Consider the following 72,089-nt stretch of genomic DNA (forward strand, 5'->3'; position numbering starts at 1 on the left):
TGCAGGAGTTTAAGAGCATTGATAAGGTGGAAAAGTTTTGAATGACTCTTGAGCTCTACCAATTTTGTTACGTTTAACTACATTAGTGCTGTTCCCTGATCTTAGAACAGTGATGTCTCAAATGAAAGGTCAACATTAGGTCAAAGGGAAATGTACTGAAAGGCAGGATTATGAAAACATGGGACATAATTGTCTTGTGCCACTGCTTGATCAAGTAACCGAGGATGCTGAAATCTTTGTATCAAACAGCAGCAAACTCACATCCACAAGCAGAAGGCATGATATAACACTAAAGGTCACACTTTATGTTGACAGACTGACAATGCCGGTAGTATGTGGCATGCAGCATTCCAGCATACATACAGAAAGGGTGACGAGTAACTTTCAGGTATGCTATACTGCAAGCTACAACTTTAATTAGTGATGTTCATAGTGAGATATTGTGGGTAAGTATCCTGTACTCTATGATGCATTGTAATAAAGAAAGAGTAGTGGCAGGTGAACTATATTCATTGAAGATGAAATGGGTCGAGGTATAGTGGTGTGATTACTGTGCTGTGGACATATCTGTGAGTGGTACTGTGCTACTGGTCACTAGGTAACAGAGTAACATCTGCAAGGCAAGCTTCTGAACTGACAGGACAGGCAACTATGGGGGCAGAATAGATTAAAAATGTGAAGTTACTGAAAAAAGATGAAAAGCCAAGAAAGGAAAGCCACAATTTGGTAGAGAAAAAGCAAGAAACACTAAGTTAACTAAATATGCTAAACATCTCATTCAAGTCTAGTGAAGATTTACTATAAGTCTTCTTGTTAGTATTGCATGGTAATTATTTCTAACAAAACATGTATAGCTAAATATAGTGCTACAATATCTTCACATAGCATCCTTTAAGGTTAAGCTAAAATAAGTGAAAATCATGTGCCATAGTATAAACTTTAATTGCATGGTGTTAAGGTAACATTGCAGAGGGTCATTGGTTTAAGGTAAAACATGTACTGGTTTCCACGGTCACCAAAAGTTATGGAAACACTTATGGCAAAGTTGCAGAACACGATGAAGAAATGCTGGAACAAGAGTACACAGAGCATAATGGCCAAATATAAAAGCATCAGGATTATCATACCACCCTAACTAAAATACTCTGACATGCAGACTACTTGGTGGGCAGTGATTTTAGCCCAACTCCCATCTACTTTCAGGTAGAAACATGTCAGAGAAGGCCTAATGTGTGTTTCATGCACAAGGGGCAGAATACGAGAACATAGCTTTGCTAAGGAATGTGTCCCACTCCAGTTGAGCACAATTAGTGTATGGAAACATTTACCCATGGTCAGGTCTGGCAGAGCTGGCAATAAGTGGCCAACATATAGAGGAGAGGATATAAGGAATATGTAAAGTGTAGATCAGAGTGCAAGTTATAAGTATGCTGTATCTTTATGAAGCATATCAAGGCTATACATGCACATATAAATTCCAGACACGTGCAACCCCTATTGCCATTTTAAAAGAGCAGCCAGGGAGAGAGCATGTATGATTGCAGTTGTTAGTTTGTATATAAGTTACTAAAGTTAAAGTCAGTAAACTTCTATAGTGATGTGTTTGTATAAAATAAAGCTGCTTGAGTAGAACTCACAAAGAATCTTCTATTGTGTCCTAGATAGGAGAGCAGCATGGTGTCAGAACTGAGATAGAAGAGAATAATATTCAGAGCCATGAGGTGCACAGATGACAGTGAATGTAAAATTGGGAGAAAACAGCCCAAAGAGAGCCAGAAAAGAATCAAAGGTAATGAGTAATAGCACAAACTACTTATCAGATACAAAAGACAAAAAAGGGCATTACAAGGGCACAAACCGCATTACTGAGCAAGTGAAAAGCACAAAACTTTGTTAACTGAAGGAAATGTTTAAAATAAAGGTATTTGATGAAATGAATAACAGTGAAGCAAAAATGAGCATGTTTAGAGCAAAATGAGTGGGTTTAAGGCAAAGCTGGGCATGTTTAGAGTAAAACGAACACAAGAAAAGTATGTTGGGCATGAAAAGGGCTTAAACCAGCAAAATTAATATAAAAAGAGCAAAAAAGGGTACATTAAGCAAAAATAAAGCAAGGCGACTGCATGTGTTTTGGCAAAGTGCTGTGTTTTTTCCATAACTATGACTTTGTATTGTATCAAGAGCATGACTAAAGTTATTCAAAGTATGTCAAAGTGTGTAAAAATGCTTACAAAGTGTGCTTATCACTGTGCATGTATTTCAAATAGTTTATAGTGTGTAAAGTGGAACTATTTTGTGACAAACGGTCAAAGTATAGGCATTTTGAAAAGTTTTGTGTTCTTCTCAGTGTCACCATTACAGAGCATTGCTTGTACTGTAAAGAGTTGCCTAGGTGCCGCCATTTTGGGGACATTTTAGTGTGCTGTATGCAGTCATTTGCAAAGTGCAATTACTTCGATGTGTTATTGAGTTTTCTGCAAGAGATGTTCAATTCATTTGCATTGTGCAGTTACTTGATATGTTTCTTATACTGCTAAGAGGTGATTTCTTGCAAAAGCGGACATTACAAGAGTATTACAGTACCTGAGAATTATTCAGTTGCATCGTAAAGTTGTTGAAATCTTTCCTAAAATGATAAATGACTTTAACAAAGTGATGATAAATGAAATTAGCATTTTAGCCTTTCAAACTATATTACAATAAAGTGCCCGAGAAGTTTATTTCACAAAGTCCAGTTATTCAAAGGCACATTAGCATAATTTTGAAAAGCCCAAAAGGTATAAATTCAGAAGCACAAAGGCACTGGACAAAGTTACAAATACTGGCTAAGTTTCTGCCATATCTGCATGTGTGTATGTTTGTGCTTATTTGCAAAATCCTCCACTGGTATGTGTTAATATGGCAGATGGATTTCGAAAGCCCCGATCACTTGTATTTGATCAGAATATTGCAGAAAATTGGAGTATATTTGAGCAAGAGTACAATATATTTTTATATAAGCAGCTTATGCAGATAGAGATGCATGTGCCAGGGCATACATTTTGCTAAGCCTAGCTAGGTCAGAGGCCATAGAAAGAGAGCATTCATTTGTGCATGCACTTGCAGTATATGAAGCAGAAGGTGAAAACCATCATATTGTTGTATGTGCTGAGTCAAGGGAAGACCTTGAGTGTTTGAAGCACAAGTTCAGAGAAATGTGTAACCCCCCCAGACAAATATTGCATTAGAGAGGCATTTGTTTTACACAAGAGACCAGAAACCAGGGGAAACATTTGCAGCTTATATAACTGGCTAAAATGTGTCAGTTTGGTGACTTAAAAGATGAGCTGATAAAGGACAGGTTTGTGTGTGGTATTAATACTGCTGCTGTGAGAAAGATTTTACTTCGTGACAGTGATTTAACATTGAGCAAAGCCACAGAGATTTGTCAAATCCATGAGCTGACAGAAAATCACACAAGTATGTTTGCGAGTGACAAGAGCATTGTTTCATTTGGCTCCAGAGCACATGTAGATAGTATGCAACACAGGGCAACAAAAGGAGGCCCAAGCATGTGGCTGTTACAGGGTTTCCAGGGAAGGCATGTAACTTTCCAGAAAGTTCTAAGAATGAAGCATGTTTAAGCTCAGTGCAATACAAGCATGAATCAGCAAAACCCAAGTCTAGCTTTATTGCTAACTGTTGCAACTCTGGTGCCAACCATGAGCCAAAAAGAGAGAAGTGCTTAGCATGCATGGACGGTGCAGTGGTGCAGTGGTAGCATTGTCGTCTCACAATAACAAGTTCTTGGTTCAATTCTTGGCTGGGGTGCCTTCTGTGTGGAGTCTGCTTGTCCTCCCTGTGTTCGTGGGGGTTTCTTCTGGGTGCTCTGGCTTCCTCCCCCGTTGGAAAGACATACATCTGGAGTGTTTTTCCCTGGGCCTCTGCTGAAATTTGGCTTTGTTCCAAGTCAGACTTTCCCATTTAATAAATAAATAAATAAATACATTTGGTCAACAATGTCACAAGTGTAAAAAATATAACCATTTCCAAAAGTTGTGCAAATCTAGTAAGCCTCACACAGTTGTAAAGAAAGGTCACACAAAAAAGCAAGTTGATCAAGTGGAGTCAAAGCAGTCAGCTTTCTATGTAGATGGTATATCAGTGCTTGGCGAAAGAGTTGTTGCAGTGAATTTATTGACAAGAAGCGAAGTGTTTTGTACTGTCCGTATTAATGGAAAATCCATAGAGCTCAAAGCAGACACTAGTTCAAAGTGTAATGTTATATCAGCAGGCACATTTGCTAAAGTGAGAACTAACAAACTCAATGTGACCAATACTGTGGGACTTGATGGTTATGGAAGTGAAGAAATTCAAACCCAAGGTTCAGTGATGCTTTCATGTTATTTGGCCAAGAACTGTCACAACTTGTTATTCTATGTAGTCCAAAGACCAGTGAGATCTTTACTGGGTCTCAAAATAAGAATGAATCTGTTTTCTTTTGCTAAAGAAGTCCATCATGTAAGTGAATTTCTGAGTTCTAATTTTTCTGAAGCCATTTTTTCATAGTATGCTGATGTTTTTGATGACAAGTTAGGCAAACTTTCAGTTGTGCATTTTATGAAGTTAGACCCAGAAGTCACTCCAGTAGTCAGACCAGCAAGAAGAGTTCTAATAGCTGTGCAAGATAAAGTAAAGGCTCAGTTGGATAAAATGGTGCAGCAAGGTGTGATCTGTCCAGTCACAGAACCAATTGAATGGGTGTGGTCCACAGCAGCTGTTCAGAAAAAAAGGCTTGGATGAAATCAGAATATGTATTGACCCAAGAGATCTGAACAAAGCATTAAAGAGACTGTATCATCCAATGCACACAGTCAAAGAAGTTGTAGCTCTAATCCTGAATGCAACTCTATTTTCTGTCCTGGATGCAAAGAGTTCATTTTGGCAAGTGATGCTTCATCACAAATCCTCATTTCTAACTACTTTTGATACTCCATTTGGCCCATACAGATTCCTAATGATGCCATTTAGAATAAATTCTGCAAGTGAAGTCTTTCAGCATGCAATGGAACAATTTTTTTCAGGATATCCTTGTGCCATAATAGTAGATGATTTATTGGTTGGAGGCAATGATGAAGCAGAGCATGACAGAAAACTAAAGAAAGTTCTAGATAGAGCACGTGAAGTAAACTTGAAGCTTAATCTACTGAAGTGCAAATTCAGACTTCCAGAAGTTACATATGTAGGTCATTTGTTTACGTGTACAGGCTTGAGACCAGACTCAACCAAACAAGCAGCTAGTCTATGATTCAACAGCTCACAGACGTGAATTTTGCTTTTTGTGAACTATTTATTCAAGTTTATACCAGACTTCAGTAAGTTGATAGCACCTTTAAAAGAACTAACACACAAAAATGTTGCATGGCCATGGCTGGAACAGCACAAGGAGGCATTTGAAGACCTCAACTAGACAATTGCCACCCCACCTACATTAAGATACTATGGTGTGAACAAAACAGTTACTCTTTTCTGTGATGCTTCAAAATTCGGTTTTAGTGCAGTTATACTTCAAGAGGGCATACTGGTAGCCTATGTATCTAGAGCACTAACCCAAACTGAAATGCAGTATGCTCAAATATATGAGGAGCTTTTGGCAATAGTATTTGCATGTTCCAAGTTTCATGATTATATTTATGGTTGAGCTATTCAGATTGAAACTGACCACCAACCTCTAGTTACTATTCTAAAGAAGCCTTTGCATTCCTCTCCAGCAAAATTACAAAGCATGGTGCTCAAATTACAAAAGTACAATTTCAAAATGGTTTACACAAAAGGCAAATTGCTCTATCTGGCTGATATATGACAGAACAGCTTGATGCAGAGAATTTTGACTTTGATATGATGTCAGTACGTAATGTTTCTAGCACTAGACTTGATGAGTTTAGAGATCACACTCAGACTGATCCAATTTTGCAAAAGCTCAGTCACTACATTAATGTTGGATGGCTGTCAAAGAATCTAGTGTACCACCTGAAGTGCAAACATATTTTCCTTACAGAGATTAATTGTTGATAGAAGATGGCATTATTTTCAAAGGTCCTAAAATTGTTGCTCCTGCTTCCTTATAACAAGAATATATCCAGATTTTGCATCATAGTCACCCAGGATCTGCATTCACTAAGAGAAGAGCGAGAGAATTAGTATTTTGTCCTTCATTACCAAAAGACATTGATAGTGTACTTTTATCTTGATTAGTATGCAAAATTACTGGCTGCATTTGCAAAGAGAACCACTTCAGCTAAGTCCAGTTCTTGAACTACCTTGGTCTACTGTAGCAGCTGGTATCTTTGAGTGGAACAATCCACACTAGTTGGTTTTGATAGACTCTTATTTGAATTGGTTTAAGATTGATCTACTATCTAACCTAACATCCACTACTGTTATTATTAAGTTGAAATGTCATTTCTCAGTTCACGGTAGTCCACACAAACTTCTTTCTGACAATGGTACTCAATTCACTAGCTAGTTGTTTCAGAAATTTGCAAAAGAATGGGGTGTTCTACATGTCACTAGTAGTCCTGAATATCCTCAGTCCAATGGTCTAGCTGAATGTGCAGTTAAGAGTGCAAAGCAATTACTTGAAAGGTCACAGCATGACAATACCGGCATGTTCTTGAATTTGCTTAATCTCAGAAACATACCCAGTAAGGATATTCTTGGCTCACCTACTCAAAGACTACTTTCCAGGCAAACTAGAACTGTGCTACCCATTACTTCCAGTTTATTAAAGCCTAAACCTAAAAAATAATAAAACCATCAAGGCTCAATTGTTGAAGAAGTGTAATATCCAAAAATCTAATTTCGACAAATCGAGCAGATTACTTCATCCATTGAGGGAAGGAGAGAAGGTACAGATCCAGACAATGAAAGGTTTTGATCAAATAGGACAGATTGCAGGCATCTGTGCTTAGCTGAAATCCTACCTGGAAGACTCCGAGGGTGCGGAGTATAGGAGGAACTGTAGATATTTTCTTCCTATACCAGAATCATCATCACCATCACAACATTGTTTCTGTGATGCAGATTCCAAATCTAAGAGTGAATCAGACACTGTTCCCGTACCAGAATGTGTTCAAAATTCTGATTCCATTCCAGAAAATGATCCTAACATTCCACAGGTCAACCATTTTACAGAGACTGTTCCAGTTGCTAAATCTCATTCCCAGTTTTATGTCACAAGATATGGACGAGTATCTAAGCCTAGTGTGAATACGCAGCAACGTATATATCTGTGTATTTAGCCTTGTATAATGCTTGACCAAGAATTACCTGTGATTTCTGCATGCCAAATAGTCTCATAACGTTGTATGATCTATTTCTCAAAGAGGAAGAATGTAGATCAGAGTGCAAGTGATGTGTATGATGTATCTTTAAGAAGCATGTAAGGCTATATGTGCACGTATAAATTCCAGACACATGCAACCCCTAGTGCCATTTTGAAAGAGCAGCCAGGGAGAGAGCATGCATGATCACAGTTGTTAGTTTGTATATAAGTTGCTTAAGTTAAAGTAAGTAAACTTCTGTAGTGATGCGTTTGTATAAAATAAAGCTGCTTAAAGACTCTTCTATAGTGTCCTAGATAGGAGAGGGACATAAAGCTTCCAAATCCACACCTTATCCATACCACCTAGTTTCCTTGATCCTTTCTAATATGTTAACTAAATCAAGATGGATACTCTGGTTTACTTCTTCATGCTGCCTTCCTGCATCATTTACTCTACATTTATGTAACTATAAATATTTCTGCCTTGAACCAGAATGCTTACTGTTTCATAATACATTTCCTGTAATCTTATGCTTCGGAAGCATTCTGTAATTTTCATATATATTATTTTGACTGACTAAAATGCTTTCACCTGCAGTGTCCTATTTGAAAGTTTAGTGGCCCTGGGCCAAAGTTTAGTGGCCCTGGGCCATTGTTTGGCTCATAATTCTTATTAGCTGCTTGATTTTCCTGTCTATCCAGCATGCATTGTTAGTCTTTTTTAACATAGATGGGTATGATCTCACTGTTTCCATTTGGAACCAAACACTTTTAGGTCAGTAAACCTATCCAGTATTCTAAATAAACTCATGGAGACAGCTATAAAGGAATTTGCAAAAAATGAACCAGGTGAAGCTAGCTACCTGTTGTAGAGGGTTAAAGCCCTGGTTAAGAATCAGCTGACCAACATTTGAATAGTTCCATGGGAACTGGAGGAGCCAGCTAGGGAAATTGGGAAGTGAGTACCAGCTCCGGATGATCCATTTTTCAATGAGGAAGGCAGCCTGGTCTACTTCAGTACTAACCCCAGAGGAGGCTGAGTGCTGCAGCAAGGCAACATGAAGGAATGGAGGTAAGCAACTAGTAAACAGTGCATTTGCATGCTGTTGCTGGGTGGGCACCTCTGGGGAAATGCACATGGGTAGGTTGTCAGTATTATGGAAGTCCAATCTATACAGGTCTGCCTCACAGAATATGAGGACTTCAGCAGAGCCTCCTTGTGCAGAGTAACCATCTAGGAAGAATCAGGCTTCATCACAGTCTCAGTTATCTGTGCATCTGAGAGCAGCGTCTGGTGTAGGGGGGTTAGTTAGATCATCAAATGGAAAGGGTGAAGATGTCATTGCCAAAACACACATAATGAATCAGTGATTCATAGGTTCCTAGGTTCATAGGTGTTTACTAGGCTAATGACCACAAGGGCCTTTTTAAGCCTAGCCATGCACCCCAAATCTCTGACAAGATAGGGCTGAGTCTCAAACATCTACAAATCTCGGGGTACAACATGACACGTCATTGCCAGTCCACACAAAATCTTCTAAATTGGATCCTTAATAACTCCCTTGATCAGAAATGACAGCAGAAATACTAACTGTGGACTTCTACAGTTTTCAGCGAAATGGGTTTTCAGTCGAATGCACTTTCAGTAATTTTTTTCGACCATTTGTGTTTCACTCAAATCTACTTTTGATGAAAGGGTACAAAGCTATAAAACATATCTGTAATGACCTCACCTTTAAAGTTAGTTAATGTAATGTCATGAGTCTTGGTAAAAAGGGCATAAATTATGATTACAAAATAAATGGTCAAATAACAATAAGTGATCCTATCATTAATGGTCTAGGCAATGGCAGACCACCATTTTATATTTGATCAGTGAGTATCTGCCTAAGTCAGTAAAGCATATTCTGTATCCCATTTAATCCTAATGGGCACATCTTGTAATTCCAGAGAAATCATGGTACAATTTCCTTTCTCACTGATGTAACCCATTATTGAATAACATGCTGCCAAAGTTATATATTCTGTAGTTAGTCTGTTTCTAAAGGGCATGTCTAGTCACACAAGAGAGATGGATATGTACTTTCATACTTTATTGATCCAATCCATTCTTGAAAATAACACTGCATTCTGAAATTTTAAAATAAGCCAGCTGAAACATGATGAAAACGTAAAAGGATCTTAGTAGAAAAAACACAGGAGTGGAAAACCATGTTTTTCGCAAGGCTTTTGGAAATACATTCACTTTCTTGCCAGTTATCTAGAGGTGAGCTCTTCCTGGTCTACGGCACAATGAGTGATGTAGTTAAACTTGAAAGTCTGTGCCTGGAATATTGCATTAATGGTTGCTAACACCAGATTAGGAAACCTAATACTAAAAAATAACTATAAAAGACCATGTTATATAAATTATTCAGTGCCTTCAAATATCATGGAACAAGCTTTCACTTGCAATCAGAATAAGTCAGTCATTAATTTAGTTCAGAAATATTTTTAATACATACATACATATACACATACATATACAGGAAGTTATCGGCATGTGGTTATAACAACCAAGCGTTTTTATCCTTTTACTTAAAACACAAATGGTCATAAGCTTAAGAGTGGGATCAATGAACCAGTCACATTTTGTACTGCATGCTGTAATAAGGTGTAACACATGTAATATTTAATTAACTCAGTAATAAAACAAGTCATATCAGAATTTTGCCGGCCATTGTACTGCATCACTGTATGCACTGCTTCTGATACTTAAAAATGGTAACATATAGCAATGGAAGCAAATATACCCTTTAAAACTGTAGCATATAAGAATCCCTTGTGACCCTAGCTGCCACTCTGCCCCTTCCTTACTAAAATAAGACAAATTGTACAGTGCCTTCTGCAATAGTAAGCATAGGTGTGACCCATATATAGCTATTGCTTGCCTATCCAAATCAAAGGAGTGAAAGTGTCACACAGACAACCCATTTAGTAAAAACTCCAAAGAAGACCCAGCCAAGCCAGAGTCTTCACTATGTTAGCATAAAGCTTCTGTAGTGGTGGGCTGTGGGATATATGCAAATGACCCCTTAAGGATATACTAGTGGACATATCAGAAAGTAATTAGAAGGCTTGCCTAATGATTTTATAGTATGAGACAGGATGTGCAGAACTGCCAACTCCTTTAAAAATCATAACAATTAAAACATACCAGTTTTCATTCTACACTGTATTAAGATTTGAATCATATTTTTCTCCAATTTTATACAAATTAAATGTGTTGAAAGATGTATCTATTCCTTGTTAACTGGGTACATGGTGTTCAGAGCTGTTGGCAATTCAGTATCTGTTTTTGATAAAGGCTTTTAGAAAGTTAAAACGGTTACTTAAGAAACTGCTGTTTTCATTCTGCAAAGTTCAAAGTCCTATACCAGTCTTTTGTGTACACCATTTTCTGTTCCAGTTTTCTTTTGAAAATTAAAATTTTCAGAAATAAAGTTTTATTTAGTTTGAGACACCTAGGAAGGTGAATTGATTTTACCTGATCTTTATCAGCCACAGGTCAGGCCATTAATCTCAAGCAACAATACTGAGTGAGAAGCATTAATATGAAGAGAAGTTAATAAAACTAAACAGTAATAAATTTCCAACTTAAAAGTAACTTTACATACAGAACACAGTAAATACTGCACCACGCAATTGGCAAGATATGTCACATTATATGCATTCATTCTTTGATACCTAAATTACATATTCCAGGTTGCATGGGATATTGACCATATACAGTTATAGGATATATGCTTACACACACACACACACACACACACACACACACACACACACACACACACACACACACACACACACACACACACACACATATGCACCACATCATTTACATTGGCAATTTGCTTATGCCATGTCTTTGAAATGTTGCACAAACAAAAAAAAACTATTTATCAGCACCATGGTGTAGAGGGATAAAGAGGTACTTATGGCCCAGGTGACATATTTGATTAACAGCTCTGACATCTGAGACATTGTCAGGAAGGTGGGCCCATCTTGGGGGTAGGGATCATTCTCCCAGGCATTCCCTTTGGGGATCTATAGTCCATAAGGATGAGTAGCCCTCGGACATAATAGGTGAATATTGGGGAGGGAGTGGGGTGAAAATGAGGATAGGCCATTACAACTGCCCTACAGCAGCCAGGATCTTGTGTGGTCCCAGGATGCCCTAATGATCCTTGTCAGCCACAACTGTGGAGGAGCAAGTCTGAGGGAGATTGGAAGGGGTAGGTAGACAAAACATAAGCAACATAGGAAAGGGTCACCAGGATTAGCTAATGGTTGTCTGTATGGGAGAGAAAACCCACATAAACACAAGCAAGACATGCAGGTGTAACACAGATGGCACTGGGACCATTAACTAAAGTGGAGAAGCAAGTGCTGTATGGCAGCAATGCTAGCTGTTGTACAACTGTGCCACCTGTGGCATATATGTCATAAGGAAACCTAGTTCAACCAGTGGGGCATTTATTTTTCTAAGATTTTGGTAAGGCCCAACTGAATCTATTTTATTCAGTGATGGAAGAAAGGGAGGAGGCCTCAAATGTGATGTTGATATTTTTCTCAGAAATGGATGAAAAATCTTCAGAAAGTCCAGCTTTATTGTAATGTTATGATCTCAGAATAATGGAAAACCACATACAAAAGAGTAATGGTGTGAAGATTTCAGCACATAAATGTGTTAATAATGGAGTCACTATGATCTAACAGGAGTATGGTTATAGTGTATGAGCCATAAAGTTGTCAGCTGACACCAGGCATTAGTGCTATATTTTGAGATACTTAGAACTACTAATGTCATAAACTGAAATAGGTTTGGCAGTTTAACATGGAAGAGCAAGCTATGCTCAGCTACTAACAAGCTTCATTCTGTTTTTCTTTGGTTATGTTCCTGTATTCTCTGTTTGCTTCTTTTGTGACTTTCATTAAACCACATAAGCAGTCAGTGCTTTTTCTTTGCATCTGGAAAGAGGTCATTTGGCCTGAGTTGACAATAATGGCCAAACTGGGCTAGGCAGCATCTTTTCAGAAGAGTCCCATGGACAAAATGTCCATGTTACAATAAGTTTCTAATTTATAATTACATTACATGCTGTATCAATAGTCATATGATCATAGGAGGTTACTAGGCTACTGGCCCTGAGGCCATTATAAGCCTAGCCAAGAGTTTAGTCCATGTTTAGACAAATCAGCACATGTTGCTCCTGTCCAGCAGGGACATGGGTGGAATCCCAGGGGTGTGTTTTCTGTTTCCTATCCAGTTATCCAGGTTGCGCATAAAAAGGGGTAAAGAGGTACTCTGCTTGATGTGGAGAGGGAGTCTATTCCATAGATGGGGGAGTCCCTGGGACACAAATATGTCCCGCCAACAATTCCTATTGATGCCACAGACAAGGTTGAGGTCACTTGTGTGAGTCAAGAGAAATCTCCGAGTTTACTTAAATGTTGTTAATTATAATTACATATGCAAGGCAGCATGAAGTTACACGGATGTGGGTAATTAGAAATAGCAGGAACTGAAAGGATTATAGCAAGGGAGATGGATGCTAATAGCTGCCCATGTTTGATAGTGCGATGTAGGAAGTGTATACTGTAAACAGAAAAAGCAACATATTGTATACCTAATAGGTTTGGTAAGTTACAGCATAAATATGTTAAATTGTAGATTGAAGATAATGAGCTAAATGAACATTATGAAGCATTTATATGATAGAGAAGGAGAGATAGAATAGAGGTAAGGGTGAGTGAAAATAAAATAATTAATCAGAATCAGGATTTGTGAATACTTACTAGGTAAAGCAGAATGGTATAAGTAGGGTTGCCACCTTTTCAAATGTCCAAAGCAGGATAATTGTGGTGCAACCATCAGATTTTGCAGGCCAAAACATACCCATGGCCAGTACAAAGGACAGACCTTCACTTTTTTGACTAAATAAAAGCTTATTCTTGTAGTATTTTGTTGCTTATTCTGTTTCTTATAACATTTAAGTGTTTCAGATACAGAATAACTGTTTTATGCAACTATTACATAAAATATAGGAAATAAGTTTGCCCTAAAATCTCAGGACATTTGTCATTTTTACAATTTTTCTGCAGGTCACAACTGCCCAAAGAGGGACTGTCCCTCGCAAAGTGGGACAGGTGGTAACCTTAGGTATACGGTGCTCAGGAGCTGCAGTAGCATGTCCAGAAGGAAGTAAGGTGTGACTTTAACTTATTTTAAAATTAAGATAAGTTAGTTTCTAATATTATTATGATAAAGGCAGTGACAATGAATCAGAAAACTACTATTACTTTTATCCTTTGTAAAATGTTAAGTAGTCAGTCAGACTCTATAGTATAACAGCCTAAAATGAAAGGGTTATGAAGAGAGATTGTGAAAAGATGATGGGTAGAGCACAGCTGATAAGCAACACTTTAGAAATGCAATAAATCCACATGGATGATATGGAATAGAGGCTGCTATTGTTTAACATTGTTACAACTTTATGACCCCAGTAAAGTACAATATGTGAGGGGCTCATGCAATATTTAAGCATACTTCCCTGCAATGCAACTATGCAGTGTTTCTAATGACAGCCTAATTAAACGCAAATGGAATTATACGCAAATGGACCATTAATACCTTATATACCATGTGTTAGTTAGGAAAGGCAGCTGTTAAATACAGCACAAGGGAACAGATGTGCAGTTTCGCTATAAATTTGATCCAGTCTTTGTTCTTGGAAATTTGTTTTTCAGCTCTATTACACATGAAAACTCAGCACTGCTTCATATCAAGCAACTAGTGTTTAAAAGAAAATAATTATGCAACCAAATTTATATCTGTCTGTTCCCAACGATGCTCAATATTACATTTAACTTTGTGGCACTTTCAATTGGCTTAACATGTATTGGACCTTCTCTGCTAGCAAACTGTTACTTTATAACTATTATTTCTATTGTATGATATCAAAAAGCTGGATATAACACCTAAGCCCATTTACTCTTCAAACAGGCAGCTGAAGAAAAGGGTTTTATTAGGAAACATCAACTTTCTGAAAGTCGACATTCCAAAGGATGAAAAATTCCACACATCCTCTGAACTTATATATACCAACTCTATGGCTATACTTACTTAAAAAAGGGAGATATCACCCTAAAGAAGTGAATCATTACCAGTGCATGATTAGAAATTGTACCGGCAATAGTTTCCTATGGAGTAAAAACATTCAGCGTTAAACTGTTCATCTTTTTTTCTGTGGCGTATTGATGCTCAAGCAATTTTACCTCGATCTTGTGTACGGGAGATGAAGAAAAGACACAAGTAATATTTACTAAACATGAAGCTACATGAGGCAAAGAATAAATAAATGATACAGAGCACAGCACCAAACTGATACAACAAAGAAATTAAACAAATAAATAAAATCAAAAAAGAAAGAAGAGCTAAGTTGATTTAAAGTTATGCTATCAAAAAATAATAGACAAACTAAATGTCAACCAGATATCAAATAATATTATATCAGATAATAGTTTATAAAAATAAATACTGATGCTCAGTAATGATAGACTTAGAAAAAAATGGCAATGAATAAATTTACTTCCCACACTTTGAGGAAAAAATCTATCTCAGAACTGTATTAGTCTTAAACCCACACTGACGTTTCCCCCAGAGCGAGATGATTAAAATATACATATGCACTTTAGAAAGGTAATCACATCCTCTAGTCATTCAGTCATTCAAAGATAAAAAAAATGAAACCATCTCTAGCAGTAGATTTCAAAAATAACAGCAGATGCCATCTCCAGCATTTTGCATAACATTGCTGACATAAGGTCGATGTAAAAATGTCAGTACAAACTGTCATAAATAACATTAGCAATAATGCCAATAGCTAAAAACAGCATCTGCTCATACCGACTGGCAGGCACTCTATTCTGGAATAACAAGCAACAGTTTTGACTGAATCTACAGCCAGGAATTTTTTTTCCCCTTTAAAATGCAATGAGTTCATTCCTTTAAATACATTGTCAACTATTTTATTTGAAAATATTACATGATTTAACAGGTATAGGTCTATACAAAAACAAAACATTTAAAATGTGAATTCTTTATTCTGTAGACAAAACTTGCATTTTATATAAAAAAAAGTCTCTCAGAAAATAGAACATAATCTACGATGTAGAACATCATATTATTTTATTATTGTAACTTTTTCTAGACAATAACACATTATATCAGTTTGCACACCACCCATGGAGAGAGAGAGAGTTATTCACTAGCTTCTAGCTAAACTTTTATTTCTCATAAAATGAATACCACAAATGAGTAACATTGAATATACCTTAACATAAAATCTGCAATATGCCCATCCCAGGCAAATGTGAAGATGTGACAGCATTTAATGCAGCTTATTCAACAGTAAGTATCTTGGTGGGTCTGTTATTGAACCACAAATGTCTTACTTATACAAGCTTGAGGAGAAATTGCACAAGTGTCAGTAGTGTGCAGAAAAAAAAGATGAAGGGCATAACACTGAGTGCTTTTTCCCATAAGAAATCATTACTGGTGCAAAGTGAGTGCTGGCAATGATTCACTTTTTAGGAAGATTTCTCCATTTTTCAAGTTAGTGTGACTGTGGAGGTGGTATATATACATTTGGTGGTGTGGGGTGGGGTGCAGGGCAGCTTGCACCCCTGAAAAAAAAGAAAACAGTTCTTCACCCTTTTGGTTTTCAGGCATTTGTTTTCCCATACTTTTGAAACATCAACTTTCATGAAGTTAGAGTTTCATAGTAGACTCGCACAAACACTGTAGCACACAGTAGGAGGTGCGCCTATTCACTGGTGATTAAGCACTTTTGTTTGGAATTACATTGTGATGTTTTACACTAGTGTTACATTTGGTCTGCATCATCAAGACTTGAATCACCCCAAAAATAGAAACTCTGCCTCAAATGTACAAAATATCTATCAAAAGAAGTGGAATTTAAATGAATGAGTATTTTGTATGGGTGGCAGTTCCTCAACATGTGAGGGGTTGTGTCCTTCCCTCCCCCTAATACATTTCATAATCACCCTGTAGATTACTACAGAGTGATTTGACATCCTTCTCCCCTTCCATCATTCATCATCTCTACCACTTTCCATATTGTATGCCTATCCAGAAGAATTCTATCCAGTCTGCTGGCCTGCTTCCATGAAAGATATATCCTGGCTTCTCCTTTTCTTTTCCACTCACACATCTAATAAATGCAAGTATGTGCTCTAAGCTCCACCACTCACCTACTTTCTCATGTTGCCTGACAGCGTCTTGATATCCACTTCTCCTTTAGTAGGTTCATAGGTATGTACTAGGCTACTGGTCTGTGAAGATCTTAATAAGCCTAGTCTTACACTCCCATGCTAATCATAAGCTCTTATTCTTTGTAATAAACATATCCAAAGATGGGCTGAACAAGAATATGTTAAGGTATTTAGATGCTTCACCTATCCCTAATGGCCAACACTGCTAAACTGCAGTTACCCATTCATTCATCCAAATTAAGTAAGAAAAGTACACTGTTTTATGTTGCATAGAAGATGATTTTATAACAGCGATAATCTCTGTGATACATACCCATCCCTTTAGTATGTTCTGTTAATTTTGCAAAAGAGACTGAGGTCCTTTGAGTTGGTGTTTATGATGCCATAGAACTTATGAATGTGCAATAGGTCTGACACAACAGGGTCTGTTGAGGTTCTGTATATGTGGCAGAGGTCACGTTTCAATAACCAGCTTGATACTGAGAAGAAAAACAAGACTTTCAGAAAGTCTACATACTTGTATGACATAGGCCCTTGATGTATTTTTTTTTGTGAAAATGCATTCTGATTGGTCCAGTTGTGACATGTGATTGGACAGGTGCATACTAAAATGAGCTTTAACCTCAGTGATTGATCTAATGAGTCCAAAGTACAGTGGAAAAACTGCATCCTGAAGTCTAGATATAAGCTATACAATGAAAAATGACTTCCTTACAATAGTGGGCATAAATGACATTTTATTGTCGACATCGGTTGGTTGTCAATGTGGTAGTTACAAGGAGAGTCGTATTTGCCAAAATATTATACATTTCTTGGCATTTAGTTTTAGTGTATAGTTTTGACACTGTTTGTTTCAGGACAGGCCCTCTTTTAGACTCCCAGTGCCCTCTGGAGAGTTTATGATGGCACCAGGTTTGTAGTCTTTGCAAACTTAGTCAGCCACAGACCCTTAACATTAGCTTTGACCTCTGAAAAGTAAATAATGAAGAAAAGTGGCTCAATGCCTGAACTCTGAGATACTACTCTAATGACAGGCCTTTTAGAGGAAGTAGAATCGTCCACCCTTACTTCCTGCCATAGGGTAAAAGGGTCACACAGATAAACCATTCAGTAAAAACTGCAAAAAAAACCCAGGCAAGCTAGAGTTTTCACCATGTAATACTTTAAACTCCTGTAAATGGGATATATGTAAGTGACCGTTTTATACTGCACTTGTTTTTTTTATTCATCTGCCTTAAATAGCACAGGCTAGATTCAGATTTGCTGAATCTGGACTGCTTGATATCACTAGAGCACTAAAACCAGCTATCTCACATTAAGATGGCCCCCTGCACCCTTGTGGTAGAAGCGTGTAGCTCAGGACACATCTGAGCTGGAGATTGCTGAAATAAAGGCTCAGTGAGGGGCTTTTCTATTGGTAGGCTGTGCTAGAGCTGTTTAAATTTGTTTGTAATTAAGCACCATGTTTGTGCATAGCTGCACTCCACGCTACAGGGTTTAGCACTGGCGTGTAGAGATGCAAACGCTTAGAAGGACACATTTTCCGTAGATAACTGCTAGGGAACCCTCCTAAGCTTCCCTGCTTCTCATTGTACAATGCAGTTGTTCACTGGTGCCTGTAGAGCAACCCAGCTGTGCATTTTCAGGCAATGACTCAGGTTTCTACTCCTAAACCTCCTCTCTGATTAGCTGTTTTAACTAGTCCTACAGCAGAACCTAGTCCATCTAGCTCACTCCCCATTACTTATTACAGAATACACCTGTCATAATAGGCAGACAGTTTCCCAATGTTTCTACTGCCAGCCTGATTGACATGGACATCCTGAGGCAATGCAACAACTGCCACATGTATACTGACAACCTATTGCTCCTAAAACATACAAACATAATATGTGAGAGATGCATCTATATTATGAATCTGGAATCAATGCTCTCTCTCTCTCTTTCTCTCACATAACAACAAACCAGATATCAAACAGGTTGTCAGTATACACACTTCACCTCCTCCACAAACCAAGCACTTAACTCATAAACCCACACGTGCAGAGGTGCTCACTAATAGTTTACTAAAAGAGCAGAGACCTCACAAGTGCAAACCTTCTGTACACAATACAATCCCAACAGAATCCACTACACATAAAAACACATGAATAAGTCCCTAAGGCAAAACACCTCAAAATCAAATGTCTGGATCATAGGCAACTCCATAGTGAGACACACAGATGTCTCCCTCACCAGTGTGGACAAGGAGAAAACCATGGTCAGCTGCCCATCAGGTGCCAGGATCCACCAAGCCATGCACGCACTCAAGTCTCTCAACAACAAGCACTGTTATTACTAGACATAACTAAGCTTTCAGATTATGTGTCTCAGGTAGGTATGTCCTTAGCCATAAACAGCACTCTGCCTTCACCCAGGATGTTGACTCAATACAAACAAAAGTGATTGACTTCAACAATTGGCTTAGCTTCTGGTGTCAGTCCAAGGGGATGCAGTATCTGTCAGCCTGGGATGATATGGTCAACAGACTACGCTGCTTTGCCAGAGATGGTCTTCACCTGTCACCTCTTGGCTTTTGGCTACTGGCAAATGTACTTGCCTCCCATGTAGTGCCTTTTTTAGCAATGTCATAAGAATAAAATTCCTGATGTAAAAATACCTTCTAGAGACAAACTTAAGGTTATGATGCTTAATGCCAGGAGTCTAAATCAGAAACTGCACTGACTGGAAGTACTCCTTACTCTGGGAGATACTGATGTCTGTGCAGCCACGGAGACATGATTCAAGGCCACAGAGAGTACTCTGACCATACAAGGCCACAATGCCTTCCACACATTCAGACCACAAAATGTACATAAAAGAACCAAAGGAGGAGGTGTATCCATCTTCATTAAAGACAAATACACCTCAAGAATGGTTAAACAGTACGACTCCCTAGAGTTACTCCAGGTCCAACTAACTATAGGAAAGACCCCCTCCACATCATTGTTAGCTATAGACCCCCCCACCATGAACCACAAAAACACTGCCTACTTGGACCTACTTGAGTAATTCACAATACAGCCAAGCACACTGATCATGGGTGACTTTAACTATCCTTCCATCGACTGGGAAACATATATGAGCATAAACAAACATGCTTGCCCTAAGATTTATGCACTTTGTTGACACAGATGCTCTGGAACAGACAGTCTGCACCCCCACAATGGGCTCTAATGTCCTTGACTTAGTACACAACAACATAGGGATCGCTACACCACCCCGTGTGTGGGACCCTCCTTGGCAAGTCCGATCATAAATCGTTCAAAATACAATTGTACCTACCCCCACCTCCAGAGCAAAACGGATGAAAAAATTTCTCCAAAGTAAATCATAGCCTCCTGAGTGATGGCATAGTTTCAAACTCCCTGCCACCCATACAGAGGTGTACACAAATACCCTGTATAAACACCTCTACAAATGTATAGACTCAGTCATACCTGAATGGATCAAAACAAGGTCCTAATGAAAAAACAAGCCAACCTGGTTGACATCTAGCATAAATAGGTTATACAACAAGATAAAGAAACTGCTTTCAAAGAACAAGAGGGAACAGTCTCAGCAGAGGAGGAACACCCTCTACAGCTTGAACAAACCAATTAGACATCTTTTAAATTCTTCTAAAGCTAATTACAAAAACTACGAAATTAGCATCCCTAGCTAAGGATAATGACAAGGCATTCTTTAGCTCCATCTGAAATCTAAAAGGGATTGCCCACCTTTGTGCCGAATTAGTAGTGGACAGTACCACTCATACTGAACTTGCGTACATTGCAAATCTGCTAGCAGACAGGTTTGACAAAAACTTCATCCCCTGTCCCCACCTATCATACTCCAAAGCATACCTGTCACCAGTCCTCTACCTAGTATCTCCAAATAGCAGGTCATAACCACACTTTCCACGGTCAAAAACACAGCCTCTATGGTACTGGATAACATCCCAGGCTTCTTACTAAACAGTCTAAAACAGGAATTAGTGGAACCAGTGGGCACTCTCTTCAACCCCAGTCTAAGTACTGGCTTCTTTCCAGCTGAGTAGAAAACAACAACCGTAATCCACTTGCACAAAGGGAGTCCTTCAACTGACTCTGAGAACTGTAGACCCATAAGCTCAACCAGCCTCATCTGTAAGGCCATGGAGAGAATCATCATGGACCATATCAACAAGGTGACTCTCAAACTCTTGACCCAAACCAGTTTGGCTTTGTTAAGGCCAGATGATGCTTGTTAAACCTAAGAATGTCACCAAAGCCCTAGATGAAGCCAAAACAGTACATGCTGCCTACCTCAAATTAGTCAAGGTCTTTGACAAAGTCCCCCACTCAGCCATCACTGAGAAACTTACCCAGCTTGGGATTAACCCATAGGTCATTAGATGCGTAGCTAACTGTCTCACCAACAGAATGCATACAGTCAAAGTTGGAGATTCCACCTCTATCAGCAGACCTGTTACCAGTGGTCTTCCACAACGATCTGTGCTAGACCCACTATTGTTTGCAATCAGTTTTTCAGAAATCATTGTGAAAATTAATGGCCTGTGGTTTACAAAGTTCGCTGATGACTGCAAACTGGGTACAATCATTGAATACCCCAATGATGTCAACATATTGCAAAATGGACTTGCACTGATAAATGACTGGTGCCAAAGCCATGGACTTAAACTTAATGCAAAAAATGCATTATCATCCCCTTCAGCAAAGGAGAAATCCATTCAAATTACAATATTAATAATACCCCACAGTGGTAAGGAAGGCCTTCAATGTTGCACAACTCCTAAGTAAGGACATAGCATCCAAAGGTAAGGAGGTTATAACTCTCCTGTACTCATCCATCATTAGACAAATAATAGAGTACAATGCTCCCTTCTCTATGTACCTTACCAGACATCTGCAGCAGCTGAAGAGACCTCAGAGGTTTCTCACCAAGAAAATTCAGGGCATTCAACACACAACCTACACAGACAGACTGAAGGCCCTGTCACTGTACTCTGTATCATATAGACTGCATAGAGGCAGCTTGTGCTTTGCCTACAGGGCAGTCTCAGACCCTGCCTTAATGGAAATGCTGCACATTTGCAAATCAAATTGGACAAGACTCATTCGCTCTAGGGACCTCAACCAAGCCTGCTGCATTAACATGGCATACTGGAGAGACAGATACATATCTCCCAGAGGTTGCCATTCCTCTGGAACAAACTCCCAATTCAGATTAAACAGAGTTCCTCAATGGCCTTATTTAAGCATAACTTGGATAACTGGATGGGAAACTGTAAATTTACCCCGGGGGTGTCACCTTTGTCCCTCTTGGACAGGGGCAGCCAGTGCTGACGTTAAATTCACTTTGCAGATGCAGACTATATAACTTGACCTATAAGGGAACAAGGGTATATCATGGCTAGGTTTGTAAAGAGCCAATAGCCTAGTAACCTCCTATGGTCCTATGATCCTGTGACCCCCTTAAGGACATGCAGTGTTTGAGCTACATGGCTTCTGAATGCCCATGACTTTTTACTTTTTTATGTCTTAGTAGTACATTCAGGCCAATAAAGCCAAACCCCACAGCTAGAATTACATCTGGGAAGCCAGTTTATGATGTGTTTATTGTTAGTTTAGTGGATATTATCCACAGAATGCAGTGCCAGCTCAGATGCTCAGTCTGTAATATTCGTAAAACTTCTTACTACTTTAACTTATAACTTTGCCTTGCCTGATATGACTGAGTCTAACATTTATGGGCTGGTCTTTGACTAATTCTGTTTAACATGAAGAATAACTAAGCAGGTGATAGCTGAACAGATATCAGCAACCACAAATCATTCATAAGAAAACCTAAGGAACTGCCATCATATGACACTGTCAAAAATAAATAATTAAAGAGAGGATGAACAAAAGGAGATAACAGAATGATTTACTGTCTCCTGCATTTGCAGCTACAAGGGGGCAGTTTTGTGCTTGACAAGGAAACCTGATATGTGGATTTAGATTCGTAGTTCCTCATAATTTACATGCCAGTGTGCAATGCACTATACATGGGGGAATTTAATGACTGTAAAAAGGAAGTCTCTGGATCATATCTTGTGTAATCACCTGAATTGGCAAGCAAAATGAGTAGTTCAACCAAAAGCAGTACTAAATGCCAGATGGTCTAAAACGCATTAGCCTAAACACCCTCACATTGTCTCTAGTGGTGCTCAACAGTATGGATGTATATCCACACTGAGTCTATGTTTATGTTTTCAGTGTTCTTAATTTGCTGTGAATCCCCAAATTAAATAGTCAGAGATTGCTGGCCTGAAATCAACAACCACAAAGAATACTGTTCTAAGGATTGGTCTTCCAGAACAGATTGTTCGATTGCCCACAGTCTACTTTTGAAGAACTTAAAAGCCTTTGTAAAGTTGAACGTTATGAAGCAATTTACATGTGTACAAAACCAATAGTTGAGTGCTGACAGTGTTGCTTATAACTTATCACTGAGTTTAATGTTGGACCTGCTGAAATGTGATGTTTAAGGATCAGTACAGAACAAACAGTATATAACTGGAAGGTGTGAAATGCTTTCTTCCCATTGTATGCCTTGTTTTCAGACAGGTATATAGTAGTGATTTCATACTGTCTTAGTCACAAGGCCTTTGATATATGCAGTTGATGTATGGCCTAATGCATGGAGATGATAAAGAGACCTAATTCAAGGTGCTTTCCTGTGAAGAGATATAGCACTAGTTATAGGTAGACTGAGTTTTTAACAGAGCGTTAGATGGCTAGAGCCACTCCAAAGGATGGTTATATGACCAGCACCATGCCCACAGATGGATGAGTGATGAAAGCTATGCCTAGAGAAAGATGAGAGACCCCTGCCAACCCCTGCAATGGATCTCTAGAACTTTGACCAAAGATGGATCAATGGATGACAACACACATGGGAAAGAATGACAAGTCCTAAGTCCATATCAGAGAAGGATTGATGATCCAATGTATACCTCAATAGGGACAGTGACCATTATAATTTAAAATGCTAAACATATGAGAGGTGGGTGAGAGATGTATGACTTACATTGGCACTCTTACCTAGGAAGGAGGGTGGGGATGGTGGTGAGTCTTACCCCTGTGGTGAACTGGCACTCCAGAGGAGTGCCATAGGCTGCTCCCCTGAGAACAGGGCCTGGGAAAAGTCACATGGGTGGGATCACCCAAGCCAGTGCTTTAGCCTTTGTAGAGGCATATCAAGAAGTGAGCATATCTCCATATCAGTTTTAGAGGCAGTCTGTTTGCAATGACAAGAAACCCACATAACCACTAGGGGGTGGTATTAAGCTGCATCTACAAAAATGTCCTAATGGCTGCCAGAACACTGGCTCTGAGATCAGCTCTTGCTTCATAGGGAATGAATGGGTTGGGAACAGCTCTTGCCCTTTGAGGAACAAATGGGCCAACAGGTTACATGGACCTGATGGTCATCAGACTGCAGGATGCAAATCAAAAGTACAGAGCCTGACTATGTAGGTGCTGAAGTAGCAGAGGCTCACAAATGGCAGATTCTGTTTTGCAGATAAAGTTGACACTTTGAGGCTCTTCAAGTCACTGTACCAAGCCAGTAAAGTCCAAGAGGCTCTATCCACAGTATCTGAGGAGACCATTTGAAAAACTGAACCTGTGAAGTGAAGTATGTCGATTGGGTTTATATTATATCATTGAATGAACACATTATTGAATGGCATTTCATCAGAAATGCTCTTCATTGAACTCCCATCAAGTGGGGGGCTGCACCCACCACACCCTCCGCTAATTATATATACCAACTCTGAGACTGCACTACAGTGGGGAAACAACAAATTTTCTGATATGTATTGTAACGCGATCTCAGTCAGAATGGTTCAATGAATGATATTTTTGATGCAATGCTGTTCAATGATGTGATCATTTGATGTAATAATAGAGACCCCGTCGTATATGAACTGCAGAAAAAATTAACACGTCATCTAAAATCAGCGCTCTGTATAGAATGAGTTGGTAGTACACTAAAATGCTGTTAAAACCTGGGACACTAAGATCAACTTAAAGTGCCTTTGCAGTATAACATTCTGACATATCCACTACCACTGTAACAAAATTGTGCAGAACATTGTGCCATGTACACTATCATTTTACAAAATTGTGCAGAACATTGTGCCATGTACACTATCACTGTAACAAATTGTGCAGAACATTGTGCCATTGTACACTATCACTGTACAAAATTGTGCAGAACATTGTGCTATGTACACTATCACTGTAACAAAATTGTGAAGAACATTGTGCCATTATACACTATCACTGTAACAAAATTCATTATCACTGTAACAAAATTATAACTTTTTAAATTATCATCTAATTACCAACCCTGGTATTTTAAGTCAGTACAGAGTGCACTATATTCAGCTTAAAGCACACGATTATGTGAGCAAACATTTGACATTTCATTTTTTAATGGTCACAATACAATAACATCACATTTCCTTCCCGCACCTTAGTATTGTGTATAATTTAAAATAGTTTCTCAGTCCAATAATTTGCTGAGATGCACCAGGGCTCATTTTATTCTTCTTAACAGTCATAATTTCCTCTCACAAAATATAACTAGGTAGGTATTTTGTCTTAGAAGACACCCTGCAATCATGTTATGCATGACCCCAAGTCATGCTCCCCAGCTAACATGATGCTCTCTGTTTCGATTCCCTAGGTCATTTTATAGGTTCATAGGGTCATAGGTTTACAGGTACTTACTAGACTGTTGATTGGCAAGGATCTTAAGAAGCCTAACCTTACATTACCATGGTAGTTTTAGCCCTTATATTTTGCATACAAATAACCCAGAGGTGGACTGAACAAGGATATGTTGGAACATTTACATGTTTCCCCTATCTGTGAGGGGTATGAGTGCTAAACCAGGGATGAATTCGCAGTCACCCATTTGTTTGCCCAAATTAAAGTTGAATAGCACAAGAGAAGTATTTTACTTCATGAGAAGCAGAAGACAGTTCCATAGAAGTGGTATTCTTTTTGATAACAAACCTATCCTTCCAACATGTTCTATTTAATTTGCAAGAAAAATTGAGATCCTTTGAGTGGGTGTGCATGAAACCACTGGACTGGTGAATGCATAATAGTTCTGACAGAACAAGGTATGTTGATGCTCTGAACATAAGGCACAGGTCACCTAGCAGTAGTCTGTATGATACTGATAACAGGGACAAAGCTTTGAGATGATCTGTATAGTTTGTACAACTTAGGGTCTTAATCTTTCTAGTGGGAAAGCATTGTGCTCATTCTAGTTGTGACAAGTGCTTTGGATAGGTGCACACCAACAGGGGGATTATACTCAATGTCAGCCTAATAAGTAACAAGTACAGAGGAACAATTACATCCCTAGCACTGGATGTATTGCCTTTGGATATAAAGCAATGCAATGAAGAGAGCCTTCCTTACAACAGTGGATATATGGTGATCAAAGGACAGTTTATTGTCAACACAGGTACCTTGCCACACGTTCTCAGACTTCTCTCTCACTATCATAACAATGGCACTTATATCCTGTATACCATGTTTACAGCTGTGTCTTCTATTTGCTGTACTGTTCTCATTGTTCTTTTTAGTTAGTGAATTTACTACAGAAGCAAGTGTTCTCGCAGATGGATTTTTCTAATCTATTTGTACATCAGATTGATTTTTGTAGTGATTCTAAGGATGAGTGAGAAATGATGTTTGGTATATATTTCTCGGAGGTACAGGCCAACACGGAAGGACTGTGGCTGACCAAGTTCGCAGATGACTGCAAACTGGGTGCCATAATCGACTCTCCAGCCGGCACAAGCATCCTCCAAAAGGGCCTCATAGAAACAGACAACTGGTGCCAGAGCCATGGCCTCAAGCTAAATGCCAAAAAGTGTATAGTCATCCCCTTTGGCAAAAACAAAGTGCCCACAAATTACCACATAGGTGGTAATCCATTAAGTTCAGAAGAAGTAATTAGGGACCTGGGGACCCAAGTTGATAGCAATCTCTCATTTGACAACCACATGGCCAAAGTGGTTAGAAAAACATTTTATATAACCCACCTAATCATGAAGGGATTCACATCTAGATCAGGGGAGGTCATCATGCCTCTTTACTCATCCCTTATCAGGCCCATAATTGAGTACAATGCCCCTTTTGGGATGTACCTTACCAGACACCTGCAGCAACTGGAAAGACCCCAAAAGTACCTCACCAAGAGGATCAAAGGGCTCAAACAGATGCCACATGCTGCCCGGTTAAAGAAACTCCAGCTCTACTCAGTGGCATACCGCCTGTTCAGAGGCAATCTGTGTCTGATGTATAAAGCCATGTCCAACCCAGAATTAATGGACATGCTGCACCTCAAAAAATCCAAATCCCATCGAGCTACGCACTCGAGAGACTTGAACCTCAGCACTGAAATAAATAGGACATGCTGGAGGGACAGATTCATAACCCAGAGGCTCCCTTCACTCTGGAATAAAATCCCAGTCCAGGTTAGGCAGTGTCCCTCATTGACTCTCTTCAAGAGGAATCTTGATGAGTGGATGGGAGATCGTAGGTTTACCCCGGGTATCACTTCTGTGTCACTGTTAGACAGAGGCACAGTATACTAACCTCGAAAAAGGGCATAGCAAAATAAATTTAAAATGGGTGGCGAAAGCCAAACACATTCTGGCTAGGCTTATAAATGCCCTAGGGCAGATAGCCTAGTATGAACCTATGAACCTATGAACCTATGACAATTCTTAATTTATTAATCATGTTTTCTTTCATTTTTAAAAATCTTTTGAGCATAATGTGTCCTTCTGTTCTATTCTAATACCCACTTTTTTAAGATTTTACGTCTGCAGAATATGCTATTTTTTTTTCAAAATGTGTGAAATGACAAGTTCATAGGTAGCTACTAGGCATGTAGTCCAGGATGCCATTGAGGAGCCTAGCCCATATTCCCAGTTGTCCCTGACATGCTCAGTCACAAAGTAAGTAAATGGAGGCTGAAGGAATTAAACCTTGAACTGCACTTCATAAACTTTATCCTCAGCACTATGTGCCAGACTATCTGAATCCGACACACACACACACACACACACACACACACACACACACACACACACACACACACACACACATATATATACATACACACACACACACACACACACACATATATATACATACACACACACACACACACACACACACACACACACACACACACACACACACACACGTGCACACACACACACATATAGACACACACACACACACACACACACACACACACACACACACACACACACACACACACACACACACTCTCTCACTGATATTTTTTCTAACACAACTACACAGTTAACTTCCCTTTTTTTGTTAGTAATATGCTACCTTCATCTTTCCAAACAGCATTCACCTTTAATATCCGCCTGCTTATTTCAGTTCTTAATCTTCACTTTTTTGTACTGCTCTCCCTTCTTCACATATGTAAACAGCAACAGCAACATCACTTACTCCATGTCCCTTACAGCACACATTTGTAAACTGAAATATGTTTTTTCTCTTCACTCAGCAGCTCTGTGCTTAACTGTGATGAAGTCATGTTGACCCAGCATCATAGTGTTATTCGAACACTTTCAATTCCGTGACCTAAATGTTGGGAGGCACCTCCAGAACTGCCACTTTTGTAAACCAAGCAGTAAACCTGTAACTGAAAAAAAAACAGCTATATTAATGTTTTCAGCCTACTTTTTGTATAGTTCACTCCATTTTTCTCATCTTTACACAGGGATTCAGATGTTAGTCAAGTTCAGCATTCTTTGAGATTTGGTTGACTTGCTGATTGCAGAATCTGTCCAAGCACCAGAAAACTCACCAGAAGGCTAAAGATTTGCTTTGTGACTGCAGTGGTAATACTTATCAGGCATATTCCATAGTGCTGAGTTTGGCAGGAGTATGTATGGTTTCAATGGGAAGCTAGAGTTTCTGTTATGGGGAGAGGGCAACAATCTTTTTTCATTTAATTTCATGAGTCTTGTGTGCTAGTAACCCCTCTTTGATAACCAGTCTTTTGGCATTGGTAGTCTTGACATATTCCCTTACCATTCTCAACTGTGTGCTTGTCCATTGCAGGCCCATATACTTATTTTTGTACCTCATACGTAAAATACTCTCATTTCCACAAAAAAAAAAAAAAAAAAAAAAAAAAAAAATTATAACACAGCTCCCCACTGCAGCATCACTTACGAGAGCACATGTTCTGCAGTATCACCTATAATAGCATGTGCACTGCAGTATCACTTACAATAGCATATGTGCTGCAGCACCACCTATAATACCATGTGTACTGCAGCATCACTTACGAGAGCACATGTTCTGCAGTATCACCTATAATAGCATGTGCACTACAGTATCACTTACAATAGCATATGTGCTGCAGCACCACCTATAATATCATGTGTACTGCAGCATCACTTACGAGAGCACATGTTCTGCAGTATCACCGCTAATAGCATGTACACTGCAGCATCATTTATGATAGCATGTGTGCTGCAGCTCTACATATAATAGCATGTGCACTGCAGCATCCCTTAGGATGGCACATGTGCTGCAGCATCACCTATAATAGCATGTGCACTGCAGTATTGCTTATGATAGCACATGAGCTACAGTACCACCTATGAAAGCATGTGATGTGCAGAATCACATATGATAGCATGATCGCTGAATCACCTATGATACCATAAGCACTGCTGCATCTCCTTCACTAGCATGTGTGTTGCAGCATCACCTACAATAGTATGGACAGTGCTGCATCAGCTATGATAGCATGTGCATTGCAGCATCACCTATGATAGTGTGAACACTGCTGCATCACCTACAATAACATGTGGACTGCAGCATCATCTATGGTAGCATGTATGCTGCAGAATCACCAATGAGAGCTTGTGTATCTGGACAAATAAATGCCAAAAGGGCATTTTATTCAATGACTGGCTATTAAGGGCTGAGTAAATGGTGATAATGACATCCCTAGATGTAGACATAATCCCTTTGTTTATAATATGTGCAATATGTAGGATTTTGTTATGATAATGGATGTATGTTTTATATTCTCAGTTATTTTTGCCTGTTTCTCAGATGCTACCATTAAAAAAGCCAACAAACAAAAACTGTATATAAACATGTCTATCATGCAAACAGAGATGACTCTGCTAAGACCCACCCTAGGATTCAAAAACATGGTGGGTACAGTTGTACTGGCCCTGTAACTGTTTGTCTATCATGCACAAAAAGGAGAAATGTGAAGCCAGCAAATCATTAAATTAGCTGCCACGGTATGCAATAAAAAATATTTCCATGAACTTGTTGAGTGTAGGAGCTTCAGTGCAGATCAGCATGCTCACATGTGCATAAAAGCTTCAAGGTGGAAAAGTCATTTAGTAGCATTAAAGGGTTAGTACAGGATGGTTTCATCTACTTTTTAACCAAATGAAAGCATGTAAATGGGAGTATAGGAAAGCTATGAAAAAGGAGAAAGCAAACAGAGTGAATTGCTAACAGAATGGTGGTGGGGAAGGTAGGGTAACTTTTTTTTGGGGGGGTAGACATCCACTTTATATAAATAAAGTGTAGATAAGTTGGGTAAGGAAGGAAGGAAAGTAGAAGGAAGTAAGAGGATCAGGGTAGGTAGCAAGGGAATACAAGCAAACTTCAAAGACAGATACGATTGACAAGGGAGATTCTGACACCTTGAAGGAGGAGAAACACAATGGAGTAGGAGACATCAGACAAACACAGAGTAGACAATGGTGTTTAGGGGACTGAACAATGAATGATGAGGCATAGATACAAAAGATAGAGGAGCACTTGGATAGGGAATAATGTGAGTATAGGCAGCAATATCACCTTCCATGTGTTGGACAAAGTGGGATATCAGACCCCACCTTGGGCACTCTCACCAGTTCAGTGCAGGGGTGTGACTCTATTAGTCACATAAGGAGTCTTTCTTGGTGATCTCTGTGCTTATCTAGGCCCTGTTCTACCAGTTCTCTGATCACCTCAGCTCGCTTTCCCTAATATAAGGATCCATACCCCCAGCAGAGTCACCAGCAGGAATCACTGCAGACCCCACATGTGAAGACCAAGCAGGGGCATGGCCTAACTTCTTCCTCCTCCTGCTCCTCAGGTATATTTTGAGAATTACCCCAGGCAGCTTGCTGTTGGAATGGAGAGGTGGTGCTGGTCGCTTTGGATGGATGGGCCTTGGCAGGGCAACATCTGATACTGAGGCTTTTGCTATACTAAAACGGAAATAAATGAAAAGGAAATAGTATGAAACAACAAAACAAACCACAAAGGAATGTACTACTTACAAAGGATTGCAACAAAGAGGATGGGCAAAAGAAATTCAAATATACAGCTGAGTATTTGACCTTAAATAAAACTGCATTACATCAAGGAAACATGTCAATAAGTATAACCAGTGTGTACTAGCTATGGAAGCCAATGAGACTTGATCTTGGCAACCTCTGTGTACACCCCATTTTGTAATGCATGTGCCACATGTAGATGAGAGGAAAGCACCAGTTCTGTGAATCAATCCATAAACCTACTTTCTGTGAGTCATGAAAAACAAGTGTGCTACCTGTTGAGCCATTGTGGTAGTATGATTGGCACCAACCATATGAATACCCCTGTTAATGCACAGTGTGTGGGCATTGAAAGGTCTGCTTCACACAGAAGTGCTTCCATATGTACTGTAATAGTTAACCTACCAGTGCTATGCAGCTATGTTAAAGTCAGTTGTACAGTGCCCCAGATAGGTCTTATTCACAGGACAGCATTTCCTGGATCATTTTGACTCATGTAATATAGGTTTGAAGGTGTGAAATATGGCAACCAAAGTGTAGCTGCATGGCATATCATTTTACTATGGCACTGATTCTGCTCTTGGCAACTTCATGTTTCACAGGTTGAGGCTGGAAGTTACATGGGAGCTCCTCACTGCACACCCAGGCATGTACAATGTGCCTTGCAGGCATGCAGGTGTATGCACAATGTTGTGTAGAACTTTCTGTGAGGATTTGCTGATTGATACAATGTGTAGATTAACCGATTCAGAAAGATTTATAAGTCAGGCTTTCATTTCTATGATCATTATGCCCAGAGGCCAACATCAGCATGATATTATGTGCAAGCAGCAACAGAAAGTCTCACCACACTATGGAAGAAGCCATAGAGCTCTAGGAGCAGAACATCGTCAGCTGTTTCTGATAGCGAGTACTTTAGAAAGCTGAATTTCAACTTGTTTAAGTTATGTGCAGCTTCTTTCTAAGTAATTCACAAAGTACAGGCATATCACTGCTTATTGCATAAGCATGCTATGGGGAAATATGGCAGTAGCTCTTAAGTCTTCCTAAAGAAGAAGAAGGAGAGAGGTAAAGAGATTCTCAGAGTGTTGTCACAAGGGATGTCAACTTTAATGAAAGGCATACCCAACACCAATTGTGAAATGCTGTTTTTTAAGATGGCAGGGAGCCTTAAGATGGGGCAGGATAGCACACATCTTTATGGTTTCATGGTTGTACAGCACAGATATAAAACACCTGGCTAGAAATAACATTAATATGCTAATGTCACAGTCATCATATAGGAGTTTATACACAACAAAAACTGTAATGTGCATCTGGGTGGTGTGTTTGTGTGTCAATGTTGAGTAAAACAGGAAGTAACCTGTGATGAACCCTTTAGAAGGGCATACCGCACAGTACACACAAGATAGTGTCTGACTGCCAGACTAATTATCAGCAAGTCATAAGCCTATGTATGTCACAAGTTTGGGGGCAATGGCCAGACTGGTTATTGCAAGCTTGTCAGTGTTGGAAAGGTTATGAGTGGGCTCCCATCATCATCATCATCATCATCATCATCAACAACTCCCTTTTCTGTGGGTAGACTCCTATGTCAAGATTAACACTCTCAATGCAGGATACAGAAAAAGGAGTATGCAGTAATGCAGTAAGTGGGCAGAGGAACTGGTGGTTATTGGCACGATGGCACATTGTTTTTTTCATACAGTCAGCATCATACCTGTCAATGTAAAATGTGGATTGAGCAAGGTCTTCACAGAAAAGAAACGTAGAAAGATAAAGTCCCCTGCTGCAGTGAATGAGGTGCTACTGCAAGCTGTCTGTCTCCATGCTCAGTGGCTCAGTGGGTGAAGACTGCTGACTGGCCATACTGTGAATCTGATTAGTAGTATCTTGTGCTGGACATTAATGCTGTCAGTCGTCAAGACCACAGTTATGAGTAGGTCAAGCACAGGCCACTGTCATTACCCCAGTTACTGAAAAGTATACCCTCTGTCTTACACTAGAAGGTAAGGCAAGGGGGAAGGAAGGTATCAGTTGAGCCACCGCTGACAGAGATGGGGGAGTTTCTCACCTCTCTCAGTGGAGGAACAAACTTCTCACATTCCCACAATAAGGACTTTAGAGCCGAGCCACAACATGCCCTGACAGTATATGTTAGAGATGCCCCAGGTGGGTATTGCCATACTTATATTACACTATGATTAGTTTTTAATTGTTGTCAATCACTACACATCTCACTAACACTGTGTTTTGCGTACTGTAGGAAAATCAGGGGTATGACCTCCATGGATACCTGAATGAGGTAAGACACCAGGGCCTTTCTGGCTTCTGCCAATAAGATGGCCTGGGAGAAGTCACCATTAGCAAACCCTTGATAAAGGTCACGTGTACTACACATGGGAGTATTGGTAACCACTGAGTGGCCTGCAGACTAACTGTAGATTATACCTTGTGCATTACAGGCTGCCTTGTAGCTGATGCAGTGATACCCTTTATGGTTCACATATCTTCTTTTCAAATCTCCAGGAGGGGCCTGTATTTCAATGTGGGTACAGTCTATGTCCCCCAAGAAAATGGACGATGTCATAGAAGTCCTGTGTGATGATATCTCTCTCCTCAGCAGGACAGAGAAATCACATTTACATCTCTACATGCTGCAGCAGGACATCCAGAAACTGGTGAAGTACTCTCAAGGCAAATGCCTGACATAACCCCACCCCCATTGTGTCCCCAGCTGGTGACTGAAAGGTTTCTATGGCACAAATACCTTGGTATCTACTGGGATAGGAAATGCACAATTCCCACCGGACTGCAGATGAGGCCCACACATGTTTGTCTAGTCTTGCTGCTGTCCCATTTCACATGAAACACATCTGAAATGTTAGTGTCATGAAGTCCATGAAATGTTCTGTGCAGTTACCTCATATGGTGTTTCTAAGGGAGATGACACACACCACCATGGCTCATAATGGCAATAACAGCCCACTGAGTAAACACATTAACTAGTACAAAAGCAACCCTAAACCTATTTCTTTGACTCCCCAGCATAAACTATGGTCAATGCTACTTATGTTAAAGTAACATGTTGTGGCCCTTATATATTTCTGAATCACTCTGCCATCTTGTTTTACCTCATTTGCATACACAGCACCCCTCATTTTAATACTGTGTCTCAGGATTAGCTTACAGCAATTAGCATACACCCCAAGCAGCTCTTCTGTTCATCACTCACCACTTGTGCTGAATGTGTCTCTGAATCACACACACTGTGTGTGTGGCTGGTCATCATGCAAAACCGGTTACTACAATGAGGCTAACATTTCTGAATCCCATGTCCAGAGTTATGTTTTGGAACCTTATCTAAAGCATTGTAACATAAAATTTCATGTCTTGGAACTTCATCATGACACCTGGTAGAAAATTAAAGCAGTTTTAAAGCAATATTATTACAGGAAGGAAGTTTTGATGCAGGACATTTCTGCTATTCAGTTGCATGTCAGGATTTCAAAGTTAGATATCAGAACATCGTAATAAATGCATAATATTCCATACAAAAAATGTTTTAATAGTGAGTTAAACTTACATGTTTTGTCAACCTTGTCTATAATTATCCCCTTGTTGATTTGAATATTAACTCATAATATACTTTGTTTTGCTATTAATATACTTTTTGCATTAATATTGCAGTGTAATTAAAATTCAGTTTGTATCTGTATTGCCTGCTCAGCCCAGGCCATATCTGAAAATGGTCTTTGGAACAGTGGATGAATATTAAAATGAAAAATAAAAGCTCTAGGACTCATCTTTTGCACTGCTTTTAATATTACTGTTCAGCAGATCAATGGCATCACAAATGTGTTTTCAAAATACACCCACCTGTATAACTGTACAATTCCTGATGCCTTTGATGTTATAAGGACATTGTCATTGATTTCCTAAAACTTACTTCACAGAGGAAGCATATACGTGCTATTTTTTTAATTACATGCGTACCAGTGACAGTGCTAATCTGCAATCATTTTCAAATAGTTCGAATTGTTATAGCAAAACAGAAGTCTTTTATTTTCATCTCTGTATAATAGAATTGAGTCTCTTTTTGCTGAGGCTAATTTCATGAATTTGAACCACAGAATGCCAGAACAGCAGTGTGACACATACTAATACCATATACTTCACTGGAGAATGACTTCAACTTAGATAGCGGTATTCAGTAATGTAAGTACTGTCATTATAAAATCAAGCAAAATGGTTTTGCTGGAACTGTCTGTTCTAAACAAAATGTCAGAAGATAAAAACCACTGAAGTAATAGCCTATTTTGAATATATTCGAAAAGATTTTTCTACAACAAATCAATCCATTTCAAAATGTTCTACAGCTAGCTGCTAGTGCAGACAATGTGTTGAAAAATCAATTGTGAAACCTGTCAGAGGTTAATTTATTAATATGACATTCCTTAAAACAGAGGCCTGCACAGCCTACAATGTCTGGGCATACCTCTCAACCTCTTAGTGCAAGAATCAGGGACAAAACTAAAACTGGGGGGGGGGGGGTCAAATGCCCAAAAATAGGGACAGACTTTAAAAAGTAATCTTAGAAACTTAGAAAGTTGTTAGAACAGTATTTTTGCATTACTATAAATTTTCTGAAGACTATGAGGTCTGAAACTCAATTGTCTGGCATCATTTAGTGAAGGCAATACTGAACGATTTGCTGAAAACCCCAAATATTATGAGAAAAGACCCAAAGAATGAAGCAAATATCAAGATATTTTGCAAAATTGTGGACAGTTGATGAATATGTACCAGGGCCACAGATGGCTCTTTTTGCTGCTTCTTATGGCTTTAGGATTGTTTAAAAATATATCTCTGCTAAGCAGCAACATTACTAAAGCACATCAGTGCTAACAGTTTATATGTACCTTGATATTGGCATTAATACATGTAGTTTTGCATTCCTGTTCTGTTTTTCAATTCTTTAGCCAGGACGCTATCCAATTGTGGCTCAAGAAATACTTAGCTACTGATGGAATTAAGATAAACATCTTTATACTGTTTAGCTGACTTGCCTTTGCCATACGGTAAAAAAAAACATAGAGTAACTGTCATAATGGAGCACCTTGTTAGTAATATTGAAGTGAGTGCTTAATGAAAAGAGGCAGTTGATGGAAAGACATTTAGATATTACTGTCATTTCTCAAGGCAAGTCATACATTGTGAAATGACCTGCACACTGCACCTTCCTTTTGTTTGTCACTTTTCTGGAGACAAAACAACCAATTCTAAAAAAGTTGGAAGTTTCTCTACCAAAATTATGTAGAAACAGTTTATAATTCTCTCCCTGTGTAATACAGATCTAAACTAAACAATACAGCTATCAGATGTGGCAAGTGGAAAAAAATCTTTCCCAGATATGTTTTTATTTGGCTCACGTACTGAGTAGTTTAACCAGTGGAATATTCCATGTAAATGGTTCATTTCAGTGGCGTGTTCAGCATTTGCTCCATCTTCCTCGAAGGGTGCATTTTCATTGTCTGTAATACCTTATAATCTGCACCTCATTATAGGTCTAGATCAAATGGGGGCTAAAGAGCATTATCTTCCTAAGCCTCAAAGAAGAGACAAATTCCTAAATGTCAAATCATCACTGATACTGCCACCATGGACAGAAAGAAAAGGTGCTACCATCACAATTATTCATAGGTAATGGGTAGGGTCTAGCAACATGAAGTTAGAATTCTGGGGTCAAATGTAATTGTACAGCATACTCATTGGCTGAGTTAATAAATGGATCAATTTGTCCAATTAGAAACAAAACAAATTAGGTTGCTTTGTGGGGATTTGAAAGCATTGTTGCTCAAACCTGAACAATAAATGGTTTGTTCTGGAGAGTAAAATCTAGTCTGGGAGGCTTTTATTTTGAAAGGTGAATAGACCAGCATGCAACATTTAGTCTTCAATGAATCCCTGGGCTTTCAAGATAGGGAATAATACTGCTAAAAATCATATGAGACTTTACATTTCTGTTTTAGAGATGTTTGATTTCACAAGGTACCCAACTTGGCTGCGTAAAATTTCACATCTAGAACACAAGAGACCTTGAATCATTGGGCCATGTACAGTTTCATTAAGTACACTAGCCATTCCTGCAACTGCAAATACTGCCATTGATGAAATAGGACAGTGCTGCTGTGCATGATAGAAACATGCAATCACGAGTGAAAAAGACTACATGAGTGAATGAAGCTGAACTATATGGTATGTTGGACTTCATTACATAGCAAATATTGACAGGTGACTGTCTATCACCACACCATCATACCTGTAGAAGAAAACCCTAACATTATTGTGCAACAAATGGCAGTATTATAGCCATTACCTCCCATTCTCCAACATTGTGCTCACAGAAGTAAGCAGAAGGACAAATGGGTTGACTGGCATAACTGGAAAAGATGCTCAAAACTCCCATCAGTCAGGCTTACAGAGATCTTAGAGATTGTAACATAAAAGATAAGGCATACAGAGACATTGCCCCCACACAAAGGCTGTTTTGGCCTGCTGTCTAGTAAAGTTGCCGGTGTGTGGAGGTACATTCCTTTCCTCAATTGATTTGCTTCAGTTTCTGTGCTGACATTTGTTTTTGTCTGTCAACACCAGCAGGTATTAATGAAATGACCTTTAACAACAGAATGTCAACAGCCTGATTGTTGGATAAAGCAACCTTATAACAAATATTTCTGCAAAGTAATAGCGAATGGGAAAAGATGTACAAAGAACATATCTGGTTTTATCTTATACATTTTCAGTGATGTTGGAATGTAGAAAATTCATCCTTGTTTTTTACCATGTTTCATACATTGTCAAAGGTGAAGAAAGCATATAAACTGGTCCACACTTATTCATTCACAATTATATTATTTCTGTGTTTTGATGCTGAAAGAAAATATGATTTTCAGTAGCAGCTAACAATTCATCAGCTTTTCGTTGTTAAACTACAGCATACATTACAAAACACAAGTAAACCGGTTACAAGACTCGTGATATGATGTTAATAAGCACTCTTCTTCCATAACATCAGGCCTCAGAATTCAACATCTTGAGATACTTTAGCAAGAAGAAAGTAGCTATTTTGATTTTAGTGAATGCCATACCAGAAACAAGCTACATTAAAAAAAAAATCAAACTTTTTTTTTACGTTGTATTTGTATTTCAGAAAGACGCACAAATAAATATTTAAGCCTCATCAAAGACTAAACATCTGACTGCACTGCATCCATATTTAAGGTACGTTCTGAAAAGCAATCTGCCTGATATACTTAATACAGACAAACACAGTGGGTAGTCAGTTAGCCTTCAGAGGCAACAATGGCATATTTAAAAGGCCTTTGGAAGACATACTGATAAGTAATTGGGACTTCAGCAACACATGCTAACTGAGTTAAAAGTTCCCTTTGCATTTCAGCTATCCTATCCAAGACGCTAGGACACCAACCTATTCCAAAAAGCAGTCAGGGAACACAATAAAATGCCTATGAATAATGCAATGATGGCAGCTCAGGAGCTCAATAATTTAAGAAAATAATATTTTTTGAAGATGGAAAACATCTGTATTGAAAACTGTTTTTTACATAGTACGAGGGGGTAGGTAGAGTAACAATCTGCTCTGTCAAGACTTCAGAAAATGCTTTAAAAAAAGGAGGAAGGGAGAGACCAAAAGTCTTAGTTCAAAGAATACTTCATAACTTTTCTATTGCATAACTGTTGATGGCATAAGGACATGAAACTAAGCTTAAATCAAGAAAAGGAAATATGATTTCATTATCAAGAACATTTGTTTGGCTTTTTAAGGGGGAAAACATGACATTTCAGAATCTGAACCATATCAGTATGGAAGAAAAATAAGTGTTATTGTATTTGGTACTTTAGGCCTAATACTAACTCAGCAAGTATTTGCATTTCTTAATCTGTTTACTAACTGTAAAACTGCCCTTTTTCCTTCAGTATTGTACACCTAGATTTTTTTTTAATTTTCCTTCTGAGTACTTACAATAAAAATGATAAGGTAGAGTAATGAATGTAGATTACACATCAATGAGGGAAATAACCAGATTCACATCTCATGAAATACTTAATGTTTTATTAGCTGTAAATTAGTGGCACATCTCACTGATTGATATAGACAGGGTTCAAGGATGGGATATGGATTTCAGAGGTTAGATAACTATTCTACTTTTTCTACTTTTATCCCACACTATCACCAAAGGTGCACACAAAAATTCACTATCGTTTGGCAACAGAATTTGATACATGCTGTGTCGATAAACATCTGATAGCTATAAGAAATATATTAGTGTAGCCATTTGCTCTTTCACTTTCATACCAAGCTAATGTCAGAAGAATAGAATATTTTTATAGAATAGAATTTGGCTGTTTTTTGAGGCAAGGTGTGAAGAGGAGGCATGCTATGCATATATGTCTGAGAGCACCAAGTTGAAATATATTACTGTTGCTATTTGTTCTTTCACTTTCTTCCCAGATCAGAGAGTTACACAGAAGTGGCTAGTTTTTTTAGGGGTAAGGAAGCAAGAAAAATAAATATGTTACGGTGGTCATGTTGTCTTTCATTTTTTACACAGTGAGAAATTAGATTTTTAAAGACTGTTTTTCTTTGTACTGGGAAGGCTATGTGTGAAAGTAAACATCAGGTACATGACCATTTTGAACAATCAGTGAAATCTGTTGGGGCTGCACAGGTATATTTGTGAACTATGTGGATTTTATGTTAAGTAACTACTTCCCAATCAAACATGGCATACCATCTCAGAAGGGATACATTTTACAGGGACAGTAGCTTTTGAACCAATAGAATATTTATGGTAAGATTAATTTTGTCTAATCTTTGGATGAGGAGAGGATGAGAGATAGTATCAAATGCTTCAGAGAAATCAAGAAAATGGTTGTGGTGAAAAGGTTACAGTATAGAATGTGACTGAGGAAGGATCAAAGGGTGTGTTCAGTACTGTTGCTAGAATAGAATCTATATTGAGTGGTTGATGGTAAACTGTTGTTGGAGTGAGATGGTATAGGAGTTGTGACTATGCTTTTTTCAAGCATTTTTGAGAGAGATAGTAGCATATCAGTCAGTCTAAAGTTAATGATGTTTCATGGGCCTCTTTCATAGATTGGTGTTATGTAGTATTTTTGTTAGACATTTGGGGCATAAGTGTTCATAGACAAACCTATGTATCAAAATTATTACTGAATAGATAATGCTGCCAGCAAGCAAGTTGTAGGTATTTTATTGGGAGAAAATCTGGTGCTAATAAGGTGGGTTTAAGTTTTAAACGTTGTTTTTTGACTTAGCTGACAGTACATGAATGTAGTTCAAGTCAACCTGCATGTTAATCATTGAGATAAATGCCAGAAGTTGTCTTCCATTGAGGGGGACAGGGAGTTACCACTGTCAATAGTGTGTTTACTGAAGATGGAAACAAATGTAAAATCTTTTTTTTTTTTTTTTAGGTAGAGTGCTGGCTGTATCCTTCCTGGCCTGATTAGTTTATTGATAGTAGACCAATATTACTTTGGGTATGATTTGTTTGTATTAAGTAGTTATTAGAAGAAGGAAGTAGGATTTACTAACATCTAACCTTGAAAATCTCACAAGGAATTTGTAACATACTGAAAAAGCATGGTTATAATGTATTATCATAGAAATCTTTTCAAGCTTAGGGATTTTTTTAACGCACATAAGATTACCTTGGTCTTTCATCATGTAATTTTATACAAAAGAATGTTTCAGAAGAATCCATTATTTATAAATATGGTGCTTTTTGGCAAATCTTACAGTTTTTTAAGTTGTACTCTTTTAGATTCTGAGGAAAACTTTGGGCAGACAGTGATTCAAGGATAAGAAAACCTAATGAATATAACACCTTATTCATAATGGGGTCTCCTATTTTGATCCAGATGACCTTGCCAATATCCTGCTAAACCAGTTTAGTGCCACTTTCCCCCAAATAATTCTATTCAAAGACCAAAATATTTGAATCTCTTACTCCCAAAATTATGCTTAAAAATCATTTACTGAAAGTGCTAACCAAGACTGAAACTACTTCTTCAAAGAGCCTGACAATATAATTGGTGGTTTAATTAGTATTGTTAAGCATATTCTTGAAGACATACTGTCAAGTTCACCTACTGGTTTTGTCCCTGATGAGTGGTTCACAGCAGCAGTAATGCCCTTATGGGCTTGCCCTCCTGCAGAAATATTGTTTGTGTTGCTTTCGGATATTGTTTGGCTTCTTTTAGTTGACTGATGAACTAAATTGTCAACCATATTTATTTATTTATTATTTATTTATCTTACATTTATTTTACATTTGTTAACCGGGTTAGTCTGACTGAGCTTTTGCCTCATTTTCAACAGAGATGTGAGGAGAAAAGCTCCTCAGAGAAAATAATTTTACAAAAATAATTTACAGTCAGCAAAAGATTATGAAACCTGTTACAATATCATTTTAAACAAATAGCACCTAGTTGTTTTAGGGTTTAGAAAGCATATATGCAAAAGTTAGATGAAGATATAAAGGAAATAAAGTAGAAGTGACCTATTAGACAGACTTGTTAAAGTTAGTTATTTAGGAGCAGTCAGATTGAGTATAGATAGGATAGACAGGAAGTACAGGTAGTAGTGGGAGGGTATTATGAGCGAATGTAACGAAGGAAGGAAGAGGTAGGAGTACAAGGTTAGAGGTACATTTGGAGTCAGGGGGAATATTTGGTGGAAGGATAGTAATTTCAGGGTGGATGATTACAGTGGCAAGACTATTTTTGTTAGGTATTTTCTTGTGGCTAATTTGAAGCTCTTGCTATGGTCAAGGGACTTTATTTCTAAGGGAACTTGGTTCCAGGATGTAGCTGGGTTATAGTTATAGAGAAGACATCCGATTTTGGTATTGGGTTTATAAATTTGTAACAGCTCTTGGTCTGAGCTGTGTAGAGTCCTAGCAGGGGAATATTTGGATATGATAGAAGAGAGGCTGGGGCAGAAAGTGGGTAAATAGATAATGGAGTGGATGATTTGCAGTTGATATAGCTGGAGCAGATAAGGGAATTTAAGCCAGTCTAGTTGCTTAAGTGATAAGCAGTGGTGAGACTTGTAGGTTTGGTTTGCTGTGAATCTGGCCACCTTATTGTAGGTAGTTTCAACTTTAGAAACGAGTGTGGTGTTAAAGTTTGTGAATATGTGACAGCTGTATAGGAGTGCTGGAAGAAATAAAGCATGAGAGAGAGTTTTTCGGGCTGTGTTGGTTAAGCATTTCTTGTTGCGGAAGAGGTGCTCAAGTTTCTGGTGAGTTTTTATGATGCAGTTTGTAGTAAGTAGATCAAACTTAAGCTGATCATCTATTGCAACACCTAGCAATTTAGTACTAGGTTCAACTGTGATGCTGGTGTTGTTGCTAGGTAATATGGTAAATGTACTTTTGTGAGATATTTTTGGGAGGAAAAGTAGGAGCTTTGTTTTCTTAGGATTAAGAATTAGTTTGTTATCACTAAGCCATGTCTCAATGGTGTTGAAAGATGACTGGGTAGTAGAGTGGACATCTGATGGGTTGTCAGCAATGGTGATAACAGTAGAGTCATCTGCATATTGCACAAGTGATGACTGGGGACAAGAGGTATAAAGTTAGTGAAAATATTAAAGAGCAGTGGTCCAAGGATGGATCCCTGGGGGATACCCATTCGCACAGTGAGGGGGGGGGATAGTGCAGAGAGCCATTTGACTGATTGCTGGCAGTTAGAGAGATAGCTAGAGAACCAGGAGATAGTAGGGGGAGAGAAATTTAAGTTAGTGAGTTTGTCCAAGAGGAGAGGGTGAGAAACAGTGTCAAACTCTTTAGAGAGGACAATGAATAGGCATGAGACAAGTTTATTGTTATCATGAGCAAGGGAAACTGTGTTGATGAAGGATATTAGTGCAGTTGTAATATGATTAGGATGGAATCCATGCTGAGTGGGTGTGAGAAGGTTTTTTTGGTGAAGGTAATGCATTATCTGCTTGTGAATGCATTTCTCTAGGATTTTGGAGAGAGGAAAAAGTATGGCAACTGGTTTGAAGTTTGATATATCCGAGGAATTGCTACCTTTGTGAATGGGTAATGTAATGAAATTATTCCATATAGTGGGGACATAGGATTCAGAAATAGAGCAGTTGATCAAGATAGAAACAGGATAGGCCAGAGGTTCAGACGCAATCTGTAGAAAATAGGAGGGTAGGTTGTCAGCTGAGGGGGACCAGGGTTTGAGTTTAGAGTGCAAAGATTTTATATAGTTAGTCAGTACTGCTTTAAGAGAGAAACAGTTAGAAGGGTTGGGAAGAGGTGCTGAGTTAGTGAGGGTGTTGGCATTGTTGCTGGGGGGAAGAGAATTTATTAAGGTAGTTATCGAGTTTATAAAATGATTGTTAAATTTAATGGCTGTGTCTTCAGGGGTTATATTAGGGCATGAGTTTGGAGGGCAAGGGTTTCCAGGATGTAGAATATGATTTGATAGAGTTTCAGAATTTTTTAGGGTCTTATTTTAGAGTAGTGGGGAGATTAGCATAGAAGTTAATTTTGTCTTTAGGTATGATTTTTTTTTTATTTTATTTCTAAGTTCTTTATATTTTTGAAGGAGGGAAAGGGTCCTGGTTTTAGTCCACATTTTCTATATCATGTCCTGGTTTTTCATGAGAGTTTGGGTGGATTTAGTAAGCCAAGGAGCAGTGTTGGATTTGATTCTAATTGAGTTGAGAATGTTAAGGAAAGTAGTGTTGAAGGACTGGACAGCTTCATCTAAGGAGAGAGTGGTGAGACGAGACCAATTAATTCTAGAGAGTTGGTCAATGAAGGAGTCAGGACAGAATTGTGAAAGTTTGTGGGTGGTAATAAACTTGTAGTGTTTGGTATAGTGGGGAGTATGTCTGGTGACTGCTATAGGGCAGTGGTCACTAAGGGCATATGGTTTGATCATATGGGTTTTGACAATCTAGTTCATCCATCAAATGAGCTAGATCTGCTCCTACATAAGGTTGGCCTTACAACCAACCAGGGAATTTATAGACCTGTCAGTCTTATAAGCCTCACCTGGAAAGTCATGGAACATAGGTTCATAGGTTCATAGATTATTACTAGGCTAACTGCACATGTGGGCTATTATAAGCCTAGACAATTACCCCATGTCAGAATCAAACCCTGCACCTTGTGTTGATAAGGTAAACACTTTAACCATTATGCCACCCTCCCACACCCAATATTATAACTATAACATATTATAACTAACCTCATAAACTGTGACATCAACAGTCTTGTTTGACTTGATCCCCTATAATTTGGTTATGTAAAGGATAGAATAATTTAATTTCTTAAATTTCTTTGAAGTGGTTGCAGAGGCAATACATGGTGTCCATGAAGTTTACTTGGTATATTATGACCTGAGTAAGGCTATTGACACCATTCTGTATGCTGGCATCATCCAAAATCTAAATCTTTTAAAACTCAACCCATATGTGATAAGATGGATAGGAAACTGGCTGAAAGAATCAACATAGTGCGAGTCACAGTAGCCTCATAAGGAAGTATGAAAGTGACCAGTAGTGTCCCTCAGAGCTCAAAGACAGGACCTACCATTTTTGATATTATATTTAATTTTCAGATCTCAAGCAGAGAGACAAGACCTCTGGCTACAAATTTTGCAGACAATTATAAACTTGGGTTGGTTGTTAGGTCACCCTATGCCACCCAAACTTTCCAGTATTAACTTGCCATAGTAACTTCTTGATGTACTAAACATGGGATCAAACTTAATGCTAAGAAGTATAGTATCATCACTTCTGATAGACACCCCCTCCTTTTTTCATAATGTCTTCACAACATACCTCTACAAAACAAAAAATGTAGTTATGGACCTAGTCAAATGGGTTGATAGCGCTATCGCTCTCTCTCTCTCGTCAGAAAAGTCTTTGATTTAGCTCAGCTAATTGCCAAAAGAATATCAACAAGGTCTAAAGATGTAATTACTCCCTTACACACACTATTGATCTGGCCAGTTATTTAGCACAAGGCCACCTTTAGGATGTAGCTCACTAAATCATCAAATAATTAGGAAGACCTCAAAGGTTCCTAACCAAAAGAGATCAGAGGCCTAAAGTCCATGAGCTACTGGAAACTTTATCACTTTTTGAGAATCTTATAGATTGTTTAGGGGAGATCTCTGTCTTACTTACAGATCCATTATAAAAACAATTGTCTTGGATGTTGTTTCTCTGCAAGTCCAATATTTTCACTAATACTAGAACCAGTGACTCAAATCTTCTTCAGCAGATAAATAAAACAAAATGGAAGGACAGATTTATAACCTGGCAACTCCCAAACATCTGGAATAAACTTCACCTGCATGTTAAGCAGTGTAATTCACCATCATCCTTTAAACTTAACTAACATGGTGTCAAAGGAAAAATAACTTCAAAATGATCAACACACGGCAGGTTCAGGTTAAGGCACTTTAATCTTGCAGCAAGGAGACAAAAACGTGCTAATACAGAGTTTGTCTAACTAGAATCAGGAAGTGAAGCTATTCTTATACATTTCTTACAAGGTATTGCCTACTAAGCTGATGTAATAAATCACAAGTTCTTTCAATATTATTTCACAGCAGCTGTTTGTCCATGATTTTCTGCTGGCACATCAAGTTTACAAAAAAACTTCCTAAGAAAAACAACGTGGCCTTGATGACCACCGGTCAGACACAACTTCTCACTATGCAATGTTACCATTCAAGGTACTATGGCTAATTCGAGCACAAAGCAAGTACAGATTACAGTTCATTTCTTCAAGCAGTCTTTGTTTGATGTATCTCTTCTTTTCCACAGCTGTGCATGTTCTCATAATACGAACAGGGCTGATTGTTCATATTCAATCACATTATAGAAAACAGTATTGTTCTATTCATTCACTATTCATTAATGTTCCTGACCTAGCAGATAATCACCTGCTTCTCAGTACATTTCCTAAAGGCATAAACATGAATTTTGCTGTGCTAGCAAATACTAGGTCAGAGAGCATCTTGCAATTTCAGAAAGCATACTGCAGTTTGAAAAAACATCTTATAATTTCATACAGAATTAAGCTGTACATAAACTAGAATGAAATGTGTAAACCCTTTTAGCTTCTAATAAGCACTAAACATATACATTAATACATATTTTTCTAACATTTCCCCCCTGTTAATACTTTTTATTCTATTTTCAAAAGCATAAACAGTTGCTTCTTTTCCTAACCTCTTTCTGTTCGGAATTTGCAGTTAAGAGAGTCATTCAGTTTAAACTTATGAAAGTGTTTCATTTTTCAACAGTTTTTCAATTTCAGTACTTTGATATAAAGTCTCAGAAACTGACATGTCTATAAAATCTTTGATCAATCTTTTCATGCAGGGAATACCACAACAAACACACACTCCTAATAGGAGTAATCCCACACAAATGGCATTCAGGATGTTCATTAGGATGCTACCCCACCCCCAAACAAATTCTGGAAAAAGTCCATCAGTGGGTTTGGGCCTGGTTTGGTCATGGCCGACACTTGCTGAATCACCTCAAGATGGATGTTTATCTCATGCTGGTTGTCAGGAATATACAAACAGCACTCCTCTTTTATTAAAGCGCACGTACCACTTTTCGCCGCTAGGGTGAAGTCAAGAGCCATGCGGTTTTGAAGCACCACAGTTCTCATAGCATTCAGTTCATCAGTCATTAATTCGAGAGCAGAAAAAGTTGCATTACTCATTACTTTGAGAAGTTTGGACAGTTTTCTCAGCTCCCAAATCGATTTCACTGTGCCATATGCAGGGGCTATACCTGCCCACGATATAATAGTGTCACTCAAGTCCATGTGTGTCAGTTTATCTTTGTTTTTCACGGAATTATGGTTTCTCCAGCCTGCTTCGATTCGTCCCACTGGATTTTCAGGCCTTCTGATTGGATTTCTGGTTTTCTTGGTGATCTTTCTGACATTTCGAAATTTTCCCTGAGCCAAGACTGCAGTGTGTCGTATGGCCGGAACAAGGTAACCCAATAAACAACTGCTGGACCAGTTCTCAGGTAACCATTTGTATGCCTTTTTCCTACAAACAAAATAACAATTCTCTACTTTAGTATTAATATACACTTGCCCTGCATGAAACATTTTCTTATCAATAATAGATAGTTGTTTTAAAAGAACAGGATTACGTAGTATCTCATCAATAGTCTTATGAATCGACTCAAGATATGAGTCATAGTTTGCATCACAGATATAACCTGCATTATTGGCCTTGGTATAACATTTGTAAGGAACAGTCACATTACAATTCTTCCAACCTACCTGAACAGTATTATTTTTGTAAAAACATACAATTCCCTTTTGTGTAACAGGCAGGTACAATGCTATTTTATCTTGTGATTTTACAGTCGTAGTATCAAAAAGCAAATTTTCCTAGGTCTCATTGACCCCTAGGGGACAGCAGTCATTAATAATCCCCCATATGCTGTTGGTATAGCTGTGCAGATCCAGCAATTCGAAACATTAAAAGTTTCAGCATACACATATTTAATTGCTTGGTAAGTGTTAAAGTTTGGATGCCAGTCTATGAATGATTCATGTTTATTCAGTTCAGCTCGTGTGGCTGGAAAAAGGAAAGGCCACAACAAAAAGATTAATGTTATCAGTGTAGCCAACAGAATGATCATGCAATACTTCCGAGGTTGTTCAGCATTTCTATTTGCTCCGTATCTGGTCATTTTGTTCTTGTGTAGCAGTAACACGTTTTTTGTCCAGTTCAAAGTTTTTAACCAATTTACAGTGTGTCAGATGAATCCAGGACGCTCGGCCTGCGATCTTGACTGCAGTGGGTGTTAACAGTAGCACTTCATACGGCCCTTCCCACTTCGGTGTGGTCCAGTTCTTTTTCTTGATAACCTTCACCCAGACCCACGTGCCTGGGACTACTGCTGCTTCCAATGGTCTGGTTTGTTCTTTATCTGAAACAGAATTTAACTGCAAAAGTTGTTTATTACTTAAAAGTCGTCTCATATATTCTGCAAGTGAACTGTCAGCCTCCTGGTCTACAGGCATGAGAGGTTTCCACTGAGGTATATAATATGCCCTCCCAAACAGTATTTCAAAAGGAGTTAACCCCTTTGCATTTGGAACAGTTCTCATGCTCAACAGTGCCAGAGGCAGGCAGTGCACCCAGTTCTGCTGTTTCTCACTAATCAATTTCCTAAGTTTGTTTTTCAAAACCCCATTATGCCTCTCTACTAACCCTGAGGATTGGGGGTGGTATGCACAATGGTTCTTTAAAGAAATTCCGAAATACCGGCTCAACTGTTGTATGGTCTGATTTACAAAGTGTGTGCCATTGTCACTGTAGATCTTTTCCGGTATGCCAAATCTAGGAATAATTTCTTTAACAAGGACTTTTGCAACAGTAGCTGCATCTGGATTTTTAGTCGGAAAAGCTTCCACCCATTTGGAAAACATCTATAATGACAAGACAATATTTCTTATTTTCACATTTGTTTAGTTCTATGAAATACATACAGATAGTATGGAATGGGTATGGTGGTGTTGGAAAACTCCCTTGCTTAGGCTTCAGTGCCCCTTGTGCATGATGCCTGTTACAAACATGGCATGCTGCACAAACATTTTTTGTGTAGTTTGTAAATCCATATGCAGTGAACACTCGGTTCACTAACTGTACCATCCCCCCTGTTGAGACATGGCACTGCCCATGGCTCAACAAAGCTGCATATCTAAACAAGTTAGACGGCAACATTGGTTTTCCTTCTTTGGAGATGTACAGCCCTTTCTCAAAAATTGCTCCTTGTTTTATCCATTTCTGTTTTTCTACATTTGTACTAAGTGTCTGCATTGTTTTTAACATTTCTAAATCTAAAATCTCAGAAGGTTGTAATTCCTCACTCAAAAGAAATACTTCTGAAGCTGAAGCTGCCTGCTTTGCAGCTGTATCAGCTCTCGCATTACCTTTTGAAATCCTATCCTGTTGCTTGGTATGAGCTACACATTTACAAATAGCTACTTTCTGAGGTAACTGAATAGATTCTAACAAATCTAAAAAAAATTGCACATGATTAATCAGTTTACCTGTAGATGTTATCATTCCTCTATTTTTCCACTGTTGTGCAAAAACATATACAGTAGAAAAAGCGTATTGGCTGTCAGTAAAAATGTTCACACATTTACCCTTTGCCAAGGTACATGCCCTTGTCAAAGCAATCAATTCTGCTGCTTGTGCAGATAAGTTGTGTGGTAAAGACTTCGCTTCTAAAATCTCAGTATCAGAAATTACTGCATATCCCACTAGATTCTGTCCTGTAGGGCCCCTTCTGCATGAGCCGTCCACGTAATATGTCACCTCAGCATCATCCAAGGGAACATCCATTAGATCTTTTCTAGGCAGTGTCTTTTGCTCAATCTCCTGCAGGCAGCTGTGTGGTGTGCCATCCGCAGGGGTCGGGAGGAAGGTAGACAGGTTTAAAGTTGTACATCATTCAATTGTCATATGAGGTTGGCTCAAGAGTATCATCATACAGGAAAGATGTCTAGCAGGAGAAAGATATGCTACTTTTTCTTGCAGTAAAATAATTGCGACTGTATTAGGCACTCTCAATGTGAAAGGGTGGAACAACACTACTGAGGCCGAAGCCTGTACTGCCATTGTAGCTGCAACTACTGCTTGTACACAGTGGGGCAGGGATCGCGCCACTGGGTCCAACTGTGATGAATAGTAAGCTATGAGGCGTTGCTTATCCCCATGCTGCTGTGTTAATACTGATGTCATGTAACCTTGTTTACAATCTACAGTTTGGAAAACAAATTTATGATAGTTTGGTAATCCTAAAACTAATGAGGATGCTATCAGTTGTTTCAGTTTGAAGAAAGCTGATTCTGCTTCTGGTGTCCATTGCAATAAATCTTGTGCTGCCATAGGCTTCTTGTATATCAAGTTGGTCAATGGAGCAGATTCCAAGGCATAGTTTGGAATCCAACTCCGACAGAAATTAGCCGTGCCCAGGAAGGACATAATTTCCTTCTTGGTAGTCGGTTTGGGTGCTTGAAAAATTGCTATTTTCCTATCTTCATCTAATGTTCTGCCTTCTTTGGATATTACATATCCCAGGTATTTAACCTGCTTTCTCCAAAGCTGCAATTTGTTTTTGTTTACTTTATGTCCTTGAGTGGCTAAAAATTGTAGTAATGCTATTGTATCTTCTCTGCATTCTTGCTGGGTGGGGGCTGCCAGCAGGATGTCGTCTACATAAAGTAAAATTTGGTTGCCTCTTGGTGGGCTAAATCCTGCCAAGTTGCTTGCCATCTCTTGTGCAAATATTGTTGGGCTTTCACAATACCTCTGTGGTAGTCACGTGTATGTATACCTTTTCCCCTGAAATGTGAATGCAAACCAATGTTGGCTGTCAGGGTGTATCGGTATCGAAAAGAACGCATTGCTAATATCTACCACAGAAAAATACTTCTGTTGAGGCTTTAAATCATTCAGTAGGGTGTGTGGATCTAGCACCATAGGTTCTCTAGGTATTACTGCGTCATTTACAGCTTGTATGTCTTGGACCATACGCCATTCTCTGTTAGCTTTCCTAACAGGAAATAAGGGTATGTTACATGGTGAATCGGGAGATTCTACCAGTACTCCTTCCTTAAGTAAAGCTGCTATTATAGGTTTGATTCCTATTTCTGCATCCTTCCTTAAGGGATACTGTCTCTTTTGAGGTCTAAATGCTGATTTTGGCGTAATAGTAACTGGTCCTGCTGTACGAATTAGTCCTATATCTGATTTCCCTGTTGACCAGAGGGTTTCTGGTATGCTCAGTAAAGCTTTTTCTTCCTCTTCTAATAAGAGTGCTAATCAGCTGTCCTTGCTAGACTGCAAGTGTACAGCTGGGTGTGTCTGCATTATCCAATTTAACTTCTGCTTTTGTACTCCCTGTTCTGACAATTCTAACTCTGTTTTTCCCACTTGGTGACTTTTTCTCCAAGATCTGCCCATTTCACATTCTTATCCTTAGTCAAACTAACATGTGGTAATCAATTAGATTTATAGAGTGCAAAGAATTCCTGGGGCAATGAACAGCTAACTACACTGTTCCCTTCTATGTCCCAGTACAGATTATGTAATACTAATCTGTTTGTATGGTTTTTAAACAGTTCTTGCTCATATTCCTTATCAGGTCCTGGTGTGCTACAATAATACAGAGTACAGTGCAACACATGCTGTTTATCAGTGTCAAGGGAGGGGGACTTACTGATGGCTACGTTCATCAGTTCTTCGGTTACTGCCCCTGGACCATTCGTAACTAAGTCCTGGCTGTACCAATAAAATATTTCACCCTCTGGTCGCACCACAAAAGTATCCATTTGTCGCTGTGCTTCCATACCCTGCATAGTCGGTACTACTGCTATGCCAAATATCTGCATAAGATGTCTGCCCAAAAGGTTCACTGGGCATTTTGCAGAAGCAACAATTTTGCTTTTCTGGGTCATCTCTGAAACAGGGTCATTTATTGCTATGTTATGGGAGAGTGGCTCCCGATACAGCTGTCCATTACCTGCTTTCACTAATATGTAATCAAGTGATTCTGAATTTTCTGGTAGTTTGGAAGGATGTATCAGGGTTCGTGAAGCCCCTGAGTCACACAGGAATTTAACTTCCCTCCCCTCTACCAGAAGTGTAACTTCTGGTTTTGTGTCTGCTAAATAGAGCTCTAGGCTCAATAATGCTAGGTCCAAAATTTCACTTTCTTCACCATCGGTGATTTCTTGTACTTCCTTTATTTCTTCTATCACATCCTCTATTCCTTCTATCACATTTGCATTTGTCTTTTCTTGGTTATTCCCTTCTAGTGATTCTTGACTATCATATAGTCATTCCTCACCCTCCTTATCTTCCATGGCTACCTTCTTGTTTTGTTTGCAATCACTTGCTAAATGTCCCTTTTTTTCGCATTTAAAACATTCACCCCCTTTTCTTTCTCTCTTCAAACTCTTCTGATCGTTTATCAGATTGTTTGTTTCCCTGGGCATTTTTCTTGTCCTTTTTTCTGGACTGTACTACATAAACTTCTGCTCCATCTTCTACAGCAAATACTTGAGCTTTCTTTTTCTTTTTACTGTTAAAATGCTTTTCAGCATGACTAGCATATTCAAGTAGTGGCTGTAATCTACTTGCACGATGGTCTACCATGTGCTTTGTAATAAAGCTGCTTATAGACAAAATACTGCCTTTCAAAAATGCATTCTTTAATTGTTGCTCATATGGGGAATCATGTGTTTGGTCTTCAGGTACCTGCATTCCACAATGGTTATTAAAACACTCTAATAATCTAGCATAATATCTGTCAACAGTTTCACCTTCCTGTTGGATGCATTGATTAATGCAAGTCCAGTCTGCCCTAGGCTTCCACTTCTCAGAGATTCGGTCTGTTAGACCTTTCACTCTGTTATCCAGTTCTGCGTTGCTATGTGGGAGTGGCTTGTGTTCTGCGTCACAGGGATTCCAGTTGCCACTGATCATGTGCCAATCTGGACCTACGATTTGTCTGACTACTTTTTCTACTTCTTCCTCATGCCCTGTAAGTCTTCTAAGAATTTTATAAAATTAACTTTTGGATGGGGAATTCCCTCTGTGGCTTTCCGGATGTCTTCCAGTGTCCATGGTCTATATACTAGGAGAGTTGGGTCTTGTCCTGCCTGAGGATTTGGTACTTCTATGAGTGGACATATCTCTTCTTCACTCATAGCTCGTGAATTTTTGTTTATTTCATATAACTCAGTATCTCCTCTTAAGTTACGTGTTCGAGACCTAGTCTCGATGGGATCTCTAACATACGGTCTTGGCTTTGCGGTAACAGCCGGGTATAGCGGAAGTGGACCAGTTTGTCCACTCGCTTCATATTCTGGTGCAGGAAGTGGAGTGGGTGGAGGGGCTGATGCTATTACCAAATTATTGTCTTCTTTATCTAGAAACATAGCTTTTGAATTATTACTTTTTTGTTCCCTACGGTTTGCTTCCTTAATCCACCTGTGTGCCTGAGGAACACCCAATTGACGTTGCTTTTTTACCTGACCTTTTGCGTCAGCTTTAAGCTGTTTGACAAGTTTAATAAGTGAGGATTTTTCTAATTTGCCATTAAATTCATATTTATTAACCCATTTTGTATAGTATCTAACATTGTCGGCACGATGTAATTGCATATATTTTGCATCTTCGGTTAGCGGTGGGTCTTGGGAACTTTTTGTGCACTTATTACCCATATTGTTCTGATTGTTAAAAAATGTTACGTAACCCTTCTTATTCTCATGTGGTACCACGATTTTCTATTTCACAGTTTATCTAGAATAACTCTCTTACCTATTCTGTTTCCCTGATCTATGATAAGACTGCAATCTTTCTGTCCCTGACTTATACAAAACAAATCTCCTGGCAGATATTTCCAATCAAGTCTCTGATCTAAAACAGAAAAAAAGGTAAATCTCACCTTACCTGAGCCTCCGTGATTGACCGTCTCTGGTTCGTATACCAATTCGTCCTCTAGTCGCAGATCAGAAAAGTAGCTGGCCTCTTTTGAACGACAATTCAGTCGGAGGTCTTTCAAAGCAGAAGAACCAATGTGGTTTCTTCCCCGTATGGTTTCATGCCACCTGGCCCATCTGACCTGAGGTGAAGTGAGAGTTTCTGGTCCGAAGGACCAATCTGTCAAAGGAAAAATAACTTCAAAATGATCAACATATGGCAGGTTCGGGTTAAGGCACTTTAATCTTGCAGCAAGGAGACAAAAACGTGCTAATACAGAGTTTGTCTAACTAGAATCAGGAAGTGAAGCTATTCTTATACATTTCTTACAAGGTATTGCCTACTAAGCTGACGTAATAAATCACAAGTTCTTTCAATATTATTTCACAGCAGCTGTTTGTCCATGATTTTCTGCTGGCACATCAAGTTTACAAAAAAACTTCCTAAGAAAAACAACGTGGCCTTGATGACCACCGGTCAGATACAACTTCTCACTATGCAATGTTACCATTCAAGGTACTATGGCTAATTCGAGCACAAAGCAAGTACAGATTACAGTTCATTTCTTCAAGCAGTCTTTGTTTGATGTAACTCTTCTTTTCCGCAGCTGTGCATGTTCTCATAACATGAACAGGGCTGATTGTTCATATTCAATCACATTATAGAAAACAGTATTGTTCTATTCATTCACTATTCATTCATTTTCCTGACCTAGCAGATAATCACCTGCTTCTCAGTACATTTCCAAAAGGCATAAACATGAATTTTGCTGTGCTAGCAAATACTAGGTCAGAGAGCATCTTGCAATTTCAGAAAGCATACTGCAGTTTGAAAAAGCATCTTATAATTTCATACAGAATTAAGCTGTACATAAAATAGAATGAAATGTGTAAACCCTTTTAGCTTCTAATAAGCACTAAACATATAAATTAGTACATATTTTTCTAACACGTGGCTAGATGGCTGTCCACAAATTTACTCCAGGATTAACCAGTATGACTTTTCTGTAGAAAGGAGATGCATGAGGTTGGAAGGGTACTGACTGGGAGAGAGAATTGTCATGAGACTAAGAGGCCATGGAATATCTATGAACCTATGAATTTATAAAGAATGTCATATCCCTGTTTACTCCAGGCAGGGATTTTATAAATGTATCACACCACTGCATAACCACTTTATTTTTAATGCTCATGGCATTTTCAAGTACTCTGTATCCAGTTTTTGCATATCTAAAAGCACAATTACTTTACTGAAATCTGTGGCACTAGCACATTTTTTCCAAAAATCTACTACTTTATGCATAGAATGTGGTTTAGTGTGATTTATTATATTTATTCACTTGCATGTGGTTATCAGGAAAGTCTGACTGGGTATAACAACCATTTTCATTGGAGACTGGGGGAGAGAAGCTCCACACAATAAAAACATGAAGCATGCATACAAATTACATACATAGATACGATGTGCAGTGATACATGCATAACACATATATACATATTACAGTGGTACAAGCAATATATAGATTACTACTTCTTAAAATGCAGATTCAGTACTGTATGCATAGGTGGAGTTGAATATACAGCAAAAGAAGATATAAACTAAAGGTAACTAAGACGTAAAAGATTACAGCATACTGGTGATCGAGTGGGGTTATCTCATGAATGGATTGAAAAAACATTTTTTTATTCCAGGTGTGGAAATAGAAAAGTCAATATCCTTAATATGAAATCAGTTTTAGAGCTTCACAATTTTCAGCAAAACCATTGTCTTCATAAGCCTAAATTCTGAAATGTCAGTAGGGTTACTTTACCATTTGAAATGTAAGGATCCATTAGAGTGAGTCCCAAAACATGGAGACAAAATGAAAGAAAAACAGACTTACATCTATTAAGTCTGAGATGGCTATTTCTTGGAATATTCTGTTTTCTCTGAGTTATGATGATTTTGGAGTTAGTGTATATATATATATATATATATATATATATATATATATATAAGTTTAGATTGTGTGTGTGTGTGTGTGTGTGTGTGTGTGTGTGTGTGTGTGTGTGTGTGTGTGTGTGGTGTATCATGGTGGTTTAGGGAGACTAGTTTTACTTTAAAAGAGAAAAGCAATGTTCAAATCTTTGTTTACTGTGGTGTCACAGACTGCAGTACTGGTGGTCGGAAGACAAATTCTTTCATTATTATGTCTAATGTTCCTTTTTCCCTTTTTGCTTTTGATATATTACAGCATGCCTACTGATACTTTAATAAAAACAAGCATATTCTTAAAATCTTACAGCACTCCACTTCTTAATTGCAGGTGATACTACAGTGGTATTTGTCTACAATTTAACTTCACATGTTTTGGTGACATTCAGACTTGAGTAGCTAGGTATAATTTAATGCTGTTATTTTCAATATAGCCTAAGTAGTTCAGTTATAGTTTTTACAAACTTTGGAGGTTTGTACTAAGAGTGCTATTTGCTATAAAGTTCCAAGATGCTCAAAAGGCAGTTAAGAACTGTATGTGTAATGCCCTTTACGGACTTGAAGGATGCATAATATTGTGAATTTCTGTGGCAAGAATGCCTCTGTAATGTACAGTGCAGTATATCTTTGTACACATGAGGTGTGTGTGCATGTGGAATGCCAGTAGGTTATACCTTACTCACAATTGCTGGCATGTTATAAAGATTGTGGATGCATCCAGCCTTTCTCTTTACTGTTAGCATCTTGCCACACAATCTGAAATGCGTTGCTATGAATAATGAATCCAAGACTGTCTGGTCTCTGAAATGGATGTAACACTTACAGAAGATATGAATTGTATGAAGACTTGACAAACTATACCACTCAGACTTTTGGAGAGTGCATTCTGCATCTATACTCTTGAGAAAATTGCTTATAAAAGGAATTAAAAAAAATGCAAGAATTACCACCAGACCCTGCCAACATTTCATTACACAAAGGAACATACCCCACGGCAAAAGAAGCAGAAGAATGCAAAAGGACTTTTGTTAAGCATAAATCCAAACAAGGAACTCATCAAATATAAAATGGTAGCGACTGGATGAATATGGAATATAAGCAAAAAATAAATACATTAATAAATAAATAAATAAAACAATGCATTGAACAAGTCTAGCTCAGTAAATGAAACTGGAAAATAAACCTTTGCAGGTACAACATGCATTTTCCTTTTGTATTCAGTCAACTTTCTGAACTCATTCTAGCTTTTGAGATTAGCCAAAACCTTTCACATCCAAATGGAAAAAAACAATCATGGTTTATATTACCCCTCTCTCAGTAAGAATCACTATTAAATTGGCAGGGAGTTGAAAACAGTGGGTGTAGAGATTTAATATTGATCGTAATGCCTCTGGAATAGCTGAAAAAAATGAATGATCACAGCTTCCCTTCAAATGGTTGGAAACAATGGATTTGATTAATATGGTTAACCATACTAAAGAATGGCAAAATGATTAGTCTCTTACTAAAGACAGGCTCAAGCCTTATTGTGAACCCCAGAAATAACTTACATATAGCTATCATTTGTTTTGAATAGAAAGAAAGAGGCATGTGACTCTCGTGATACTTATGTGACTAAATTGTGGCATACAGACAGGCAGACAGTCTAAGTTAGGACAGTTGCATGATTTGTTCCTGAGAGTTACAGCTGTATTAGGCAATAAGACAATAAAGTGAGAAATGTAAGTTTCTGCCAAAGTTTGTTAACTTTGGTGAAAACTATGAATGTGTGTAACACAACGTAATTAACAAATACACAAATGAAAGGGCTAATGGGTTTTGCTATGACTAAAATGTTTTAAAGTCTATGGCAGTGAAGAGATCCACCGCCATGACTGACACATCTAAATATGAGAGCACTTTATTAAAGGTGGCGTTAACAGTATATCAAGAAAAAAAGTGAAATCCAGCCTGGAGAGATGGTGAGAATTGTAGAATCCAGAATCCATTAGACATGCAGTTGGGGCAGCTAGAAGCTTTTGTGGTAAATCAATCTAATAAATTGATCTCCTACACTACTGAAACCGGAGGTGGATTCTGGCTCATCCATAATCACGGAAATCTCTATAGTACTAGACTGTTTTCAAACCAGACTTCTGTAGCTACTAAGAGATTACTTGTACGGGACAGTTGTAGCCAAAAAGCCACTTATATTCTGTATAAACAAAGGGTTCCAGAAATATACAGCTTTATGGTTTATGATACTTGACTGGTCAATTACTGTCTGAATAAGTGAATATGACTGCAGCACCTAAACATGTTTTACCCGATGTGACTGCTGAGCGCACAATGATTGCATCTACTGGTAGAAGTTCTAAAGTATCCCAGTTCAAAAGAGACATGAACAAGCCATCTAACAGAATGACTGTGCAACTTGTAATAGCATCAAGAAACAAAATATTCAACTGTTACTTAGTGAATGTAAAATCTGTTGCAATCAAATAATTGCAACACTATATTTCTGCATGCATGTCTGAATAATTTGAATGTATATCATGTGACATCCCTGGAATGGTATAAAGTATTCATTTGTTGTATACAACTTAATGCCTTTAGCTTAAAGTAGAATACAGTTTGTAATGTATTAGAACTTAAAAATTACCCATAAGTTTATGTGGGATGGTTCTGACTTGCTATTCAGTCAGTTTCTATCATGTTCTGTCTGCAACATTCTAGGGCTATTCAAAATTTACACAACCCACATGATTTCTCACTGCAAAAGCAATTTGTTGTCCTCTGATTTCCATATCTTTTGTTGCAGTTCCTCTAGTTAACCATGCTTTTTTGCATCTATATTCTTACCCTGCATCTGCAGCTCCCTCATATGTTTGAACAGCCCTTCCATCCTTCTTCACTCATTGTTTAATGTTCTCCTATCTCTATTCGTAATCTCCTCCTGTACTGCCATTTTACACTGCTCCCATACTTCAAGCATCATCTCGTTGAAGGCCTTTAATTACTATTACTCTTCCAACTCCCATAGTCTTTTACTCCTGTATTTATAGGTGGGAAAGCACCAATGTCATTGAATAACTGGCATTTTCTCACTTGCTAGTATTATGTTTAAACGAGCAGTCAGAAATCCTTTTAGGTTCTACTTCTACTTTGTTAATTTGTGCTATATGACCTTTGATGGTAAAACTTTTGTCAATGCATGGCCACATATCATATTTATTTGAATAAAAGGTAAATCCTCTTTCCCTACATCCCCCTTAATTGCTTGCCCAATGTTCTGCAATTCCAAATTATTTAACATCTCCTTTGTGTTTTTTCATCTAAGTTAATGTCATCTTTTGGGCTCATGTTTGTATATAATACGGAATGTACATCTGATTCCAGTCTACCAGTATTGGTAATATTCCTCCAGAAAAGTGCAGTACATCCGCTGGAATTCCCCTCGGAGTTTGCTCTTCATGCCTCAGAGGTAGACAAATACCCCCAGCTGATACTGATTCACTCCTCAAGAAACCTTCCAGCTCCTCATACATACCTCTCTCATCTTGAAATCGTCATAATATTTCAAACATTTACTTACATTTCTTCTGTCTGTCACCTTAATCCTTGAAACTAATAGTATCTATTTAAGTCAGTTTAACCCTCTCATAACCCACTCAATCCTAACAGGTCTTTCAATTTTAATTAGTTCCCTTGGTAATCCAGTCCATTCCACTAGTAAATGTGCTGCTAAGTCTTTACAGTACTTTCCTTCCATACCTTCTGGTATCCCACATAGCCATATGTTTTTTTGCCTCGTTCTATCTTGATGATTCATCAGAATCTCCTCCAGTAAATCCAACTGTGCTTTGCAAGCTTCGGCTGTAAGCCAAAGTTGCACTCTTGCATGCAATTTATTTTGCAACGCAGCTGCATACTTACTTATTACTGCTTCTTTCTCCTTGGTTCTGTCCTGGGTTTCCATTATAAAGTTTTCTAAAGCTGAATTCTTTCTTAGCTGTCTTAAAACCTCCTTCATTGCAACTTATTCCTGACTGACTGATGTACCCTGGTCAGTGTACTGCACACCTTATTTGCCTACTGAGATGTGGCCAGCATCACTAACATTAATGATGTCTGTTTCTTTTCTGTGGGTTGTTTTCTATTTAGTCTTTGGTCTGAACATGTATTTTTCCCCCCTTGTCTTTCTGGGACTAATATTCTCATTCAAACCCATGGCTATACATTCTTCACTTTCTTAAATGGCAGTGGCAATTCAGCTATACTGCTGGAATGCTGCTAACCCATATGGTATCATATCAGAAGTCCTGTTATCTTGTTTCAGTTTTACGTTTTTATGCAACAGCTATCTTTGTGCCCAGGGTCTGGCTGAAAAAAGTTTCTGAACCACCACTTACCCAATTGGTAGTCAAGTATATAGTTATTTTATAAATACACACATGAACCACACACACACACACACACACACACACACACACACACACACACACACACACACACACACACACACACACACACACATAGAATATATATTATATGTCGAGATTTGCTGTGTTGGAGATCATCATACTATTTGACTGAGACATGTTTTAGTATGTATTTCTCTATATTTGTATTTTGTAAGGTAAAGCATCAGAGTTATTGTCGGCATTAAATGTGTGTTTGAGCATAGTGTGTGTGTGTGTGTGTGTGTGTGTGTGTGTGTGTGTGTGTGTGTGTGTGTGTGTGTGTGTGTGTGTGTGTGTGTGTGTGTGTGTGTGTGTGTGTGTGTGCTTTGTCTGTATGAGAAGTATGGAAACATATATGTTTGACTGCATGCAAGTACATTAGCGAGGAGCTGGGGGTATATATGTTTGATTAGGTAAGAGAGGCAAACAGTGAGGCTAAGGAAGATTTCCTTTTCCTACTTTTGTGCAATGTCAGAGATGATATAACTATATAGGTAAACAAACACAGGGACCATAGCAAGCCTAGCCATATACACTTTTAAGTCGACACAGTTAAAACATTCTTGCCACACTTTACAAGTACTTAGTATGCCCCACTATATATCTATTGATATCTATATCTATATTGATATCTATATCTATATCTATATCTATATCTATATTCTCTCTCTCTGTATGTGTGTGTGTGTGTGTGTGTGTGTGTGTGTGTGTGTGTGTGTGTGTGTGTGTGTGTATATATATATATATATATATATATATATATATATATATATATATATATATATATATCTATACACACACACACACACACACATATATATATATATATATATATATATATATATACACACATCCAGCAGAATTTAAATTTGCAAGACTTTGGAAATGAAATGCCTAAGTGATAACAGAGCCTTTTTTATGCTTTTAGTATATGCATTGGCAGTATTAAGTGTTGCATTGATTATTTATCTGTGCTTCATTGAAATGCCATTTGGAAATGACAGCCCATATTACAGTATGAAGCAAAAAAAGACTAAGGGCATGCAAGAAAATGACAGTCTTAAAGGATATGTGATATAACCTTTGCAACTGTTTGCATAGATTGCAGTTTGTAAATGTAATATAATACCTATTTGCCTCATTTTGATTACAAAATAATTACTATGCCAATATGCTCGGTGTATTAAAGATTGCTACGACTTTATAACATTTGTACTTTCTTCACTGACTATATTTTGGTCCTCATGTGATATTTTAAATGAAAGAAAAAAAAAAAAAAAAACACTTTTGAAGGTGGAGGCATGGTGCAAGTGTAGTTAGAATTTTATTAGCATAAGGAATCACATGGAAGGTTTAGCCTGCAGTCCTTTTATGTACCATTAAAAGCAGTGCTCTAAATTTTGTTAACATATTTCAGAAAAATAACGCTAAAAGCTGTTAATACAGGCGAAAAACAATAATCTTAATGCACATTGGTCTTGTTATAGTTTTACTTTTGTAATATTTCTGAAGATCAGATCACTGCATTAACTGAAGAAATTGTATCCTTAGTTTGTGCATTTCACATAGTATGAATCCAGATATTAAACTTTAATTGTTAATTGCACTCCCAAGGGCTCCTGCATATGTCTGCAGAAATTAATCCTTAAAGTTTTAGCAGTGGACCCAGCGATACCACAAATTGTCATCAGTGTTTTATTCTACTTTTATGTCAAGAGAAGCATGGACAAAAATGGACCCTCAATTTTTTTGTTTCATCTCCCTCATGATTATGAAATAATGTCCATCTTGCACTTTACAAATTACATGACAGATGATTTTAGTGGTCAGTAAGTGTCAGAAATGCAAATTTTAAAAGGCTTTGTTTGGTATGGCACAGTGATTTTGTTTTCTGTGAACATTTTGTGCTAAATAATGATTCATTTTTTTTTTGCTTTGCTTCTAATCCTTGTTAATATTAAAGCCAGAAGGCATTAGTCCATCTGGGAATACTGGGCTGGGGATTAGTGATTGTTCCTAATTTGTGCTTGCTTTGTTGTGCTGGTAAATTGTTTCTTCTGAGAGACTTGCAGCTAAGAAGCATTTGTTTCAGCCCTGGTATCAAAATGCCAAAACAAGGGCTGCATTTTCAAATTGAAAAACAGTAGCAAGCAAGTACTGGCACAGAGTGTTCTAAGCTAAGATTCATACACATGTTCTCTTCTATGCTGGAGATCTTAATGATCAATTTAGTGAAAAGCCATTATGGCTGAAGCCCAGGTATACAGAATGCATTGCCATTTATCACTAATGCATTCTGACACTGTGAGCTAAAACACCTAAGAAGTAAATACTAAGGACGGCATCACATAAGATACAAGAGATTAAAATGTACAGATATGCCATTTCATAAAATCCAGGACAAGACATGCCTGGCCAAGAGCAGAATAGGGCAGGCAGACCTGAAGGGAGGAGTGACACCTATTTGGAGTTCATTCTGCTCTTAGGACTGTTCCATCTATGCAGTCTTGGAATACTGACAGAATGAGAGGTGTGAAGACACTCCATACAAAGCCTACTTATGTATCTTTTTTAATAGCCAGCATCATCACTTAATGACTAAACAGAACAATGCATATGTTTAAAATACTTCCAGGAATTCAACATTAAACAAAAATAATGCCATCCTGATAGACTAAAATAGCCCTTTACTGAGTAAATATTTTCAAACAAAGCATTCTTCATCAGACTCAAAATATTAAAATATATACAGCAGAGCCTTTTAAATCTTCCAACTAAAATCATACAAGGAACACATTACATGACTAGCATTGGTACAAAGGTGAATTGTTCAGTTTGTGGTGGTTTCTGCTTTTTGTTCAAGGAACACGGGTGATGTTCTCTTGTAGTTCTAGCAATTAATCCAGTCATTTTCCTAAATCTAGTAGGTGAGGTACAGATACAAAAACACCCAATAAAGTTCATGGCCTATTGTCAAATGAGCTTCACAGACATTCAGTGCATCACTTTTATAGTACTCCAATAAACTCTATTAAGTTCCAACTGGTTTAAAAGAAGGTAGCTAGATTTGCTGCTGAATGTCATTGTAGAACGCAACACTATTTAGCCTTCCATAGACAGTGATAGCCGGAGATTAACCAGCAACTGTCTTTAACTCTGTTATTGTGGCAAATCATGGAAGCTGCTACCTCATGCATTAAAACACATCACTAAAATGGCGATTCTTAAGAAATCATTGAAAAATGCATCTTCAGGTCAAATGGAATTGGCATTGTGTTATGACTTAGTAACTTATCACCCATTAATTAAAACTGTGTTGCAAGCACATTAATTATCTATGTTCCAACTTGCAGCTTTCCTGCTATACCATGTTTTTATTGTTGCAAATTTAGTTTGTCATTCTATTATGCTAACTGTTAGTGGTATGTTAACTTCTGTGGTTTATAAAGTAATTGCAGCAGTTCTGTTTTTATGATTTGCTATTTCTGAAAGGTTTTATATCGTTGTGTATATCTGCTGATAAAGAACCAAATGAGTATGCAGAAGCAGGCATTCAGTAAGTCTCCAGTGGCAATGCAAGTAGGATGCATACAGCAGCAGCTAACACAGACAGGTGAGTATAAGCAGTGATCCACAACCCATAGTCCATCATCATAAAGTAATCCCAAGCAGACCACTGAACAGTTGCAGACATATACAGGGGAAAATAAACCCATTCAAAACAGACAAGAGATTAGCAGCTGCTTCTGTTGTGAGCAAATCAACACAGAGTCTATAAGTAGAAGCAATTGTAACATAGCCAAGGGAAAAGTTCTGGATCACATAGCTGGAAACATCATCCAAGATGCATACACAGGTTCCACAAACTCCTTACAGACATAGGTGACAAGTTGCTTTGAAGAGGAAGGAATAGCTATAGAAGGGAAGAATAGCCTGAAAGAACACTTTCCAGGAAAAGCAGTGCCCACTCAGATGAAATCCAAACTAAATGGACTCCATTGACATATTGGAGGACCCACAAGGCATAGAAAAGGATGGATCCATAGTCCATAGCACGAGGCATAGTATGCAGTATGATGATGGCAGGCAGTGGGCAAACAGGGTTCACACCCAGCCAATGGTGCATCATAACAGGAATATATGAGGACAGGCTGGTGGGACACACAACATCCTCAGGAGGAAGGCTTATAGTATTGGGCAGACAAAGCCAGGCAACCATTAAGAAGGACATGGTTACAGATGTGTAAATTGTAAGCACACGATATAAAACAGTCACATATGTGGGAGTGTGAGCACACAATGTAAGGCAGTCACACATGTAGGAGTGTGAGCACACAGTGTAAGGCAGTCACACAAGTAAGAGTGTGAGCACACAATGTAAGACAGTCACATACATGGGAGTGTGAGCACACAATGTAAGACAGTCACACACATGGGAGTGTGAGCACACAATGTAAGGCAGTCACACATGTGGGAGTGTGAGCACACAATGTAAGACAGTCACACATGTGGGAGTGTGAGCACACAATGTAAGACAGTCACACATGTGGGAGTGTGAGCACAGAATGTAAGGCAGCCATACACGTGGGAGTGTGAGTACACAATGTAAGGCAGTTACACACACACGTGTACAGCCTACAATTACCCTGATAATCTTCTTTAAAGTGTACACTGAGCTCTGGACTAGGAGATAGCTCATGGCTTCATGCCATTGTGCCTACAGAAAATTGAGGAGAGCGTCTTTAATCTTGTCCAGGTGGTCCTGTTTATACTTTATGATGGTCAATATCTCCTGTAGAAAAATGGTCCAGGAGTGGCACATGAACTGGAATTTAATATGTTACCCTTTTTAAATAATTTTGGATGCAAGGCAGTGAGGCAGCAGCTATCTCCTCCACTAACCAAAAGGTGGATGGAAACAGTGGTGGCACCCACTGTGTCTGTGGAACAAGGATTCCAAACCACTCTAGGTTCCAATTGTTGAACTAGTTCATGAGCAGTACTGACTTCCATGTAAAGTGCTTCTGTAATACATCACTGCCATTGCATATTTCTCCTGGGTGCAGATTTTCCACAGTGACTAAAACATTCTTAACATCAAGCTGGAATGTTGTTATGCAAGCATAACACAGCTAGAGGTCAAGTTACTGAATGAGCCGCCATTGTTTTTGTTCCATATGTAAGAGGCAACAATGGACTTCAGAAGAATGCGGTGTGTATGCCATTGCATGCCAGCCTGTTAAAGCCCATGAGCAAATATTGCGGTGCCAGTGTTGCCTTCATCCCCTCAGTTGTTTCTATAAAGTCATTAAATAAACAATTGTGTAAGACATGGCTTTTGTCTGTGATGGCACAGTAAACATGTGGCCCATATTTTCTGAAGTCCCAGTTTGCCTGTGGACTGTATAGTTGCACAACAGATGTAAAAGTATGGAATGTCCCATATATTACTCAAGCAGGACTGTGTGCCAGCAAGGTAGTGCTCCACTCTGTGGTCAGCACACAAAGCCAGTGCCTACCTGTCATCACCTCAGTGTGCCACACCATAAATGCCCTCTTACCCTCACACTGATGCATCACAGGCTGGTGAAGGTTCACTTCACAACAGCCATCCCCTTTCTCTAGTATGTTGTATTACCTGCTGCAGTGCATGGCTCTCTGGCAGCTGATAGATGACCTCCTAACCAACACCATAAACTGGTCTCCCTATAATCATAGGGGGGAATTAGTACATTCTGTCACCACCTTCTTGATGCCATTCAACAACTTAACAATGTAACCTCTTCCATCCTGGATGGGTGATGGTGTATTGACTTCAGAAGTCCAGCAGCTCCAGTTCAGCTGTCATTTCCGAAGTTGTTTGGTATCAGAATGAGCAGTATTACATGAAATAACATGTATTCTTGCTGGCTTAGACTAGTAAATCCTGTTGTATTTTCTATCATTTTTACATATTGTAAGACTGGCCTTGTGGCTGTGAGGATACCACTAAGTATGTAGAAACATCACCTTTGTTATCATCTTAAAGGACATGAGCATAATTATGTTTATAAAATGTTATAATACATTTTATTTTTGTTGGCAAAATTCTGTTTGATAAATGATATGATTGTTATTTGTATTTTAAGGTTTATTCAAATAATAAGAAAACTTTTCTTTCACATTTGGTCCAAATTGTTTGTTGAATTAACTGCACTATGGAAGCAGAATCCCTCAGTAAGAAGCGTTGGCTTGCATTGAGTAAATACTATGGTATGTACACTATCCATGGTGCCAAAAGCATATCTGTGCTGTCCTCCTTGTCATGTTCTTCCTCTAAAGACATGGCTGAGCTATGAAAGTGAGTTGCACCACCCGTACAGTAGTCACACAGTACAGGGCAAATGGCTGATTCTTTAAATAAATGCCATAGAACGTCAGAGGGCATGTAGCCTGAAAATAAATACCCTAATACTTTTGGGAGCCCATGCTTGTGCCAGCTCTGAGTGAGTTGTACACAAGGCATCTTGCGTCCACTGTTTTGTAGCAATGGCAAAGGGGAATTTCATTGAGTCAAATCTGAAGCACGCTGTCCAGAGTTCTGCTTGATGCAATTTAACAATAAAAAGTATATAGTTTTTGTAATGGGATATTCCTTCTGCAGTCCCATTGCATGGAACTTCACTGTTCTCACCCCCCCAGCTTATTTAACCCCATCGCCATGTAACCAAACAGAGAGAGTGAGACAGAGAGAAACCTACCATGACATGCAAATAGAAACTGTTGTAGCAGTGATTTCTTCTGGAAAACAGTGTTGTAGGAGTTCAACAAAACACTTGCAGTCAATGGATTTGAACCTTATCCATGTTATGCTTGCTGTGAAAGAGTAAGTTAATAGAATTTGCTTTCTATATACTACGTTTATTGTTCATTCTATTCTCACTGCTCTGAACCACTGTGAATCATATTGTGTGCTACCTCAAAATGCCTTAGAGATGTTCTTAATATGTCTAGCTTTCATATAGATTGATATTTCTGGAGCTTTACTCCACAGGGCTGTACTAAAAAGGAGTATTTCCCATTTGGACTTTCCGTGCTAACAGATATAAGGAAACAAGCACTCAGACAAAAAAATGAAAGAGACAAACAAACAGACATACAGATAAATAAACTGATCAGTCAATAAAATCAACAAATCCATCCTGACCTGTGTTCAATTAGTGGCTCGGTTGACTAACAGTGGCAGGGCAGGGATGGGCGTATCCAACCCGGCAGGTAGAAGGTTATGTTGGCATTTTCTGCAGCAATCTCTAGTGGAGACTGGGGACATCACACTGAGGGGTAAGGGCGGTGAGCATGGCTGAGCTGCCTGAGAAGCAAGTGATAGCTATCTGGAGCCTCAGTGCAGTACTACCAAGGAGGCTAGACATAAGCTTAATTTCTTACAGATGTCTTTGAATGAGAAAATGAGCAGTGCATACACTAAACAGTTTACTGGGTCCATCCATCCCACTGGCTTTAGGGCCCTACAGTAGTATAATGATGGAACAGTAGTTGCAGCTGCATCATGCAGATAGACAAGCTACAGTACTTCTCCCTCCCACCATTATCAGATAATATAATTTCATTGATATATAGTAGTTTTGACTAGTTAAGGTATATTAGAGAATGGACTTACTGTACATCAGTACTGGAGCATTCTACAGCAGGGTATTAATTTATAAGTAATGCCAGCTGAAAAACAAGTCTGCCGCTTCACAGCAGCATATCAAGCTGCTATGGAGTTTGGACTGAGGAAACAGAATGGGGTCCATTATTTTACACTCACTAAGTAGCACTTTTGCTGTTTAGTCAGCGGAAACTATATTAAAAAGAAAAAACCCTGAAAAATGAAAGTGTGTGTGTGTGTGTGTGTGTGTGTGTGTGTGTGTGTGTGTGTGTGTGAGCGAGCGGAAACTATATTAAAAAGAAAAAAACCCTGAAAAATGAAAGTGTGTGTGTGTGTGTGTGTGTGTGTGTGTGTGTGTGTGTGTGTGTGTGTGTGTGTGTGTGTGTGTTTATGTCTGTGTGCATGCATACATGTCAGTGAAGTGAGAGCGAGCAAGCCATTATATTATAATCTCTAAGCAGTGCTTCTGCTGTTTAGTGAGTGCAAAACAAAACAAAACAAAAAAAATTAAAATAAAGCGTGTGTGAGAGTGTATGCATGTAGGAGAGTAAGAGAGAGATCGAGAGAATGATTGCTTCAGCAAAACAGAAAAGTGTGTGTGTGTATGTGTTCATATTTCTCTTTGCATGTGTGAATGAATGTGTGCATGAGCTGAGAGCGACTGTGTTTGTGTGTGTATGTGTGTGTGCGTGTGTGCGTGTGTGCGTGTGTGTGTGTGTGTGTGTGTGTGTGTGTGTGTGTGTGTATCTATGTGTGCGTGTGTGCGCTTGCGTGCATGGGTGTGAGAGCAAGAGAGACAGATAAGAGACAGAGAATATGAGTGAAGTGTGAAAGCAATCGAACAATACCTGGTAGCATGTGTGAGAGAGAGTGAGAGAATGATCCCTGGCAGCAGCAGCAGCAGCAATTTTATGTACATTTTCACCTCTTAAACATACCTGCCAACCAGTGCTCTCCTTTGGTCTTAAGTTACAGAGCCCATATTTAACATTGTAACCAGTAAAATTGTAAACACAGTAATTAAGAGCTTGCTGAAAATGAAAACATGAACATGGACTGACAGAAATGAAGGGACTGAGCTACAAAGAGGTAGAAATTAAAGTAGATTTCTTGGACCAAAAGACACATAAAATAACACTGACTGAATGCGAAAGAAAAGCAATTATTTTGAACATGCATATGCAAAGGTGTTTTACACTAGGATGCATGAATGACTAAGTCATCAAATAAATGAGACACTGAAGCAGAGACAAAAAATAATATCATATAATGAGTTTACAGATAAAGATATTTTAAGGTCATAAAAGCACACTGTAAATATTACTGCGGTGGTGGTACTGCGGTAGCGTTGTCGCCTCCCAGTTAGACGTTGTCCATTCAATTCTCAGTTAGAGCGTCTTCTGTGTAGCGTCATGTGTGAATGGGCGTTCCTTCGTCGAAGGTTGTGCGTTAGGCCAGGCAAGCCAGTAAGTAAAAATCTACTGCCAATCATTAGCGGACTGGAGTTCCGTTGTGGCGACCCCTAACCGGGAAAAGCCGAAAGACACAAACAAACAAGAGCACACTGTAAATATATTTCCCTTGTGAAAACAGTATATCATTTAATATTATATAATTATGTATGACCTAGTGCTAATATAACTTATTTAATATTATATGATTACGTATGACCTAGTGTTAATATAACTTGTTATTTAATATTATATAATTCCATATAACCTAGTGTTAATATAACTTGTTATTTAATATTATATAATTATGTATGACCTAGTGTTAATATAACTTGTTATTTAATATTATATAATTACGTACGACCTAGTGTTAATATAACTTATTTAATATTATATAATTACGTATGACCTAGTGTTAATATAACTTGTTATTTAATATTATATAATTACGTATGACCTAATGTTAATATAACTTGTTATTTAATATTATATAATTACGTATGACCTAGTGTTAATATAACTTGTTATTTAATATTATATAATTACGTACGACCTAGTGTTAATATAACTTATTTAATATTATATAATTACGTATGACCTAGTGTTAATATAACTTGTTATTTAATATTATATAATTACATATGACCTAGTGTTAATATAACTTATTTAATATTATATAATTACGTATGACCTAGTGTTAATATAACTTATTTAATATTATATAATTACGTATGACCTAGTGTTAATATAACTTGTTATTTAATATTATATAATTACGTATGACCTAATGTTAATATAACTTGTTATTTAATATTATATAATTACGTATGACCTAGTGTTAATATAACTTGTTATTTAATATTATATAATTACTTATGACCTAGTGTTAATATAACTTATTTAATATTATATAATTACGTATGACCTAGTGTTAATATAACTTATTTAATATTTTATAATTACGTATGACCTAGTGTTAATATAACTTGTTATTTAATATTATATAATTATGTATGACCTAGTGCTAATATAACTTATTATTTAATATTATATAATTACATATGACCTAGTGTTAATATAACTTGTTATTTAATATTATATAATTACGTATGACCTAGTGTTAATATAACTTGTTATTTAATATTATATAATTACGTATGACCTAGTGTTAATATAACGTGTTATTTAATATTATATAATTACGTACAAACTAGTGTTAATATAACTTAATTAATATTATATAATTACGTATGACCTAGTGTTAATATAACTTGTTATTTAATATTATATAATTACGTATGACCTAGTGTTAATATAACTTGTTATTTAATATTATATAATTATGAATGACCTAATGTTAATATAACTTGTTATTTAATATTATATAATTACGTATGACCTAGTGTTAATATAACTTGTTATTTAATATTATATAATTACGTATGACCTAGTGTTAATATAACATGTTATTTAATATTATATAATTACGTACGACCTAGTGTTAATATAACTTAATTAATATTATATAATTACGTATGACCTAGTGTTAATATAACTTATTTAATATTATATAATTACGTATGACCTAGTGTTAATATAACTTGTTATTTAATATTATATAATTACGTATGACCTAGTGTTAATATAACTTGTTATTTAATATTATATAATTACGTATGACCTAGTGTTAGTACAACTTGTTATTGTTATCTTGTGTAGGGTGATTGAATCTTGTTTTTCTTCTTTTGTTTCTGCCTTTAGCATGCATAACTCGCCAAGACAGGGGGAGCTTTTATGAATGTTACAAGTAGTGAGATGTATGAAAATGTCTGCAGTGTATCTATTAGTGGTACCAAGTATATGCCAACAAAGGGACAGATCTGCATCTGGAAGCTGCTCCAAACAGCATACTTTGTTTCTTTTGAGTAGGTATGGGCAGAGCAGTAAGTGGTGGTATGTGGTATGTCAGTCCTGTAGGGGGATCAATAATTATCTTGCAAAACACATCATTAGCAGTTGTGTCATGCTCATGAGGTACCACGGAGCAGTTCAAAGTCAACTTTCTATTCCAGCTGTGCTTCATACAACACTTTTCTTATTAGATTTTGGGTTTTGGAGAGCCACTGCAGTCCTAGAAAATTAAATATTTTTCTTCTTCCACTATGTGGTCTATCTGCAAGTAGTAGCCTGACTGTAAGTAAAGAAAGATAAGTCCACGTCAGAGAAGTGTAACTATTTAGTAAGCATATTGCTAGCCTTTAATATTACTGAAAATGTAGGATGAAACTGCACAAGGTATAGTCTCCTTAAAACTGCTCACAACTTCGCCTTTATTTATAAGGGGATTGCATACCACTATTGTACATAACAGTACTGTGATAACTAAAAAGGGATGGCTGTTAAGCATGACACTGCTGTCATATATTCTTGGAATAAAATGTAACATTTTTATTGAACTATGACTATTAAATGGCAGTCCACATTAATGAGGAAGCAACAAAACCTGGTTTTAATTTTTGAACAACAATAAGGACTGCTACAGGCAAAAACTGAAAAGCATATATATTTTTTAATTTTGTTTTGATATTCTGCATAGTACAAGCCTCCCTGCACCAGTATAATTAAATGTATTATTTTTACTGTGCTTTAACCATAAAACACATTTTAATGATGTCAGTATTGCTAATCCTGTTTGTATCACACTAACTTACCTATAATTTCTCAATAAACTGGCAAAATTTTCTTTACTATGAAATCATTGTCATATAACTTATAACTATTCTTAACCAAAGTTTTCACATTATCCCCCGGATTCATGAAGCTCGGCGCAAGGCTGGTGTAAGGCCTGCGCCGGCCGTGCGGCGTA

Source organism: Protopterus annectens, chromosome 6.part1 (assembly GCF_019279795.1).
Source record: "Protopterus annectens isolate FY-2018-M chromosome 6.part1, PAN1.0, whole genome shotgun sequence".
Classification (NCBI taxonomy): domain Eukaryota; kingdom Metazoa; phylum Chordata; order Ceratodontiformes; family Protopteridae; genus Protopterus; species Protopterus annectens.